This window comes from Mus musculus, chromosome 13, assembly GCF_000001635.26.
Source record: "Mus musculus strain C57BL/6J chromosome 13, GRCm38.p6 C57BL/6J".
NCBI classification, from domain to species: Eukaryota; Metazoa; Chordata; class Mammalia; order Rodentia; family Muridae; genus Mus; species Mus musculus.
Genome location: NC_000079.6, coordinates 75,082,687 through 75,154,775, shown reverse-complemented (window position 1 = coordinate 75,154,775; position 72,089 = coordinate 75,082,687). Strand labels below are relative to the sequence as shown.

General features: G+C 38.4%; 1 protein-coding gene across 4 annotated transcripts; it reads right to left on the bottom strand.

Moving 5' to 3' along the window:
* Positions 1-19,914: 19,914 nt before the first annotated feature.
* Positions 19,915-65,356, bottom strand: Pcsk1 (proprotein convertase subtilisin/kexin type 1). 4 transcript variants are annotated; one of them, XM_006517154.3, is made up of 15 exons: positions 65,273-65,356; positions 64,535-64,749; positions 61,589-61,693; positions 58,376-58,486; positions 56,729-56,875; positions 55,423-55,499; positions 48,737-48,825; positions 43,786-43,958; positions 42,022-42,234; positions 39,439-39,539; positions 28,693-28,926; positions 27,895-28,052; positions 26,833-26,966; positions 24,573-24,734; positions 19,915-22,834 (listed from the first exon to the last, which is right to left on the bottom strand). In XM_006517154.3, exons 2-15 carry the CDS (start codon positions 64,712-64,714, stop codon positions 22,457-22,459), a joined length of 2,262 nt encoding a protein of 753 aa, XP_006517217.1. In that variant the 5' UTR covers positions 64,715-64,749; positions 65,273-65,356; the 3' UTR covers positions 19,915-22,456. The 4 variants fall into 4 exon arrangements, with proteins under 4 accessions (XP_006517217.1, XP_006517216.1, XP_006517218.1 ...); XM_006517153.3 differs by lacking the exon at positions 65,273-65,356 and adding an exon at positions 64,964-65,116; XM_006517155.3 differs by lacking the exon at positions 65,273-65,356 and adding an exon at positions 65,005-65,116.
* Between the last annotated feature and the right edge of the window lie 6,733 nt (positions 65,357-72,089).

Genomic DNA, 72,089 nt, shown 5'->3' with positions numbered 1-72,089 from the left:
GGTGAAATCAACCAATTGAAAACAAGAACTATTCAAAGATTCAACCAAATGAGGAGCTGGTTCTTTGAGAAAATCAACAAGATAGATAAACCCTTAGCCAGACTCACTAGAGGGAACAGGGAACGCATACTAATTAACAAAATCAGAAATGAAAAGAAAGACATAACAATAGATCCTGAAGAAATCCAAAACACCGTCAGATCCTCTACAAAAGGGTATACTCAACAAAACTGGAAAACCTGTCTGCAATGGACAAGTTTCTAGACAGATACCAGGTACCAAAGTTAAATCAAGATCAGGTTAATGATCTAAACATTCCTATATCCCGTAAAGAAATAGAAGCAGTCATTAATAGTCTTCCAACCAAAAAAAGCCCAGGACCAGATGGGTTTAATGCAGAGTTCTATCAGACTGTCAAAGAAGATCTAATTCCAGTTCTTCACAAAGTATTCCACAAAATAGAAGCAGAAGGTACTCTACCCAACTCATTCTATGAAGCCACAATTACTCTGATATCTAAACCACAGAAAGACCCAACAAAGATAGAGAACTTCAGACCAATTTCCCTTATGAATATCGATGCAAAAATACTCAATAAAATTCTGGCTAACTGATTCCAAGAACACATCAAAACAATCATCCATCCTGACCAAGTAGGTTTCATCCCAGGGATGCAGGGATGGTTCACTATACGGAAATCCATCAAACTAATCCAGTATATAAACAAACTCAAAGACAAAAACCACATGATCATCTCGATAGATGCAGAGAAAGCACTTGACAAAATCCAACACCCATTCATGATAAAAGTCTAGGAATTCAAGGCCCATACCTAAACATGATAAAAGCAATCTACAGCAAACCAGTAGCCAACATCAAAGTAAATGGTGAGAAGCTGGAAGCAATTCCATTAAAATCAGGGACTAGACAAGGTTGCCCACTTTCTCCCTATCTATTCAACATTGTACTTGAAGTCCTAGCCAGAACAATTTGACAACAAAAAAAGGTCAAGGGGATACAAATTGGAAAGGAAGAAGTCAAAATATCACTTTTTGCAGATGATATGATAGTATACATAAGTGACCCTAAAAATTCCACCAGAGAACTCCTAAGCCTGATAAACAGCTTCAATGAAGTAGCTGGATATAAAATTAACTCAAACAAGTCAATGGCCTTTCTGTACACAAAGGATAAACAGGCTGAGAAAGATATTATGGAAACAACACCCTTCTCAATAGTCATAAATAATATAAAATACCTTGGCGTGACTCCAACTAAGGAAGTAAAATATCTGTATGATAGGAACTTCAAGTCTCTGAAGAAAGAAATTAAAGATCTCAGAAGATGGAAAGATCTCCCATGCTCATGGATTGGCAGGATCAATATAGTAAAAATGGCTATCTTGCCAAAAACAGTCTACAGATTCAATGCAATCCCCATCAAAATTCCAACTCAATTATTCAACGAATTAGAAAGGTTAATCTGCAAATTCATCTGGAATAACAAAAAACCTAGGATAGCAAAAACTCTGCTAAAGGATAAAAGAACCTCCAGTGGAATCACCACGCCTGACCTAAAGCTGTACTACAGAGCAATTGTGATAAAAACTTCATGGTACTGGTATAAAGAAAGACAAGTAGACCAATGAAATAGAACTTAAGACCCAGAAATGAACCCACACACCTATGTTCACTTGATCTTTGTCAAGGGAGCAAAAACCATCCAGTGGAAAAAAGACAGCATTTTCAACAAATGGTGCTGGCACAACTGGTGGTTATCATGTAGAAGAATGTGAATTGATCCATTCCTATCTCCTTGTATTAAGGTCAAATCTAAGTGGATTAAGGAACTCCACATAAAACCAGAGACACTGAAACTTATAGAGGAGAAAGTAGGGAAAAGCCTTGAGGATATGGGTACAGGGGAAAAAATCCTGAATAGAACAGCAATGGCTTGTCCTGTAAGATTGAGAATCGACAAATGGGACCTCATAAAATTGCAAAGCTTCTGCAAGGCAAAAGACACTGTCAATAAGACAAAAAGGCCACCAACAGATTGGGAAAGGATTTTTTTTTCCTTTTTTTCTTTTTTTTTTAATTAGGTATTTTCCTCATTTACATTTCCAATGCTATCGCAAAAGTCCCCCATACCCCCCCCCACTCCCCTACCCATCCACTCTCCCTTTTTGGCCCTGGCTTTCCCCTGTACTGGGGCATATAAAGTTTGCAAGTCCAATGGGCCTCTCTTTCCAGTGATGGCCGACTAGGCCATCTTTTGATACATATGCAGCTAGAGTCAAGAGCTCCTGGGTACTGGTTAGTTCATATTGTTGTTCCACCTATAGGGTTGCAGTTCCCTTTAGTTCCTTGGGTGCTTTCTCTAGCTCCTCCATTGGAGGCCCTGTGATCCATCCAATAGCTGACTGTGAGCATCCACTTCTGTGTTTGCTAGGCCCCGGCATACTCTCACAAGAGACAGCTATATCTGGGTCCTTTCAGCAAAATCTTGCTAGTGTATGCAATGGTGTCAGGATACCCAAGATATAAGATACAATTTGCTAAACGCATGAAACTCAAGAAGAAGGAATACCAAAGTGTGGAAACTTTGCCCCTTCTTAGAATTGGGAACAAAACACCCATGGAAGGAGTGTCAGAGACAAAGTTTGGATCTGAGACGAAAGTATGGACCATCTAGAGACTGCCATATCCAGGGATCCATCCCATAATCAGCTTCCAAACGCTGACACCATTTCATACTCTAGCAAGATTTTGCTGACAGGACCCAGATATAGCTGTCTCTTGTGAGACTATGCGAGGTCCTGGAAAATACAGAAATGGATGGATCACAGGGCCCCCAATGGAGGAGCTAGAGAAAGTAACCAAGGAACTAAAGGTATCTGCAACCCTATAGGTGCAACAACAATATGAACTAATTAGTACCCCCTGGAGCTCGTGTCTCTAGTAGGCCATCTGTGGAAAGAGAGGCCCATTGGTCATGCAAACTTTATATGCCTCAGTACAGGGGAACTCCAGGGCCAAAAAGTGCGAGTGGGTGGGTGGGGGACTTTTGGGATAGCATTAGAAATGTAAATGAAATAAATACCTAATAATAATAAAAAAAGAATCAAGCTGGTGACTCTAAGCTTTTGGAGTGGTCACTGGAGACTTTGCTAACTGTAAGGGTCCATGATTCACCAAAGAGTGAGTTTACATAAATAAATAATGGATTAATAAATTGCAAAGGAAATAAAGCTTCAAGCACTTCCGAGACACTTGATTCATGCCCTTGGCCTTGTGCTTGGTGACTGATTTGAACCAGTGACCTCAGCTCTGATTCTCTCAGGAAAGCTTTTTACTTTGCCACATGGCATAGACTTTTGATCTAAATTCCTAGTCATCTATCTGGATTCCTTGTGTTTAATGCATCTGGCATATGGCTTGTTATTCTGTCTGCCTTTTATTATGTCACTGGAAATCAGCTTGAGGAAAAAATCAGAAGACTACAATTGTTTTAAGTGCATCTTTTAAAAATCAAAATACACAAAATTGTATAGCCTTCTATGAGTCAGTGCTACAACTGTAGACTTCATAAAATGTAGACTTGATAAAACTACAGTGTGTTATAGTTGAATCTCTTATTAACTGACATCTAACATAAAGGCTGGTAAAGCAAAAAAGCATCCGAAGTATCCACTAGGTAACCAAGCCATTGGACGACAACAGAGAACCAAACTTTCCTGCTGCTTTTTCGATGTTACTCATTTCCTCTTCTGAGCTTTGACTTTCTCCTTCATTTTCATCTTCTTCTCTGGCACCTAGGACTCTCAGCTAGAGATAGGTGGGATTTAAGTGTCCTCTCCTTGTTTTGGCATCTGTCTCATGCATTCATATGTATTAGTTGTGTGGCTTTGAACAAATGAGTCCAACATTTTGTGTTATAGTTTCTTTCTATATAAAATTAAGACAATAACAAATGGATCTTTACTACTGACAAACGACAAGTGACACAGTCCACTAGCTGCTTCTGAATGCCTCTTACTCCCTTCTATTAAAATCACCATTGGTATTTGCACACATTAGAGGAAAATAAAGATATGTATTAGTTAATTCAACAAACACACAATTGTTTAATGTCTGTTAATTCATTCAGCAACTGACCAAGATAATTACAAATTATAGATCAAAGCTTACCTTGTCTCTCCTCAGGAATGTATGCTCAGAGCCAGTACCTGTATAAAATCCCTAGGAAAAAATCCTCTGCTCAAATTACTGACTCATGTTACTTGAGAAGGGTGATTTTTACTTTTCAGTTTCTAATTTACAAAGCTGATTATAGCTTTCAGTATTAAGTTAATCAAGTGCTAAGCAAACATTCTACAAAGATTTGTTGTGGATTCATCTTTTTATATGTTACTTTGCTTTTCTTTATGATATAGCAATTAACTTGAGATATAATAATAGAGTTTGCATGCCAGCCACAGAGACAAACATTAAACAAGTAAGTGTGTGTGTGTGTGTGTGTGTGTGTGTGTGTGTGTGTGAGTGTGTGTGTGTGATTAAATGTTTAATAAATTTTAGATGGAAACATAAAGCAGAGTCTCTCGCCTATTCTGATCCAGTGGTCAGAAAACCTTGTCCAATAAGTGTTTCTAAACTGAGTTCTCAAAGATGAATAGAAAAGAAGTATCTAGGAAAATGTTTAGCAAATGGATGTTGGCAGAATAGTGTGTCCCCAAGAATGATATTCAGAGTAGCTGGGAAAAGATTAGTGTGCTAAACCCAAAGAGTGAATCAACAATCATGAACTGCAGCCAGAATGATGGGCGAATTCTCCAGGGTTTTTAACCCAGGTGAATCATTTGGTCTCATTCTAAGTTCAGAGGATTTTCAAAAAGAGCGTGATATAATGAGATTGGTAACATCACATATGAAAGGTGATCAGGAAGAACTCTGACCACAGTTGTGATGCTGAAGACACAGTTTGAACCAAATGATACCTTTGATAATGGAGAAACTGGCAGGCTTGAAAGAGTCATACACTCCATGGCTGAATGCAGAGAGATTAGAGGGAGGACAATCCAGGTTTTATGGGCTCTGAAACATTAATTTAGGGAGTTCTTTCAGAAATGGTTGTTCTCAGTAAGGTTCCTCAATGGCTGCTAAAGTTCTTGACATCCCATATAGACACAGGGTGATGGAGATGAGGAAGAAGCAGTGTTTTCCTGTCTGTACCTCTCTATGAATGAGCATCATCTCTCTCAAGTGTGAGAACCATGGTAAAAAAAAATAGGCAATTCTTTCCAATTTTGAATCTCAACGATTGTAGTATTGACAAAACATTTCAAGAAGTGTTTCAGCTGGGAGGTGGTGGCGCACGACTTTAATCCCAGCACTTGAGAGGCAGAGGCAGGCGGATTTCTGAGTTCCAGGCCAGCCTTGTCTACAAAGTGAGTTCCAGGACAGCCAGGGCTACACAGAGAAACCCTGTCTTGAAAACAAACAAACAAAAACAAAAAACAAAAAACAAAAACAAAAAACAAAAAAAGAAGTGTTTCATTATCTGCAAGACAAGAAAGCCTTGAATCCTTGTAATCCTTGTTCTTGTTCTATTAACAGAACATATTTCTTGTCAGTCCTAATACATCTGAAATCATAATTATGTTAATGTAATTATAATAAATCAAGGATGTCCCAAACAAATCAGTATAATACCTACTTTACAATGAATATGTGATAGCATGGGCTGGTGTTCTCTCTCTGTCTCTCTCTGTCTCTCTCTGTCTCTCTCTGTCTCTCTCTCTCTCTCTCTCTCTCTCTCTCTCACACACACACACACACACACACAAACACACATCTAAGTAAGTAGGTTCCTTTCTCTTCTTTGCTCTGGGTGGACTGTGACTCCTGTTCCCTATTGACCAGAGTTGACACCTGCATTCTGTCAGCTGGGGCTGCATCATTCCTTATTGAGACCAGGGAATGACATGAGCTGTCATATCACAGAAATAATCAGTCATGTGATGATTGTAAGCTTTACTCACTGTTTAGAACCTAAACTCAAGTTTGGGAGATATTATCTAGGCATGGTTGGCTGGAATATAGTGTCTCAGGTTGAGAACTATGTCAAGGCAGGAACTCAAGGCAAGATCTTGAAGCAGAAGCCAAAAGGGAATGCAATTTACTGGCTCATGACTACTAGTTTGCTCAGCTAGCTTTTTATTCATCCTAGCCACACCTGACTAGTGATGTATTGTCCACAGTTGGCTGAGCCCTTCTAATGCAATTAGTGGAAAAAATGCCCCAGAGGTACACCCACAGGCCATTCCTATGGAGGTAACAGGATATCTGATTTCCTTTTAATTTTATTGAAATTTATAACTTTTGAATTAATGAAACAAGATATAGTCTACCTAATTGTTTTTAAAGTTATGAAGTTATTTACCAAGACAAAAAGAAGTAAGTCTTAACAGTAAAAACACAGAGTCAGAGAAATTAATTTAAATATATTTGATTAGCTGTATGCTAAGTGGCTTAATCTTTCTCAGTTTCTGTATTTTAAACACACTTGCAAGATAATACAAACATTTTAAACACTGTAACTTATTCTTAGGAAATAATATGTAACCATTGTGAAAATGTGGAATTTACATGTTTAAAACATGGCATATACGTGATTTAAACGATTAATTATTTTCTACCATTTGAAATCATAATAAATTAGCTTTCACTATAGACTGATTCTAACTTGACTCTCATTATACAAATGTCTTCTAAAATACACATGTGCCCTATGTCTTGCTATTGTGAGGCATATCCTGGGATTAGAACTACTCCAGATTAAAATCCCAATTTAGCATCTGTGTGACCTTGAACCAACCAGAATACCTCCTCATAACTCAATTATATAATGTGTGAACCAGAAATGATGCTATTTGTTTCATACTTGTTTTATGATTGTTTGAGAATTCAGTTAAATAATGCACTATACTGGGAATGAAGCTAAGAACTCATTGCTCTCTGTGGTTATTAATGATTTATAAATTTTTGTTTGAAAATGGCACTGTGACTCTTCCAAAACAGTTATTAAGCATAATACAAAACAAAGCAGATATTTCTCTTCTTCATTCTGTTATTTCTCTTCACTCACTGCCTCTGGCTCTCCTTGGTCTTGGGTAATTAGTTCTACCTCCTGCTTCCTGTCACTGGAGTACAATTTACATTTAGCCATGATTAAACAGTTTCCAGGAATGACAATTTCCAAGTCAATATCATAGCTAGAGATATCTTACAGAATTTATATTTTTACATTTACTCTGACATTTTATCCTTTGTTGGATTTAGAGAATGGAATTATCAATTCATTAGAGAATCAAACAAAACAAAACATCTGTGAAAATGCCACAGTAAATCCTATGTATTTGTGTGCTAACAACAACAACTACTAAAACAGGGAGCATTTTAAGCTTTTATTGGTCAGTTTATTTTAACCCTCTGAATCCAGTTAGTGGTGCCTACATGCACATGGGTTTGAGATCATCAATGGGGCATGAGAAGTCTACTAGCAGTCTTAATCCTAAATAAAAGTAACTGTCCCTTTCCATCATTACCATAGCTCTCCATGTGAGGCTTGGGGTGTTTAGAGCCCTGGCCCAATCCGTGATGGAGGTTTTCACTGACTCGATCTTGTATGGATCTTGTCTCAGAAAGCTATCCTCTGGTTCATCCTTGCTACTCCCTCTTTCATGATATTCTCTGAGCCTTCAGAGAAGGCCCCTCCATGGCTGAGCACTCATGGACAAATCTTTTCAGCACTTTAAGCATGTCTCAATGTTTATCATTAAACACTCGGATTAACCACTTCTCTAACTGAGGTTAGTAGCAGCACAAATCTATGCATTTAAGCATAAACATTTAGAAGGCAGTTTGACAATATTATCATTTAGAAAATAAAAATCAATAATTACTGCCTTAGGGTCTATGGCTTCCCTGGTGATGGGTTTTAACCATATTTGTAGTATGAGAATTGAATTACACAGTGGAGTAGACCTTAAAGACAATCAAGAGAATAGTTGGCTACAAACAGTTTTGCTGCATCTTTGCTGGCAGGTCATTGTTGTAGCATGCTGAGTCAAGTACTTGATAATAACATCAATATCTTTTCTTCCTTAGTAGTCCACATAGCACCTCCTAGCACTGCAAAAATTACCTATTAAATGCTGAGCTATATCTTCAACCCCATACTTCATTCATTTAAGCTTTCACCTGGCCCCTCAGTTTCTCATCACTGTCACTACTCTACTTCTTGTTAGACCTCCTTTGCCCATACTTCCAGTCTCTAGTTTCTGAAATGAAAATATTTTACTATCTTCTGTCACATCAAATGCACCTCTCTGCCAATGTATATTTCTTGATTCCCACCTTCCACATATACTTCATGTTAAGTACACAAAACAAAACAAAAGAAGCTAGTACTGTCATATGAGAAAGAACATGAGGAACTTTGCTTTAGGGGCCTGGGGGACTTCACTAGGTATATATTTTTTCCAATTCTATCTCTACTAACATAAAAATTTCATTACTTCACTTTTCATTTCAGCTGATTAATATCCCATTCTCTATAAATATCTTCACTATCCATTTATCAGTTGATGGACATCTGAGTTAAAGGGTAGTAAAGTCTAAGGAGTAAGGATCATGTTTACATACCTTATTTCACTCATACACAGAATTTTGTATACTGCCATTTTATTTTTCAAATGAAATGTGTGTGTGTGTGTGTGTGTGTGTGTGTGTGTGTGTGTGTGTGTGTGTGTGTGATTGTATTACTTACCATGGAGAAATTTTATTTAAACTGCTAGCTACATCTGGGAAGTTCCTTGAACTAGGTTGGGGGGGGGGCTGATATCTGTCAAAGAACTGTCAGTTTTTATTGTGCATGATTCCATATAATAATGATGTATTCATACATTATTTGTGTAGCTTTATAAAATTAAATCATCACTTAAAAATACAAAATATCCCCTTAGCCATAATAGTGACACAAGTATTATAGGTATAACCAAACACTTTAAGATGGATTAAGGCCTGATTCTTGGGGAAAAAAATATTAATTTGGTACTGCAAATATAGTCAAAACCCAAGGTTGGGAGCCACAAATGAAGCATCAATATCATGCCCCTCCCCTTAGGATTCAGAGCCATTATGGAAAAGAGGGCAGAAAGATTGTAAGAGGCAGGTGTTCTGGAAAACTAGAGTAAAACTGTGTCTTTTAGACATGACAGGACCAGTGCACCTATAAATTACAGCTTTATGAGTAAATCTATTACTATTGTTTTGTTAAATAGACATAATAAAACTCCCTTTAAATTAACATGTCTCTGCCTGTATGTAGTACAGCTCTTAGACCTCATCAGAGAAGTGTCTTTGTGCAGTGGATAGTGGTTACCATAGAAACTCACAACTGTCTGAGATGCAGAGAGTAAGTGTTGTGGCCATAAATGGAACATCTGTATCGCAACTCCTTTCTTCAAGGGTTAGGAACCAAAATGGAAGAAGAAATTAAAAGGTTGTAGGAAGCAAAGGTTAGGCAAGACTGGAGTGAAAGAGTGTTTCCTAGACATGCGTGGCCTGTTGCATCCATAAACTGAGAGCAACTGTTGTGGCCCACTGAGGACCTGCATAAAATTCAAGACACTTAGCATTATAGCATGGAAGAAGAAGAAAAAGAAGGAGAAGGGGGAGGAGGAGGAGGAGGGGAAGACAGAGGAGAAAGGTGAAGAGTAGGGAGAGGGAGGGGAGAAGGAGGAAAAGGGGCAGGAGGGGGAGAGGAGAGGGAGAAGAGGGGGGTTGAAGGGTGAGGAGAGGGAGAGAAGAGGGAGTGGGAGGAGAGGGAGGGACAGGAGATGGAGGGGAAGAGAGGGAGGATGTGGAGTAGAAGGAGGAGGAGGAGGAGGAGGAGGAAGAGGAGAAGGAGGAGGAGGAGAAGGAGAGCCCTTATCACTACTTAAGAATCTATAGCTTCAGGGGGAGAGAGTCAGTTTTCTATGAGGGTGTGGCTCCTAAGTCAATATCACTCCAGGGGATATCTCTACATGAAGAAGTATATGAACAAAACAAGTTGAATTTGATGAATTATTAAATTAAAGATAATAAGTATACAAAGTTTGGGGACTAGAAGTAGAATGATTAATAAAAATATTTTAAATATTTAAATAAAAAGCCAAAACATTAAGTGTACCTATGTGAACTTAGTACTTTTTTTTAATTAGGTATTTTCCTCATTTACATTTCCAATGCTATCCCAAAAGTCCCCCATACCCTCCCCTGCACTCCCCTACCCACCCACTCCCACTTTTTGGCCCTGGCGTTCCCCTGTACTGGGGCATATAAAGTGAGCAAGTCCAATGGACCTCTCTTTCCAGTGATGGCCAACTAGGCCATCTTCTGATACGTATGCAGCTAGACACGTGAGCTCCAGGGGGTACTGGTTAGTTCATATTGTTGTTCCACCTATAGGGTTGCAGACCCCTTTAGCTCCTTGGGTATTTTCTCTAGCTCCTCCATTGGGGGCCCTGTGATCCATCCAATAGCTGACTGTAAGCATCGACTTATGTGTTTGCTAGGCCCCGGCATAGTCTCACTAGAGACAGCTATATCAGGGTCCTATCATCAAAATCTTGCTAGTGTATGCAATGGTGTCAGCATTTGGAGGCTGATTATGGGAGGGATCCCTGGATATGGCAGTCTCTAGATGGACCATCCTTTTGTCTTTGTTTCTGTAACTCCTTCCATGGGTGTTTTGTTCCCAATTCTAAGAAGGAGCAAAGTGTCCACACGTTGGTCTTCGTTCTTCTTGAGTTTCAAGTGTTTTGCAAATTGTAACTTATATCTTGTGTATCCTAAATTTCTGGGCTAATATCCACTTATCAGTGAGTACATATCATTTGAGTTCTTTTGTGATTGGGTTACCTCACTCAGGATAATGCCCTCCAGGTCCAACCATTTGCCTACGAATTTCATAAATTCATTCTTTTTAATAGCTGAGTAGTATTCCATTGTGTAAATGTACCACATTTTTTGTATCCATACCTCTATTGAGGGGCATCTGGGTTCTTTCCAGCTTCTGGCTATTATAAATAAGGCTGCTATGAACATAGTGGAGCATGTTTCTTTCTTACCAGTTGGAACATCTTCTGGATATATGCCGAGGAGAGGTATTGCAGGATCCTCCAATAGTACCATGTCCAATTTTCTGAGAAAACGCCAGACTGATTTCCAGAGTGGTTGTACAAGCTAGCAATCCCACCAACAGTGGAGGAGTGTTCCTCATTCTCCACATCCTTGCCAGCATCTGTGTCACCTGAATTTTTCATCTTAGCCATTCTGACTGGTGTGAGATGGAATTTCAGGGTTGTTTTTATTTGCGTTTCCCTGATTATTAAGGATGCTGAACATTTTTTCAGGTGTTTCTCAGCCATTTGGTATTCCTCAGGTGAGAATTCTTTGTTCAGTTCTGAGACCCATTTTTTAATAGGGTTATTTGATTTTCTGGAGTCCATCTTCTTGAGTTCTTTATATATATTGGATATTAGTCCTCTATCTGATTTAGGATAGGTAAAGATCCTTTCACAATCTGTTGGTGGCCTTTTTGTCTTATTGACAGTGTCTTTTGCCTTACAGAAGCTTTGAAGTTTCATGAGGTCCCATTTGTCAATTCTCGATCTTACAGCACAAGCCATTGCTGTTCTGTTCAGGAATTTTTCCCCTGTGCCAATATTTTGAGGCTTTTCCCTACTTTCTCCTCTATAAGTTTCAGTGACTCTGGTTTTATGTGGAGCTCCTTGATCCACTTAGATTTGACCTTAGTACAAGGAGATAGGAATGGATCAATTTGCATTCTTCTACATGATAACCACCAGTTGTGCCAGCACCATTTGTTGAAAATGCTGTCTTTTTTCCACTCGATGGTTTTAGCTCCCTTGACAAAGATCAAGTGAACATAGGTGTGTGGGTTCATTTCTGGGTCTTCAATTCTATTCCATTGGTCTACTTTTCTGTTGTTATACCAGTACCATTCCGTTTTTATCACAATTGCTCTGTAGTAAAGCTTTAGGTCAGGCATGGTGATTCCACCAGAGGTTCTTTTATCCTTGAGAAGAGTTTTTGCTATACTAGGTTTTTTGTTATTCCAGATGAATTTGCAGATTGTTCTTTCTAATTCATTGAAGAATTGAGTTAGAATTTTGATGGGGATTGCATTGAATCTGTAGATTGCTTTTGGAAAGATAGCCATTATTACAATGTTGATCCTGCCCGTCCATGAGCATGTGAGATCTTTCCATCTTCTGAGATCTTCTTTAATTTCTTTCTTCAGACACTTAAAGTTCTTATCATACAGATCTTTCACTTCCTTATTTAGAGTCATGCCAAGGTATTTTATATTATTTGTGACTATTGAGAAGGGTGTTGTTTCCCTAATTTCTTTCTCAGCTTGTTTATTCTTTGTGTAGAGAAAGGCCATTGACTTGTTTGAGTTAATTTTATATCCAGCTACTTCACAGAAACTGTTTATCAGGTTTAGGAGTTCTCTGGTGGAATTTTTAGGGTCACTTATATATACTATCATATCATCTGCAAAAAGTGATATTTTGACCTCCTCTTTTCCAATTTGTATCCCCTTGATCTCCTTTTGTTGTCGAATTGCTCTGGCTAGGATTTCAAGTACAATCTTGAATAGGTAGGGAGAAAGTGGGCAACCTTGTCTAGTCCCTGATTTTAGTGGGATTGTTTCCAGCTTTTCACCATTTACTTTGATGTTGGCTACTGGTTTGCTGTAGATTGCTTTTATCATGTTTAGGTATGGGCCTTGAATTCCTGATCTTTCCAAGACTTTTATCATGAATGGGTATTGGATTTTGTCAGATGCTTTCTCCACATCTAACGAGATGATCATGTGGTTTTTGTCTTTGAGTTTGCTTATATAATGGATTACATTGATGGATTTCCATATATTAAACCATCCCTGCATCCCTGGGATGAAACCTACTTGGTCAGGATGGATGATTGTTTTAATGTGTTCTTGGATTCGGAGAGCAAGAATTTTATTGAGTATTTTTGCATCGATATTCATAAGGGAAATTGGTCTGAAGTTCTCTATCTTTGTTGGATCATTCTGTGCTTTAGGTATCAGAGTAATTGTGGTTTCATAGAATGCGTTGGGTAGAGTACCTTCTGCTTCTATTTTGTGGAATAGTCTGTGCAGAACTGAAATTAGATCTTCTTTGAAGGTCTGATAGAACTCTGCACTAAACCCATCTGGTCCTGGGCTTTTTTGGTTGGGAGACCATTAATGACTGCTTCTATTTTTTAGGGGATATGGGACTGTTTAGATGGTTAACTTGTTTCTGGTTTAACTTTGGTATGTGGTATCTGTCTAGAAATTTGTCCATTTCATTCAGGTTTGCCAGTTTTGTTTAGTATAGCCTTTTGTAGAAGGATATGATGGTATTTTGGATTTCTTCAGGGTTTGTTGTTATGTATCTCTTTTCATTTCTGATTTTGTTAATTAGGAGGCTGTCCCTGTGCCCTCTAGTGAGTCTGGCTAAGGGTTTATCTATCTTGTTGATTTTCTCAAAGAACCAGCTCCTCATTTGGTTGATTCTTTGAATAGTTCTTCTTGTTTCCACTTGGTTAATTTCACCCCTGAGTTTGATTATTTCTTGCTGTCTACTCCTCTTGGGTGAATTTCCTTCCTTTTTTTCTAGAGCTTTTAGGTGTGTTGTCAAGCTGCTAGTGTGTGCTCTCTAGTTTCTTTTTGGAGGCACTCAAAGCTATGAGTTTCCCTCTTAGAAATGCTTTCATAGTGTCCCATAAGTTTGGGTATGTTGTGGCTTCATTTTCATTAAACTCTAAAAAGTCTTTAATTTCTTTCTTTATTCCTCCCTTTACCAAGGTATCATTGACACGAATGTTGTTCATTTTCCATGTGAATGTCGGCTTTCCATTATTTATGTTGTTATTGAAGATCAGCCTTAGTCCATGGTGGTCTGATAGGATGCATGGGACGATTTCAGTATTTTTGTATCTGTTGAGGCCTGTTTTTTGACAAATTATATGGTCAATTTTGGAAAAGGTACCATGAGGTGCTGAGAAGAAGGTATATCCTTTTGTTTTAGGATAAAACGTTCTGTAGATATCTGTTAAGTCCATTTGTTTCATCACTTCTGTTAGTTTCACTGTGTCCCTGTTTAGTTTCTGTTTCCATGATTTGTCCATTGATGAAAGTGTTGTGTTGAAGTCTCCCACTATTATTGTGTGAGGGGCAATATGTGCTTTGAGCTTTACTAAAGTTTCTGTAATGAATGTGGCTGCCCTTGCATTTGGAGCATAGATACTCGGAATTGAGAGTTCCTCTTGGAGGATTTTTACCTTTGATGAGTATGAAGTGTCCCTCCTTGTCTTTTTTGATAACTTTAGGTTAGAAGTCGATTTTATTTGATATTAGAATGGCTAATCCAGCTTGTTTCTTCATACCATTTGCTTGGAAAATTGTTTTCCAGCCTTTCACTCTGAGGTAGTGTCTGTCTTTTTCCCTTAGATGGGTTTCCTGTAAGCAGCAGAATGTTGGGTCTGTTTGTGTAGCCAGTCTGTTAGTCTATGTCTTTTTATTGGGGAATTGAGTCCATTGATATTAAGAGATATTAAGGAAAAGTAATTGTTGCTTCCTATTATTTTTGTTTTTAAAGTTGGCATTCTGTTTTTGTGGCTGTCTTCTTTTTGGTTTGTTGAGGGATTACTTTCTTGCTTTTTCTAGGGCGTGGTTTCTAACCTTGTATTGGTTTTTTTCTTTTATTACCCTTTGAAGGGCTGGATTCGTTGAAAGATAATGTGTATATTTGGTTTTCTCGTGGAAAACTTTGGTTTCTCCATCTATGGTAATTGAGAGTTTGGCTGGGTATAGTATCCTAGGCTGGCATTTGTGTTCTCTTAGGGTCTGTATACCATCTGTCCAGGCTCTTCTGGCTTTCATAGTCTCTGGTGAAAAATCTGGTGTAATTCTGATAGCCCTGCCTTTATATGTTACTTGACCTTTTTTACCTTACTGCTTTTAATATTCTATCTTTATTTAGTGCATTTGTTGTTCTGATTATTATGTGTCGGGAAGAATTTCTTTTCTGGTCCAGTCTATTTGGAGTTCTGTAGGCTTCTTGTATGTTCATGGGCATCTCTTTCTTTAGGTTTGGGAAGTTTTCTTCTATAATTTTGTTGAAGATATTTGCTGGCCCTTGAGTTGAAAATCTTCATTCTCATCTACTCCTATTTTCTGTAGGTTTGGTCTTCTCATTGTGTCCTGGATTTCCTGGATGTATTGAGTTAGGATCTTTTTGCATTTTGTATTTTCTTTGATTGTTGTGCCAATGTTCTCTATGGAATCTTCTCTACCTGAGATTCTCTCTTCCATCTCTTGTATTCTGTTGCTGATGCTCACATCTATGCTTCCAGATTTCTTTCCTAGGGTTTCTATCTCCAGCGTTGCCTCACTTTGGGTTTTCTTTATTGTGTCTACTTCCCTTTTTAGGTCTTGGATGGTTTTATTTAATTCCATCACCTGTTTGGTTGTGTTTTCTTGCCATACTTTAAGGGATTTTTTTGTGCTTCCTCTTTAAAGTCTTCTACCTGTTTAGTAATGTTCTCCTGTATTTCTTTAAGTGAGTTAATAAGTCCTTCTTGATGTCCTCTACCATCATCATTAGATATCCTTTTAAATCCGGGTCTAGTTTTCAGGTGTTTTGGGGTGCCCAGGACTGGGTGGGGTGGGAGTGCTGCGTTCTGATGATGGTGAGTGGTCTTGGTTTCTGTCAGTAAGATTCTTATGTTTGCCTTTCACCATCTGGTAATCTCTGGAGTTAGTTGTTGTTGTCTCTGTTTAGATCTTGTTCCTCAGGTGTTTATGTTAGCCTCTATCAGCAGACCTGGGAGACTAGATCTCTCCTGAGTTTCAGTGTTCAGAGTACTCTCTGCAGGTAGGCTCTCCTCTTGCAGGGAATGTGCCCAGTTATCTGGTGTTTGAACCTGCCTCCTGGCAGAAGTTGTGATCCACTCACAGAGGTCTTAAGATCCCGTGGAGGGTCCTGTGTATACCTTACGGGTGTCAGCAGACTCCATGTCCAAGGTACTCCTGTGCTGGCATGGACCAGAAGGGACTTGTGCCCCTGATCAGGCCGGGTTTTCTGCTTCCCTAATTACTGCAGTCTCAGGTCCCATGCAATTGGATTGGAGCAGCAGCTGTGTTCCACTCACCAGAGGTCTTAAGATCCCATGGCGGGTCTTGTGGGTAGCTTGTGGGTGTCAGCCGACTCCGCTCCCTAGCTACCCTGGTGCTGGTGGGACCAGTAGGGACTTGTGCCCCTGATCAGGCCAGGTTTCCTGCTTGAACTTAGTACTTTTATTTAGTTAAGTTGGCACAATGCCAAACTGTCTTTCTAAGTATCTGCATTTATACTCGTAAGTAAATACTGCTATCAGCCTTAATGAGAAGCTTCTTTTCTCTGCAGTGAACTGCAGTAAATACAGAGACTAATGCAGTAAATAATAACAGTTCTTACAGTCACAAGTAAGACATCTGTACCACCCAATCCAAGTTTTAGGGAATAATAATGCAAGAGGTGAAATGTCATCCCTTAGGCAAAGTACAGCCATTGCGATCTTGAACTACTGTTGTTATCCTCATTGGGTCTGCACAAGACTGGCCCTGCCAGCAATCAGGTGTGGCCCTGTTCGAGTAGGTGTGACCTTTTTGGAGTAGGCATGGCACGGTGGGTGTGGGCTTTAAGAACCTCATCCTAGCTGTCTGGAAGCCAGTATTCTGCTAGTCGCCTTCAAATGAAGATATAGAACTCTCAGCTCTGCCTACACCATGCCTGCCTGGAAGCTGCCATACTGCCACCTTGGTGATATTGTACTGAACCTATGAATCTACACGCTAGCTCCAATTAAATGCTGTCCCTATAAGAATTGCCTTGGCCATGGTGTCTGTTCACAGCAATAAAACCCAGACTAAGACATCATCCCTGATAAATTACTGGCTACTAAAAAACCCTGGAGAGGGAAAGTCATTACCTTCACCAAGTTCCAATGGATAATTTCAAACAAATTATCATAGACAGCTCTGGTTAAACTCAGTGGATCATGAAACAAAGCAAAAATTTTATGAATGTCAAGAATTTAGAAAGAGTAGGGGACAATGGTTGGGCTGGGAAGTAAATATAAAATAAATAATTCAATTAATAAAATACAAACCAAAAACTACTTTCAAGACATGGTTTGTTTTCAGGTAATTGATCAATAGAGATAGCTTGCTGGGCATGTGAGGGCAACAAAATGTTTTGTCATATTCCAGAAAAATTGTCTGGGAGTTATATACATGGTAGAGAATCCATGAATGGAATCTTTCTCTGTCTGGAAAATGGCATGAAAAACTGATGCACATAAAGTGTCTATAGTCGTGTCCTTATTATTATTATTCAGGAGTAATGCTTATAAAATGACTTTATATAACAAGATATGGGAAATGTGCACAAATTTACAGCAAAAACTCAAAGTGATATTTTTCACACCAGAATTTTCTTCCTGGTAATAGTTGCCTTTCTTGTGAATATTGAGAACTTAGTCGCTGTCAATCACATTTATCCCTATAACCTAAGATCATAGCAAAGTTCTGACAGAAGCTAATGGAAATGCCAAGGCAGGGTTATTGATTCAATGTGTTTGTTCTGAGTTTGGCCAATGCCAGCATCAGCTGAGATATCTGTCCTAGCCTTCTGTAATTTTTATGTATCTACATACCTATTAATCTCATTTCTGTGTTACTTTGAAGTGTGTATGAGTCTCTTTTGCTATGTGATATTACATTATAAGTAAGCCAGATATACATACCATTGCTATTGAGGTTCTATTTAAAAAAAAAAAAACTTAGCTTGGATCTTTCTTTTTTTAATGAAAAATTTAAAGTAACATTGGAGTCTATGTTTAGCCATGATATCAATGTGGAAGGATAGACTTTTTCATATCTTTAGGGGATGGATTCAGCTTGACAAGGCTACAGCCTCTGATTGCCAATATTTGTAACAGAGGAAGTTTGACCTGTTTTCTTGAGCAATTTCCTTCAAACTACAAATATCTGAAACCACTAGACTGTTATGTGGTGCTTCACAACCAGTTGTTCACTCTAGGGATGTGCTTTCATATTAATCTAAGATAAATCAGGTACATTACAGCTAGGGCAAAGCCACGTGTCTCTTAACCTCTACAGTGAAGACAAGGTTAATCCAATATTTATGAAATGGACATTCAAAAAAAAAACAAAGCCAAGGATCACTAACATAAATGGATTAAAATATCATAGCATATAAGTTATATATAATGTATATAATATTGTGCTATACCAATGTAATTATGTATATATTAAAAATGAAATATGCCAAGGCAAAAATGAAATGTTAATGACATTCATGCCTATAAGAACAGCACTTTGGAGGCTGAGACAGCAGGATTAAGATTCTCAGGCCATAATGAAGTATGTAGAAAGATACTCTAGAGATACAGACAAGGTAACTTGATATTTGAAACAACATAGTTCCAACTGGAGAATGTTACAGTAAGTGAAACAACTGGAACAGAAAGTCCTGCAATGACCTCATCTGTAAGCAGATGTTTACAAAGAGTGTAACAGTAGTTATAGAGAAGAAGGGGAATTGGAACTGGGGAGATGGAAACAGGAAATGAAAGGGTACAGAACTGCAGCCATGTGGGATAAACAAGTGAACCAGTGTAGTTATGTAATGTCTTGCATGAGAGCTACAGCCAGTTCTACCTTGATGCCTGCAGTTAAATTAATCCTGTCATAAATCAAGAGAGGATGATGAATAACTGATGGGGCTGAAAGCTAGTTTACTTCGCTTTAGTTACAATTTTTCTATATTTACATATGTTAGAACATCATGTTGGTATTGTAAATAGAAAACACACAGGCCTCTGACCCACACTAATGGGAAGACTTTGAGTATGTCTAAGCCCTGTTAGAAAATCCCTCTTGAATGCTTGAAATATTATTTCAGTTCAGATGAATGACATCTTGGAGGAAAAAAATTGGTTGTCAGGGAAAACCCACTCTCGGAGACATAACGATCAGTTTCTAAGCTGGTAGAAATTCTAGGGGCGTGTGGTTTCGAAGTGTCCTGAGGATGAAACTGGAGGTTCAACAAAGGGATGTCTTAGAAGGGGTCACAGTTTCCTGCTGTACATTGGCTATAGAATGAACTGTCATAAATAATTTCTCTGAGACAGGGAGTCCTTTCCATTTTGCCTGCCTCTTCTCTTCCACATCTCAGTTAAGCCTCAGTCAGAGAGTTTCCTTGTGTTGTCATGACCATGAAAGCCTGGGTTGGATAGGAAGATAAAACATTCCTGCTCAAGTAGGTACTTAATTTACCTCTAGGAAAGCCTGGCTTTCTGAAAATGAGTTACTCATCATTTTAACATAAACATTCTGTGTTTTTTTTTAAAGTTCATTGGAAAACATTTTTGGAGAAAGAGAGAACCTGCTTTGGTTGGAAACATGAGTTTTTCCTTCTTGACTTAGTGAGGAACCATTTATTCTTCTGATTTATTTACATATTCTGGTCAATACATCAAGTGTATATGAGTTCCATTAAGAATTCTACTACCATGTTAGACTGTTAGACTCAGTTGTACATTGTATTAGAATGTTAAACACAACTTTTAATATTAGAAATTATATATATGTATATATGTATGGATGTACATACATACATACATACATATACTTTTCCATTCACAGGGGATATGCCTATTAAAACTATTTTATTGGATGAAACATTCTTATTCTCATGAAGACTTTTGGTTCTTTAATATAATTTATTATGCCTTTTAAAATTCTGTTTGATAAAAGCATTGGTACATTATAAATACCTGTAAAGAAAATATAGCTTAAAATTCCAAGGGAAATATTATATAATTATCCTTTTTTAAACATTTTCACAAAAAGTCCACATAGGCACTAAGAAAGACTGACAAAAATATTTTTTATGTCTAGACAATATATACTCCAGGTTGGAAACATTTCAAGCCTGGTATTTTCTAAATATTAAAGCTTATCCAAATGAACCTTTGGCTATAGCCCATGAGTTGTCTGGGGCTCTTAGAAAGTTCTCAACAAAATCTCCATAATTTAGTATAAGGAACAGGAAAGTGTGGGGTTGACCTCAAACTCTTTCATTTTTTTAAATCACATATTAATTGTCAGTTAGTGATACTGTTCTTTAGGTCTTTTGTAAGTAGCTGAAATTTAATGTTACAACTCTTAAGTCCTCTTCAGTTGTAATGTGCTATAAAAGTAAACATTTCATTTAAACCTTATAGAAAACACAATGCAAAACCTTCAAAGACAGGGTATCAAGGGCAAGGCTCTGGAGAGGGCTTGGTTATGTACAAATGCTAATGATTCAACAGGAATTGAAAACTTGTGCTACTAACCATACTCAAGACAAAGGCAAATAAGCTGTCTTTCTGAGCTAGTTCAGTGTTAGGAGTGGGTGTAGACTTTGTAGAAATTTTGCAAACAGAAACTCAGTTGGAGAAATCAGGCATAGAGTTAACTAGAAAGTATGTTGGCCTATTCAGAGAAGGAAGGCATATTAAGAGAATGGGTCGCTAGTTAATGAATATTACAAATGAACATTCAGGTGAGATGATCAAGTGTTCATAGGTGTTTTTAGGATCTGAAGAACTCTTTTTACTTATAAATGCAACAATTTATCTAACTTACAGCAAGCTCAATTATTAGTGGCAGAGACTGCTTGGAAATAATTTCAGGAAATACTTTTCCTAGTGTATTTATACCCTATACAGATTCACGTAGTATGTGAGTGGGCAAAGTTACATGCATAGAAAGACAAACATCACATTTTCTCTTATATTTGGAATCTGGATTAGATAAAAAAAAAGACATGGAATTGGAAGTGGGAATACTTGTGAAGAGCAAGAGAACAAGCAAGGAGAGACAGAAGAGACACTAATGAGGGCTGGACACTGTACAAGCACATGAAATATGTGTATGAGAATGTTAAAATGAATCCTTACTTCCTGCAACTCACAGATTGTAATTAAAAGGTGATAGATGACTACTGGATGCTGAATAGTAACAAATAAAGTAGATATTGTAAAAAAAAAAGTTGGGTTAGGGAAGGCTGGACTTTAAATCTTAACTTGGAAAGTGTTACCTCTAGCTAGCTATTGCTGTGATGGACGATGGGCCTGAGAATCAGGTTTCATGTGAGATCTCACACTTTCATCAATCCTTCACACTTCTGAAATATTCTGCATAACTTACAGAAAGTATAAATACCATCTAAGTGTTACCCACCTTTTTTCTGACTTGAAACATGGAAGCATTTTGGTAAGAATTTGAATACTGTCCTCTGAGACTAGAGAAGACCCTGTGGTGTCCAGAAATGATCACTCATATAGAGAGCCTGAAGAACCTGTCCTAGGAACACAGCTTGCAAAAGGCATCTTGTTGCTTCTCTGCTAAAGCATTTTCCCTGTTATTTCATTGATTCTCTGTATTTTGAGTGGCTCCTTGTTATTTAAACAAAACTTGTTATTTAAACAAAACTATGGCTAGGAATTTGCAAAAAAAAAAAAATCAAGCATAAGTTCTGAGAAAATGGCATGAATTAGCTCTTTGAGTTTTGAGTTTGTGGTTCAAAAAGGAAACATACAAGGCACAAGGGGAAAATAGAAGGCCAGGTCTTACATAGCATGGGTCACAGCCACCTTTTGACCCATAGAGACCTCTACATGGTACACCAATCAAGAGGAACACTGTATGACTATTCTAGCTAATATAAATTTTAAGATCAGTTTCTGAATTTAAATAATACATTTTATTCCAGCTATGAATCTATTTGTGAACTTTCTCATTCGATACTTTATAAATGCTTCCTTCTTATCAAAGTTCAAAGAACCCCATTGCAAAAATAGGGAACAGGATAAACTGTAGCAGCCAAAATACCTTTCTTGATTACTTTTCTAAATAAAAATGGATCTCCTACTCTTTTCCTATACTTGTGAGATATGAAATGCGGAGGTGTTAGGAGCTTTTCTACTGTAGTAAAGGGCTGTGTCCCAAGAATGACTTTAGAAAGAAGTTGCTTCACTTGTATAGACAGGGAAGACATACTCTTAAACACTGAGACGAATGATGAAGTTGGCTTTCATTTTGAAACTCACTCCAAAGTACAGTTTGAAAGAAAAAGTAAAATTACAATGAAGGACATTATAAGCATAAAAACCAGGGACACAACAACTCCAGACCCAGGAACATTTAAGGAAAAGGAGGGTGCATGAAGATTCCCAACTCAGGCAACACACTTATTTTAATTCTCCTCATTTAGGATGTCCATGAGAGCTTGCAGCAGCCTGTCATCTCTATGCTTATAAGGTTTTGTGTTATAGAATACATCAACATAGTCACTGTACAGACTGTCTTCAGAGCCTTCAAGCTTGGAGGGCTTGTTGAGCTTTTCCAAGGCTTCATAGAAACTTTCATAAGGGATGCTGAGCTTTGCACTTGGAGACTTCTTTGGTGATTGTTTTGAAAGTGCATTCTTGCTAAAAGCACTTTGTAGGAGTCGCAGCATGGCCTTTGAAGGAGTTCCTTGTACCTGCTCATCCCTTCTACCCTCCACATTGCTGCTGCTGGAGTTTTTGGGTACCAGGAGATTGCCATTCAGGCTCTTTTGTGTGGGCCGCTTCTGAAATATAAAATGCCACCAACAAAGGCAGAAAGCTCATTATTTACAGATAGAAAAACTAGCTGTAGCCCTAACACAATCCCGCTACAGGTCCCTTGAGAAGGAATTTGGAGAGTGGAGAAAAAACAAGGCTTGGAGTTATATGGATTTGTATTTCAACATTTATTTTTCCACTTCCTGATCCAGCTTTGGCATCTTTTTTGGTCTCCCAGAATTCCAGCTATAAAGTAGTAATCAGAACACTTCCATTTTTGGTGGTTTTGAAGATTGAGATTATGCAAGTATGTATTCAGTGTGATATTTTCCTTCACTTTTAAGCCTACCATAATGAAATCTATTAGGAGAAATGACATTAAATATTTAACCACTTACTTCTAAGGCACCAGTTGATTGTTGTGTACAAAAGCAGCTGACTAGAGAACCCTTGACCTTGCTCTTGTTAGAATATATTGAATTCTGAGAAGCTCATAGGGGAGAGAGGTCATGGGGCAGAAAGTTGGAGATCTGAAAAATATCTATTTGTTAACCATTATGGAAATACTGTTCTTCTCTAGGACTTTCCATGATACCAAAAATCTATGGCTGCTCAAGCCCTTTGCATAGAATGAAAGGTATTGCTAAATGATCTGTAGATATCCTCCAATAGACAGTATCATCTCTAAGACATCTGTTAATACTTAACACAATATAAACACTACATATTTAAGGGAAATGATATATTTATATATTAATTACAGAAAATCCATTCTAGATCCAGGGAAGTAAGTCTGTACATGTTCAGTGCAGAGGCAGTTGTTTCAAATACTTTTGATCCATACTTGACTTGGTGGACTACAAGGATTTGGATCACACCATATGAAGAAATGATCATATTTCAATACTCTAACAAGTGAAAGTCCTTTTAATACTTAGAAAGGAAGCTTGGAGAAACACTCACAATGTGGATTTTCCTCAGGTGCTATGGAGAAACTGCACCTGGATTCTGCCTGGTATAATACAAACAGGACCTAAACCCTAGCTGAAGCTTTCTCAAATCTAGTTTATAAATTCCTCATGTAAATGCCATGTCTTGAAACCTCCTAAAACATCTCGTTTAGAGATCTCTAATTTAGGACAGATCATTCCAGAGATCCTGCACTGTGTTAGATGTTTGTGGATGGGGAAACAGAAGCCGTTTCCTTATGGATTCTGAGGAGGACAAAGCGAGGATCACAATTGGTCTATATTGACTACCCTTTGAAATTTTCTAAGAGAAATTGTGATTTCATAGCTCTGCCTAATAATGACAAGGCCTGTTAGCTAAGTGCCAATTACTAAGCAGAAATTAGTAATTAGTAATAAGCTTACATGATGTGACTGTCTAACCTTGGTTTCCTTACTTCATGTCTCTTCTGTCTAAGTTACAAAGATTACAATTAAAATGAAATAAGATTGAGCATTTTAATGTGTACTGCATTATAATACACAATATATTATAATAGATATAAAAGAGAGTTTGATTTGCAAAATGCTGTCATAAGATATTATGCAAGTTAGGGAATTTATCAACTTTAATTAATGAACTTAAGATTTAAGTACAAAAGAAAAGGCAGTGGCTCATCCAGTTGGAAACCAACAGTTTTTGTCTTCTAAGCCCCCTCTCTCTATGCATATGTGAATTCTTCCCTTCTTAAAAATTAGATGCATCTCTCTTCACTTATTGCCTACTGAGGTCTAAAAGAGAACATGGTACACAGACCTCCACAACATTCACCATCTTTTCCACTCCTCTCCTGTCATTCTGGACTGTATTGTAGGATGTGTACACACGAGGCTGCTTCATGTGCTCTGGTTGAGAAGATGTCCCATGCAAAATCAACTTCCAGTTCACAATCCTTCCTTCATTTTGCATTCTTCCAGACTGGTTAAAACAAGCACACATGTATTTATTTTAGTTTGTGTTTCAAACATAAAATGAAATTATTCAAATTGCCAAAAGAATCTCATAGTTAAAATTTAATTTTAAGGCATTGTGTATTCCATTTTTAAAAATTTATTTAAAGAGAAATGACTGGATAGTTCCATTCTTTTAATAAAAACCAATAGTTTATAAGCCAAACAGTTTGAAAAACTGACTTATTGCCTCACAACCAAGTATCTAGTTTTAAAAAGCAGAGTTCTCTATGTAAATCTGTTTTGTCACATTGATTCTGTTTTGAAAAGCTGATTGTCCCTTAAATATCTATAAGTCAAAGGTCTAAAGGAGTGGAGTCAAATGTGTAGATTTGATATGATGTGGCTCTGTTATTTAGTTTCTTGCAGCTGAAATTTAGCTAAGGAATTAGAGAAGGGCTGGATAGGTAGCTCAGTGGTTAAGAGTGATGGCTGCTCTTCCACAGGACACTGGTACAATTTCTAGCAGTCAAACTCTCAGTAACTTCACTTCCAGAGGATCCAATGCTCTCTTCTGGACTCCTTGGGTACCAAAACAAATACATACATACATACATACATACATACATACATACATACAGACAGAATATCCACCCACATGTAATATCTATTTTTTTAGGACCTGAGGAAAGTTCAAGAATAGCACTAATAAGTAATAATATTTTCCTCTTATAACAGGACTTGCTTCAGTCTTCATTTTCTAAGCTATAATTAATAATTAGTTTCAACTGTATGTGTGAGCATGTACACTGTGAAACACACATGTGTGGAGGTCAGACACAACTTATGTGAGTTGGTTCTCTTTCTTGACTATGTGGTGTCCAGGGATCAAACTTAATGCAGGCTCAGCTTGAAGGCAAGTGTCCTTGTCCATTAAGTCATATTATCAGCCTTATTTCAATGATCTGGAAAGTCATCCTCTGAGAAAAGGCAGAAAATATGTAATTTGCATTAATTGGTATCTTTAGAACTTTAAACTGATTTATTTTTAAAAAATTATCTAGGCAGCTGGGCGGTGATGATGCATGCCTTTAATCCCAGCACTCTGGAGGCAGAGGCAGACAGATCCCTTGAGTTTGAGGCCAGCCTGGTCTACAGAGTGAATTCCAGGATAGGCAAGGCTACACAGAGAAACCATGTCTAGAATAAAAAAACAACAATAAAATTATCTAAGCAGTGAGGCCTGTACTGATGGTCTTACACTTTTCTCTCAGAACTCAGATATAGAATGTCACTCTTTTACAACCCAACCTCAGAGAAGCAGGGGGAAAATGCACAAAGAGTTGAGCTACTTGGCTTCATGCCAGACACAGTCCTGCCACTTCATCCTTGTGGCACTGTCCTTTAAAGCATGCCAGAGAATGTTAGAAGAGATGCAGTGTCTGAAATGCTGGGAATCAGGAGGATTTTAGATTTCAGACCTTTCCAGTCTTTGAGTGTTTATACCAGCTTTATAAGGCGAGTGTCTCTATTTTCCAAAGTCTGGGGTGCTCTACAATTCTAATTTTTTTTGAGTATCATTAAGCTCTGGAAATCAAAAATTTTAAAAAAAGTAGTGTGTTTTTTGGTTTTTGTTGTTGTTTGTTTATTTTTGTGTGTTTGACTAAAAGTAGAAAAAAAGGATATTAAAAATGTCTTGCTGACATCTTGCTTGTGTTCCTGGAACAGGAAGCTATTATATTACTCAGTGAGAAGAGCAGTTTAGTAGTAAGGATGCTTTCTTGTGACTCCAGCAAAGTATCATAGCAAAGCTGGCCTCACACCTGGCTGTCTGAATATGTATAATTCCAGGGATGACAGGCCATTTGGCTGGCTGCATTTAGACTTGGGAACTTCATTAGTATATCTTTTCTCCTCCCTTACAGAATGCTGAGTTTAGCAATCTCTTAAAATTATTGCCTACATAACCAAGTGTCTGGGCAACACTACACCTTTATATTTCTTCTGCTAAAAAATGATCAGGTCATGTTCATTAGGACTTAACTTGTGATGCCATCCACATTTTAAAGTATTGGCAAGTGTTTGAAAAATGATCTCTTTTTTTTGGTCTTTTTATTTATACTTACCATGTCTGTAATTTTCAATGTCCAGGTGCCTACAGGATTCTCTCCCCATGTATGAACAGACATGAAGTCCCAATTCTTAAAGCCATTGGGGGATGTATCTCTTTCCCTTTCAGCCAACAGTACAGTGCTGGTTCCTAATTTCATACAGCAAACATAAGTTAGAGGATATCTTAACATGACAGTCTGGTCTAGCATCTAATACTGGGAATGAAATATGAGATTAGATCTGTCAATGGGAGGGGATGTAAATCTCAGTAGTATTTCATAGAAACTCTAGGGCATCTAGAAAGTATAACTGTAATCAATAGAGCCTACTTTAGAACTTCAAGATTTCATATGCTAGAAAGAGATCATAGAGCTAGACAGCTCATCTTTCCTTGTCTATAGAAATTAAATCCACTGAATCACTAAATGACTTCACAGGAAGTTTTTTTTTACTCTATTTTAATTTATTCATTTGTATGTGCTCACACACTCATGTGCATGTACATGTGTGTCCCATAGCACATATGTGGAGGATTACTTGTTAAGAGGATTACTTGTGGGAGTCAGTTATCTCCTTCTATCACTTGGTCCTGGGGAAGGAACTGAGGCCATTAGGCTTAGCAGCAAGTGCCTTTATCTGTTGTATATCTTACTGGCCCATTAACATACATACAACATCTGGTTGGGTTGTAGTTTATGTCTCAATAGTCCTTAACTCATCTTCACTAGAACTCTCTTGCCAAAAAGACAAAATTTATATTGTCATATATCCTTACTTATATGGCTATGAAGATTTAATCTCTATTATCAACTTTATGAATCACAATCCCCAACTTTCTATTGATTTCTTCAGTGTTCCATACATATCTGTAAGTTTTGAGAATTACTCAAAAAGTTTATACTAATTGTCACATAAGAGAAGCGAATGCTCAGTCTTTTATCTTGGTAAATGAACAAAGGTTGAAAATAGGTGATTTTAGAAAAGCTTATTAACTAGCATCATTTAAGCATCCTTTGTCTATCCGGAGACCAGTGGGAATGAACAAGAAGAAGAAATGAGTGGTTGTTGAAGTTTACCAACAGCAGAAGTGAGTGTGACATGAAGGTCTCCTCTACGAGAATATTCAATTGTTGCTTCAAATTGCACATGTTCCAGAGACTTGATAGCATTTTCTTGTCCTTCACAAGCTCTTGTTGGGATTTCAACAATTACTTCTCCATTAGCTTTCAGGGCTCTACAGACAGTAGAGAAGCATAATTAAAGAAAAAGTATCTCTCCTGCCATCCATTGGTTTGTTTGTGACAGTTGCACGCAGATGTCTTGGACAGATAATCAGAAAGGCTTATTATCAGTAGAGTTCAATTCGTAATTATCTATAGATGAATTGATTGCATAAGAAATTGGTAAGAAACACATATAAGTATGAGGCTATTTACTGTAGAATCAAATTCAGACAGCTTTGTCTTCAATTCAACAAAAGTGGTCCATGACAAGGATATCAATAAGATCCTCATGGAAAAATTAATTTCATGTATAAGGCTTTTCTAAGGCATGTTGCTGGGCTTTCAAGGCTCTGGGGTTTTGAAGAAGTGGATTTTTATCGTCATTATGGTTGCCTTGATAAAAACCACATAAGAGTCATAGCAGATTCTACTTCCATGACCATCTGTGATAAACCAGAGGTAATCCATAAAGATCCCTACTTAGAAGAAAATGCATCCTGACTACCCATAGAGACAGCCACAGAGAACAATGTTAAACTCTGAGTCCATCTATTACAGAAGAGCAAATATATGAGAAACAATTGGGTGACAACACCTTAATCTAGTAGTGCTTTGGACATAAAGTAGTTCAAAATTCTGGGAGATACTTACCTAGGCTCAAAGTTATTGTCTTTTACAACACATTCTTTCTTCTCAGGCACATTTCTCCAGGTCCTAGGATCAGCCAAATCCACCAGAGCTTTGGCATTTAGCAAGCCAAATCCAAATCGGCTGTTCACCATCAAGCCTGCCCCATTCTTTTTCCAACCTGGGTTACTGGCCAATGGGTCGTACTCAGAGGTCCAGACAACCAGATGCTGCATATCTCTCCAGGTAAGATTTGGGCTAGGGAGAAAGTGACCCAAAGTATCTTTTAGGAAGAAAATGAAGTATTCTTATAAAACTGAGTGCTAAAAATAAGCATCTCCTTTTAGGGATTATTATGTACACTTTTAAAATATATACACTATTGCTTAATGTTATGTACTTTTATTTAGAACTCACAATACAATATTAAAATTTCTCACCTATAGCATGTAAGTTAAACATTTACTCTCAGTAAACTCCAGCCTCAGCACTGTTGAAGTGTGAAAATTTGTCCCTGATTCTAGTTATTTATATTTCTTTAAAGCCAGTTCTTTTTTAAAACATAATAACACTTCCTTTGTGTCTCTAGTTCTGCTCATAGAATGCTTTAGCACATTTCAGCATTATGAAGCCTCACTAAAGCCTTGTTTTTATCATAGGAAGTATCAGATGTGAAAGACAAGGGTTTGCAACCTACTCAACACATCTTACCTTTAAAAAAATGTAGTCAGAGCTCCATATCCATAGGTTCCACATATTTAGAATTTAATCAAACATAGATTAAAAATATTTGAAAAAATTTGTATCTGTATTGATATGTATATACTTTTTCTTGTTATCATTCCTTAGACAGTCCAGTCTAATGGAACTTACATTGCATTGGATATTTTAAGTAGTTTGTAAATTACTATGCCATTTCAAATAAGAAACCTGAAGATTCTGGACCTGATCTTTGGCAGATATTCAGGAATGACAATAGACCAAAACTCTCAAGAAATTCTTGGCTTCATGGGATTGTTCTTGAAAGACACTATGCTAAATATTATTAGAATATTCAAGGAGGTGTTTCTGGTTCTTAGGGAATTTGTACAGAGGTGTGTAGCAATCAGGGTTGGAGAACTGGGAGTAGCCACCAGCAAGTCCCAATTGATAAGAAAGCAAGAGGCTCCCAGGTCTCAACAGGGATGAGATTAGCTGAAATGTCCAACAAAGGGGAGGGAGAACCTGTAGGGAACATATCCAGAGCTCAGGCAAGGCCCCCAATTGGGGGATGGGGCCACCCACTCATATCCAAATTCTTAACACAGAAGGGCTCCTGTCTAAAGGAAATACAGGGACAAAGTGTGGAGCAGAGACTGAAGGAAAGGCTATCCAGAGATTGCCCCACCTGGTGTCTTTATATGGGGCACCTCATATAAAGACACCAAACCTAGACATTGTTACAGATGCCAAGAAGTGCTTGCTGACAGAAGCCTTTTGTAGCTGTCTCCTGAGAGAGGCTCTGCAGGAGCCTGCCAACCATTGGACCTAGCATGGGGTTCCCATTGGAGGAGTTAGAGAAACAACTGAAGGAGCCGAAAGGGTTTGCAATCCCATAGGAAGAACAATAATATCAACCAACCAGACCCTCCAGAGTTCCCGGAGACTAAACCACCAATCAAAGGCTACATACAAATGGAGGGACCCATGGCTCCAGGTGCTTATGTAGCAGAGAATGGCATTGTCTGGCATCAATAGGAGGAGAAGCCCTTGGTTTTGTGAAGGCTTGATTCCCCAGTGTAGGGAATGCTAGGTAGGTGGGAGTGGGTGGGTGGGAGGAGGAGCATCTTCATAGAATCAGGGGGATGGGGGACGAAGATGGGGTTCTGGAGGGGAAACCAGGAACATGGATAGCATTTGAAATGTAAATACATAAAATATCCAATAAAAAAATCTAGTTAAAACCTATTAAGTGCCTTATAGAACAGTGAGAATATGGGAAGATTGTTAGGCTCCTGAAACCTGTAGAATATTGTAGGCCCCAGATAGAACATGGGGAAAGACATTAGACGTAGAGAAACTGATCTAAGTTCTTATAGAACCTGTGAGAACTTGGGAAAACTTTTAGGACCAGTGAAACTCTATGTAGTATCTTAGGTTCCAGTGATAACCTGTGTTGCAGGATATATGACTACATTGTGAACCCTGAGATTAACTGAATAAAACCATTTCTAATATGGTATGACTCAGCCTTTGATTCTAAAGCTTTCCCTTTACTGTAAACAAGTACTTGTGGTGTGGCTCAGTCCTAGCACACACCTTTAATCCAAGAGCTAAATAAAGCCAATCCTACAGAAAGAAAGAAAGAGAGAGAGAGAGAGAGAGAGAGAGAGAGAGAGAGAGAGAAAGAGAAGAGAAGAGAAGAGAAGAGAAGAGAAGAGAAGAGAAGAGAAGAGAAGAGAAGAGAAGAGAAGAGAAAGAGAGGAAGAGAAAGAAGAGAGAAAGAGAGAAACAGTGCAGTTTAAAAAATGTTTTATATAACTGTATATGCATTTATAACTTATGAAAGTCTGGCGAATGTCTCTTCTGGGAATATGTATATGAAGTGAATTGTGAAGGGTTAGTAGAACTTCTAAAAGGGAGTACATAGCAACCAGAGCAGGAGAATCATGATGTGGAAGAATAGCAGGAGCTAGTTTACAATGTATATGCTAGGGCAGGAAGGGACAATGCAGAGAACTGAGCCATAAGTCTGAGGATGCTGAATATCACAAAGTGAGCTTGAACTGCACCATTTGGGCAGTGGAAATTGTTCTGGATTTTTTATACAGAAAGTGGATCAAACCAGTTTTCTCCAACATGCTTCTGTGCTCACATCCTGCTTTCATGATTCTCTTTTCTCCATTTATTAAAAAAACAGACAACATGTATGTGTTTGTGCACATGCTACTGTCTGCTTCTCAAGCTAGAATTTAGCTACAAGAAGTGAAAACTTATCTCATTCTCTGATGCTTAGCAAACATACAAGAGTATGTCAGGCACAAGATTATACAAGTGGCCAGCAAGTAAGGGGCACCTTACATCAAACCTGATGATCTGACTGCTATCCACAGTATCTGCTTGGTAGAAGGAGAGAACTGACTCTTGTAAGGTATCCTATAGCATCTACACATGGATCCTCTGTGGCACATACATTTGCACGCACACACAAATGTCTTCTAAATGAATATAATGTAAATATTGCTTAAGCTACACCCATAAAGTCTCACCAATATGACTACCTAAGCATGAGCTGGACAAGGGCAATAGACATGTCAAGTGGCTGCCGTCTTCCATGAAGAACTGCAGGCAACTAAGGGATATTGAGAGTGGGAGAAGTAGACTTCCCCATGAAAGAGTACGCCAATTAGTTATGTAATAGTAAATCATCAGCCTTACAAACAAATGTAAAATTGACATTATGCATCCTGAACAGGTTATATTTAGGGAGGGGATATGTAAATAGTGCTGATGAATGACTGAAGGTGCCTATGTTAAATATTCTTATATAATTTCGAAGCTTACTGTTATTAGTCATTAGATTAATAACAGATTAAGTAAATTTGTTATCTACAAATTTATATAAACAAATTAGTAACAAACAAAAAAACACCTTAAGCTTTTTTATTGCTTTTTGTGATCTGCATTATTTTCCTCTAGTCAAATCAAGCATTATTTAATAAACAATGCATATTTCGCAAAGTTTCTACCTTATCATAAGGCTGCAGAATCATGGAAATATGGTTCAATTTGGTGCCTTCTCCCCAGATCCAATAATGTTTCAGTTAATCAATGCCCTGGGCATTTGTTAAAGACGTGTGTGTGTGTGTGTGTGTGTGTGTGTGTGTGTGATCTTTCAGGCATGACCACAAAGGCTCCCATTGATGATCCTTCTAGGGAATCCTAACTGTGTTCAAATCAGCTCTGGTACAGAGCCATTGTGTTATTGCCTTTGAAGGGAGCTGCAGTCAAGTCTTCAGCCTCCTGGCCCCTCCCACACTTTCCATTTGTATATTGCTAGCCCCTGAAGGCAAGTGCTTTTGCTCCCAAGTTTCTCTGTTGGAGATCATGTTCAGAAGCCTTCTTCAGGTACTTCTGTCAAGATTTTCTATGGAATAAGCAGGTAGAAAGCCTGAAAGCACTTTCCTGATATTATTCTTTATCAAACTCTCAGTACACATTTAACTGCAAGGTTCATAAAACTGCTATTGTTTGGGCTCCCCCAGAAATGATACAAACCCATTTCTATGCTGGCCCACATGACTTCTGGAATTTAAACAAACAAACAAACAAACAAACATTAAAACCATTAAAAGCTTAACATTCTCATTTTTACTTGTGATAATAGATTAATCCAACACACCTGACAGTTCCACTTACTCTCACTCTGCTGGCCTGATTTCTTGCCAGATATACTGTTAAACACCAACATTAGTGAAGGAGGCTTGAAAAGGAGTCTAATCTAGTCTAGTGACTCCCAGGGATCCCAGACTGCATGCATCATAATCACTCACTACACGTATAAATAATTATTTCTGACACATACCCAACTCTGCCAATATAAATAGGGCAAAATATTTATACTTTTAAAAGTCTATTTATCCAGTTTTCTATTGCACCAAAAATAACAGGAATTGGTGGGAAGATTATAAGCATATGAGCAGTTAAGCCAATTACAAGATACTTTGAATCATGGCATCAAAGAGGGAGCAATAGAAAACACATTCTACCAAAGAGTATACATGGAGGGATCCATGGCTCCAAATATGTACATGGCAGAGGATGGCCTTATCTGGCATCAATGGGAGGGGAGGCCCTTGGTCTTGTGGAAGCTCAATGTCCCAGTATAGGGGAATTCTAGGGTGAGGTGGGACTGGGTGGGTGTGTGGAAGAGCACCCTCATAGAGGCAGCAGGAATGGGGAAAGGCATAAGGGTTTTGTGGAAGGGAACTGGGAAGCGGGATAATATTTGAAATGTAAATAAATAAAATAACCAATAAAAATAAAGGGAGGAAGGAAGGGAGGGAGGGAGGGAGGAAGGGAGGGAGGGAGGGAGAGAGGAAGGAAGGAAGGAAGGAAGGAAGGAAGGAAGGAAGGAAGGAAACACATTGTATATTATGCTAAATAAATGCTTCAACCTCAGTCTGACTTCTTTCTTTCTCTGGAGCCCGAACTGTCTCATCTGCCAAATGAGAAGGTTGGATATGACAATTTTCAGAAGAATGACTACTCAGATCTTTCGCTGGTTTTACATTAGAAATACCTCTTCGTACCTATTGCCTTCTGTTTTTGTGAGTATCACGTATTTAGGAACCATTAGCCAGTTGAGCAGAAATGGTTGTATTCTCAAAGTACAAACTTCTGTCCTTAAAGCATATTATTAAAATGCCTGCTTCATTCTGGTCTTTAAAATAAAATACCTTAAAGTAGAAGCCTCCTATCAAGGTGGTAATTACCAATAGACAAATTTCTGTTTTGGTTGATAAGTGTTTGCAGGTACGTGTAAAGGGAGATGATAATGGAGAGAGGGGCATAAGGAATGACTGTTTGGTGATCCCATTCAAAGTAAACATCGTTTATATTCCTATGACACCACATTTATTTTACATTAATTGTAGTGTTTTCCATGTTTTCAGACTTATAGATAATATTTAGGAAATATTTAAGGAATTTCACTGTTAAGCAACTAAAAAATAAAGTCTTGTTTCTTAACAATTATTGTTCAGTGTGTGCTTACATTTTATAAATGAAAAAGAGCTAATAACAATAGAACTAATTCTGAACAGCCTCCCTTTATTAATTAGTGCACAGCAGCATCACACTAATTTAAAATATCAAGACTTCATTAGCCGGGCAGTGGTGGCACACGCCTTTAATCTCAGCACCTGGGAGGCAGAGGCAGGTGGATTTCTGAGTTCAAGGCCAGCCTGGTCTAGAGAATGACAGGACAGCCAGGACAGCCAGGGATATATAGAGAAACCCTGTCTTGATCTCCCCCCCCCCCCGCAATAAATAAATAAATAAATAAATAAATAAAGCAAGAAGCAGAGGGTTTAAAAAAATAAAAGGGCTAGAGAGATGGCTCAGAGGTTAAGAGCACTGACTGCTCTTTTGAAAGGTCCTGAGTTCAATTCCTAGCAACCACATGGTGGCTTACAACCATCTGTAATGGCATCCGATGTACTCTTCTGGCATGTGTCTGAAGACAGCTACAGTATACTCATATAAATAATAATAAATAAATAATATTTAAAAACAAAACAACAACAAAAGCAAAAAACAAACAAACAAAAAAGACTTCCTTGTGTTAGTATCCAGAGATATGTTGTTGAAGATAAGTGCTACAGAACTTGACATTGAAATTAAGCATCCTTTAACTAGAAAAGATACAGATAAAAAAAGTCTGGGCACAAAATTATAAAGTGAAAATTTTTGGAGTCTAAGTAGTTTAGTGTCTAACTTTCCAAAAAAAATTTTTTTCTAAGAATTTTGTGGGGGGTTGTTCCCCTAAAGACTTTGTGCAACACTGATGATTTATTTGGACTTCATTATTATTTATTAGAAAGCTTAAGGTTCATCTGTTTGTTGAATATCTGCAAAGGTGTGATTGTATCCAATGGTTCACTTGAGATTTTTTTTATTATTATTAAAATTTACCCTGATTCTTCTGATCTTGCCTCTGAAGAGAGAGGTGATCGTGTGCAAACTTCCTTAGATGTATTTAATGCACACTAATTATGGTGCCACTGGCATTTATGTAATGAATTTCTTTCTCCAGAATTTGTCTATTTAGTGGCCTATTGGACAGTTTCATAATCACAGCTGGATGAAGTTGTAGGAAAAAAAATTTTAAGAGTAATTGATTAAAGTACTCCAAGCATTGAAAGGCTTTGGATGCCTGCTTAAAACATGGATTCTAGGGCAGATACTTCAGAATCTGAGTCCTTAGCAATGGGATTTGGGAACGTACATGGAAAATCACCTACTCTGGTGCTTGACTGTATTCAAGAGTAACTGACTAAGGAAGGTACGTATTACTTTGTAGATGTTTCAACCAGAGATTATTCATTTTCCTTCTCTTTGTTCATTCCCGTTTCCTACCTCCCTCTGTTAGAATCACAGTAAGGAACATGTGAGTTTAGCCTTTTGTGAGGAACTAGATCCGCCTCAGTCTCTGGCCTCCTTTGTTGGTGGGATGATTGATTGGCTTCCGTTCAACACTCTTCTTCCTATCAGAGCTGTGGGAGCTGCACAGAGTAGCAGCATTTCAAGGCAGACAGACCTGAATTTATATATATATTTTTTTGTGTGAGATGCTGGTTACACTTTTCAACCCCTCCACCCCTCAGTTTCTTCATTTATAAAATAAAATATAATTACTACTTCAACATTATAAACCTCTCATAAAGATTATATTATATTTAATGTTGTATGTGAACATTTAGCACACTGTCTCTGGTCCACAGTAAGAACATGATAAGCACTGAATGTCTTTTTTCTTTCTTAATTTTTTTGGGGGGTGGTTGGTTTTGGTTTTTACGAGACAGGGTTTCTCTGTGTAGCCCTGGCTGACCTGGAACTCACTCTGTAGACCAGGCCGGCCTCAAACTCAGAGATCTGCCTGCCTCTGCCTCCCAAGTGCGCCACCACGCCCGGCTTGAATGTCATTCTTGACAAGTTTAGTCAAAAGTCTTTCAGTCTCCGCAGTTGTTCCTTAGGTGGAGAGGAGTGACTGACTCAGTCTGCAGTGTGGAGCATCTTGACTCCTATTTAGAAATTCTAGCATTCAAATGTCCTGATATATAATCTTGGTATAGACCATTTTGAATTGGGTGCAGAAAGCCATCCAATTGAGAAAAAACATCTCAATAATTGCTATCTATACTTTAACAGGAGAGATATAAATCCTTAGACAGATCAAGTCCATTGTATTGAAAACTAGAATCAGAATGGAAGAGATTAAATTCTTTGCTCTACACCTAAAGGTTCGCAAATGGTAAGGATAGTTCTGATGTTGGGGTCCTATTCCCAATTGGTTCTTGATCTGTCTGTAAAGAAAGCCATGGGTGAATTTCTGGTCAAAAGGTACAGGTGGGACTTCTCGGTCCCTGAAGGAAAGAGGGGACAAAGGAAGAATAGAGGAGAGTTCACAATGCCTTGGAGAGAGGAGAACCAGGCAACCATGTGAGGTCTCGGGAGGAACAGTGAATTGTGGCTGCTCCTATGGGGGATGGGGGGGGTTGATCAGAGATGCTTAGCAGGGGTTAGGTTCAACTAATTGACTAAAGTTAAGGTAGGAGGAAGGATCAGAGCTAAAAGTAATGGTAAGATCACATTTTTCAAGCGAAAGATAGTAGCACTCAGCAATTGTGCCAGGAAGGCAAGTTAAAAACGAACAACTATGTGTGTGTGTGTTTATATGTGGATTCAAGGAAAGCTGGAAGGGGGCTGGCAGCACTTCCACTTCTTGGAGCTAAGACAGGTTACATAAAATGACATGCAACAACTATTAATGTTTTAAATCATGAATATGATGAGGGTCTTCTAGAACCCACAAGCCAGTCCACAGAAAAATTTTGTAAGCACTCCCTTAAGCAAGTCTGCATTTAGGAACAAAGAAGCTCACAAACTACTTGGAAATTAGGTACGTATTCCATAGCAATAGTGCCACTCCTTTAGATAAATCCCATGAAGACAAACAAGGTTAACTGGGTTACATCATTCTTCCATAATGTCCCTCCCATGAAGGTACAAAGATTCAGACTTTATAATGTAAGTGCTGGGGTTGGAGAGTTAACTCCATGGGTGTAGACACTTGCTTCTCAGGAAGAATATGTGCATTTTATTGCCAGCACCCCGTCAGGCAGCTTGTAATTGCCTATAACTCCAGCTCCAGGGAGTTTGATGCCCTCTTCTGGCCCTCAGAGCCACTGCAGGCATGTAGTCTACACATGAATACATATAAATAAAAATAAATTTCAGTGTTTGGACAATAGCATTATAAGTACTCATCTTAGTGATACCTTTGATGTATTTGGTCACTAAACCAAAATGACCTTGGCCTGGTTTGCTATGCATCTGACAGATATTGAGAAAAAAAAAAGCCCAACTTATTCAAACATCTTAAACATCCTTCTAGTTCTTCTCAGTAGGCAGACACTGGGTGAGACCCTAGGCAGGGGTTATGCTGGCTCTCAGTACTGATGATCAGAAATTCCACCTCCATCTCATCAGGGTACCCTGGGACTTTTAGAGCTTCACCAGACAAAGGTTCAGCCTCTCAGGACTTTTCCATGTGGCACAAAGGACAACATGTTCTGTTCTGTTCTGTTCTGTTCTGTTCTGTTCTGTTCTGTTCTGTTCTGTTCTGTTCTGTTCTGTTCTGTTCTGCTCTGCTCTGTTCTGCTCTGTTCTGTTCCAGTGAGCATAGTCTACCATATATGTGGGAGGCCCTTGTGTTCTCTTTTAGCTAGGTTAGTTTTTTGTCACCAAACATCAAAAGACAGGAATAAAGAAAAGTGAACTGTGGAAGTAGGTGTGAAGTACATGGTGGGGTTTTTTTTTTCCCCTTCTGTGTTAAGTGTTAGAATGTTGAACAACTATTGTGAAGTAAAAATGTTGCTAAATCCATTTTTAAACATCATATACTAAAATAAAGGCCAGAGGTATTTAGAATTTAAGCATAGTAAAGGAGCTACAGAAAACACAAACAAGCAAACAAAACAAAAACAGAAAACAAAAAAAGAACCCACAAATTTTAATCTAATTTTGATTTGGGAGACTTTTAAAGAAAGAAGCTCTAGAGAAACAGAGGGGCAAACATGGCTGTATACTTATTAGCTTTCTTACACTAAAGTTACCTGTGAGCAAAACTGAAGGTAAATGTCAAACTGATAGAGCATTAATGGATCTTTGAAGCCAAGCTTATAAAACAAAACCAGGGCCATAAAGAGGCTGTATCACAGGGCAACTTGCTAAAGGACATAAATTCTGAGCCTCATCAGTAATGAGACCCAGTGTTAACAAGATGCCATTTCCTTCACACAGCAAGCACTATAAAGGAAAAGAATGTCAGTACTTATTTTAGAAACTTGAGCTTTCACCCATATCCTCCTGGGGAGAATACAACATGATGTGGCTTTCAAGAAAACAACTTGTCAATATGCATCAAAATCATTAAAATGCATCTCCTATTTGTCTCAAGACTCTCAATTCTGGGTGTTCATACTGAGGAACACATAAGAGATGTCAATATTTATAATGACATGACATGACTTTTCTAAAATTTGTGTTTATGATTTGAAATATTGTGAAAACATAAAAATCCTATTTTCGATTATCATATCTTATCTAGTTATATTAGCTCCAGAATGAAGTTTTTATTTTCTGCAGAAAGCACATTTGTTCTCATCATCACTCTGAGGAAATTATTTAGACAGAATTCTGGCTGATTGGGCCAGTTTGTTACCCAGGAAGATACTAGGGAGGAACATGAATTTAGAAAGCCAAGGAGTATTGACTGAGATGTGAGACAGTATTTCTAATATATTAGAAAATATTAGAAAATAATATGCAATGAGATGTATGTTTCTTAAATCTACATTGAGGCATCAATAATAATAATTTCAAAGTGGCAGGATTATCTGGATTTTGTCGTTTTTGAAGTTGTTCAAAATTTCTCCTATAATCACATATTCAGACAACAACATGAAAAGCTGTCTTTGTCAAGCTGACCAGATTTTTGGCCCTTACTTTGCCTCCAAGGCCAGAGCAAAGATACCAGCAGCCAGGGGTGCTGAAGCCGAGGTGCCTGTGTGGGTCTCTGTGCAGTCATTGTGCAGGTCAGCGCTTGTCTGGAACGAAGGAGAGAAAGGTAGAGACATGAAGAGCATGGTAGGGGTAGCCAGACTGAAGTCTGCATCTCCTATGACCAAGAAGCACAAGATTTGATTTTCTACTTTCTTTTTTCAAGCAAGATTTGGCATCTGCTGATATTTTACTTTGCTCTCCTCTATGTGCAACTTGTCTATAATTCTGGCATCAAGCTGCCTTTCCTGGGGATGAAGTACTCCCACTATGAATATTTTCTCTTCTGAGATTCCCAAACAAAATGTGTCTATAAAAAAAGGAACTGTTTCTAAGTCACTGTGAATCATGCCAGTCCATTAATCATCAGGTCCATTGAACATGGTTGAGCATATTTAGAAATTTTAACTCAAACAGCATTCCCTTTGGCCTTGAGATTGACATCTGTCTGCCTCTGTAATAGAGGAATATAATGACATCTTGATCAGAGACATTTGAACAAAACTTACTTAGAATAGATTTTGCGTTAACTGTTGACTTGGTTGGAAAGCTACAAGTTTGTGTCTTCTACCTTTAAATACGATTGGTCACGTTAAAAAAATTAACCCACACTTAGTTCTGGGTTCAGATTACAAAACTGCTGTGTATTAGATGTGACCCACAGTCATGTTATATGCTCTTCACATTAGCAGCATGGAATTTATATTTCCTGATTCATTCTAGACATAAATGAGATCCTGCCTTGTGAAAGTATCTGTTAATATTATTAGTGCATGCAAGGAACTGTGTAGGCTAGCTTTAGAGTAATAAAGAGGCTATGGAGATATACCATATGCAGATATGCAGAAATACCACAAAGACTTCCAGTTAGTCTGCTGGCTGAATAAACAGCAGGGCCAAAAATTCCTAACCAGACAACACCCAAGCTTCAGTGCTTCAGTTTTAGCTAGAGATTTCAATGTGTAGGAGGGAGGTGTAAAAAAATAATGTGTTCTATTATCACTTCCTTTGGTTTCCCACTTAGTGTCCTAGGATTTCTCAAGTTATGGTGGCTCTGCTTCTCAGAGTGTTGTGCAAGTCAAGCTGCCCTTTATACCTGTTGATGAAAATAAGTCCCTAGAGATGACTATACCGGAAAAGGTTTACGTAAGAAAAGCTTGTTATTGCAACTGTCTCAAATAGAATCCACCAGCTGTCTCTGCCAGAGCAGCTTTACCTAAGGATGAATCTCTACAAAGGTGAAAAATCTCTTCTCTGCTTTAGTGCAAGGGCTTCCAGATGAGGGGGAGTCTATGCAGTAGAAACATTGAAGTGCTTACCAGGCCATTTTCTGAAGTCAGCTCTGGATGCCACAGAAATAGAAACAGCCAGGGGCTCTGACACCCAAGTAGACATGTCTGCTATGTCCCTTTCTAAAGCTATAAAGTGTGTCTACTACAAAGAACCCTTGACTAGAATGTCACAGTCTGTTTATTATTCAAGTAACTGAACATATGGCATGAGAGGAAGGCCAGCACCTTCCAGTGGAGACAACACGGCTCTTCTGCCTAGGTACAGAAAGAGCTATAAACACTGATATTGTGCAAACCACATATTGGTACTGCTTAGGCTTTTTTAGGGTTGTTAGTGAGAATGATGCATATATTCCAGAGCCCCCATCCACTGAAGACCAGACAATGATGAAGCCCTTTTTCTCCCACAAAGAACAAAATGTATAACATCCTATCATAAGCTATTGGGGTTACTGGCAACCCCCCAAAGCTTTGTAGTTATTAACTGGTTCACAGCCTGCTATTTTATTGAGATTAGGATCTACATAGAATCAACCTGGTTAAATTTGAGGCTTTAGACGTTTGAAAGTACCCATCTCTGTTCTCAAAGCCTCCAAACAGTTCTTCATTATGCCCTTGAAGGGAAATTCAATAATTGTTCATGACTCATGGAAGTGAAGGCACAGGCAGGCGTGGGCTGGAGGAGATCTAAGCATATAACTCCTTGAGCTGCTTTCCTCAGAGGCTCCCCAGAGGCTGAGGAGTTCATCCCAGGCAAAATTGAGACTGTTTTTTTTCATGTAGGTTATCTGTTCTTAGGAGATATTACTGGTATAGAGTCTATACTTTTATCATTTGCTAGTGGTTGAGTCAGACTATATCCCTATTATTAGAGTATCAGTAAGCATAGGGTGATTAAGCCCTATGACCCTGAAATCTTCTTTCAGGCTGTTTCCAGGGAGGCATCAGACAAGCAGAAGGCATTTGGAGTGTTTGCTGCATGTAATGACAGGTTTCGTGGCTTCTCAGACCTGAGTTAAACAATGACAGGGAAGATCATCTTGGCAGAAGTGCCATTATTCCTGAGAGAAACTTTCCAATATATGCTAGTCTTTCAAGAGAGTAAGCAGTGGTCCCCCCAATTGATACGTCAAGCGGAAAGAAATCATTTCCCACAAAGGTCAGGGAAGAGGGTCATTCTGAAAGTATGTCTTATTCTTCTCTACTTCAAGAGAGACACAGAAACAAGGCAACCTACTATTCGCTGGTCTGTGTAATCACCACTGCTGTAGGAGGTAGCCAATGTGGAAGAACACTTCTCTGCATACCAAGGTGACAGGCCTTGCTGGGAGGCACTGCTGATAGAGATGGTGTAAATGCTGTCTGTGTAGCCATCACAGTCACAGTTATCTCCCTGACGACCCCCATTCCCTGAAGCCCAGACAAAGATGGAGCCTTTCCCTTGTCTCCCCTGAAAGAAAAGAGAGAATGTATAACAATCTATTATCATCAATTGTGGTTACCAGCAAGCTCTTCAAAACGATCAGAAGATAGATGCACAGTATTCTCAAAGACAATCCTTTGTAATCTGTCTTTAATTTCAAGGTTTCAAGGGTTGTCATATTGTGTTTCTCAGACCAGAAGCAGAGTATCCCTGCCTGCCTTCTGTTTTCAGGGCCTTCTCTGCAGTGGGGTGGATCTAGGCTTTTCCTTTCTTCTTTATCCTAGATTCTATAATGCAGCCTTTAACATATGAATTATAAATTTTTCACTCTTCTCTTCATTATGTCACTAGACTTGAATCTTTGAACTTCCTCTGTTTCTGCTTGAATCATCTGGCTGACTGATAGAATGACAAAATCAGGCATTATTCAGATCTGCCTTGCAGCTGCATTAAAAAGACTCTTGGTTTGAATGGAACTCGTCAAGGCCACTCTTTCTGTGATATTTCAATTGGTGCTCTCCAAAGCTTCTACTTTTGTCTCATCCTGCATAGTTCAAGGTCTTAAAATCTGTCCAACAATGTAGTTAGCTCACGAGAAAGAGCAACATATGAGGGATGAAAGGATTCCAGGTACTCATGTAATGTAGAGGGCAGGATGTTGCTACATTCAAGAATGAACTCTCACAGCAATTGGAAGAAGGCTAAGTTACCTAGTAAAAGACTTTGAAGAAAAATGAGACATATGTCCAAAAGCATTTGTGTGTGTGTGTGTGTGTGTGTGTGTGCAGGTTCATCTGCATGTTTCCATGTGTTCATGTGTGTGTACGTGTGTGTGTGTGTGTATGTTCAGATACATGTGTATGTGTGCTGTATGTGTGGAGTCTTGAGGTCAGCATTAACTGTCATTCTTGAGGCACTATCCACTTAGGGTTTTTTTTAAAGATTTATTTGTTTGTTTGTTTGTTTGTTTATTTATTTTATGTAAGTTCACTGTAGCTGCCTTCAGACACTCCAGAAAAGGGTGTCTGGGTGTCTGTGGTTGCTGGGATTTGAACTCAGGACCTTTGGAAGAGCAGTCATTGCTCTTAATCACTGAGCCATCTCTCCATCCCCCACTTAGTTTTTTTGGTTTTTTTTGTTTTGTTTTGTTTTAAATCCATCTTGTTTATTTGAGACAGTCTCTCATCAATGCATGACTAGCCAGAGAACATCAGGAATCTTTGCCTGTTTCCCTGCCTCGGTCTGGGAATGTAAGCACCATCCTTCCTGGTTTTATACTAAGATGCTGAGGCCCAAACTCAAATTTTCATGATAATCAACCAGGACATTTTGACTCCATAGCCTCAAGAAATACATTAAATATAAATATTCTAAAAGTAATGAATCTTTGCACCATGTTAGACCCACATGTGGAAGTGTTCTTAATTTTGAACATCCATTTCTCTGAAGAATGATTTAGTTGTTTAAGTGCATTTAAAGTTGTGAAAGGCTTTTCTTCAAAGTTTATCATATCTTTCCCTATAACATAAGTGTTCTCCCCGCCTCATTGTTTCATGTGAGTCTGTGTTAGCATCTCACCTGTTTGACACCATATTCAAATGCCTTCTGGGCTAGTCTGCCAGGCCCCTCCACAGTTTTTCCATCATCATTAGGGCCCCAGCTTGCACTGTAAATATCCACATGGCCAGGGTTGAATCCAATTGAACTAGCCTCAATGGCATCAGTTACAATGCCATCCAGCATTCTTATGCCTAAGCAAAGCAAAGAAGCAACACAAGAGAAATATAACAGGAATGTCACTGTGTCCACAGAGAAAAATAAAACACTCGTAACAATCACGGTCTTAAGGGACTTTCTGAAACAACAAAACAAAACGAAACCACCACCACAACAAAAATACCCAAAGTAGTCACTGGTTGTTCAACACTTGTTGTGAGGTGGTTCCTAATAGCACCCAGGGGACGAAATCCTGTTTCTGTGAATTTTCTTGCCTTAGTATTATGTACTATAAAGCAGCCGCGATTTGTTGCTGCTGTTGATGTTTAAAAGCTGTTGCCAGTAATATTGAAATCCAAAGTAAGTGACATCATACTACCAGAGGAAATACCAGAATTTCTGTAACATTATAATATATACTATAACATTATAAGGCTACAGTAGTTCTGTAACATTAAAAGTGTCTCCTTTCCCTCTAGCATCCTAACAAAGTGACAGATGACAGAGAGCTTTTAGAATGAAAAATAAAACCCAAGAGTCCTCCTGTCACCACACCCGCTCCTGACTGTGCCATGATGGCTGTGGTTCAACCTCTCATAGAAGAACCCTGATGAGAAACTATCCCTGATCAGGAAAAGATCCATCTACAATAGGAAACCAATGGAGAGAAGGAGCTGGTGTTTCTAAGCTTGGATAAAACGTAACCCACAGGCTATTCTTTTATATGCTTGCTGAGAAATATTTTCAAGGAACATTCTTTCTTTTCTTCTAAATAATCTCAAGGATGAAATTACTGTGACAGATTTCCCTGCTGAAGGAGCTAGTTTTTCAAACAGGAGAGAGCTCTCTGTGCCTTTCAACACTCTGTCACCCATCACCAGACTCATGAATCTAAGAGCCAAGAGGGAAAAAGCAATTTGAGCAAGACAGACAGATACCTGGTTACTCCCGGCTTTGGGTTAATAATTCAGTGGGCTGTGCAGCTTTATGTTTTCACACTATTATTTACTAGGAAACGGGGAGGGAATGAATACATAATTTTCATGAGCAAAGAAAGTCATGTAGGTTTTTTTTGAGAATTGCTTTGCTAAACAAGGTAGTATCTACAATCCCAGCAGCTGGATGATGAGGCAAGTGAGGGAATCCAGAATCCAAGACCATCATTGGCTACACAGTGAGTTCAAGGACAGCCTGGACTATAGACCCTGTTTGAAAATAACAAAAACAACAATAACAAAATCCTTTGAAGTGTATTTGAAAGAGAAACATTTCAGCTCTCATTTTTTTATAACTGTATTGACACTGAAGAAACTATTTCACCCCTCCAAGCCTAATTTTCATCAACTATAAAATGGAGGTGATGATAACAGCACACTTATTATACCTAGCCATTCCATACATATTGCACACAAAAACTCATCTATTTATAACTACTATTTCTGATGGGTGCTGTAACTCCTTTTTTGGATTATTAACATGAGAACTTAACTTTTTATTTTTTTAATTATATATTTTCTTTATTTACATTTCAAATGTTACCCCCTTTCCTGATTTCCCCTCTGAAAATCTCCTATCCCTTCCCCCTCCCCCTGCACCCAAACCCACCCACTCCTGCTTCCTGGCCCAGGCATTCCCCTATACTAGGGCATACAACCTTCACTGGACCAAGGGCTTCTCCTCCCATTGATGACCAACTAGGCCATCCTCAGTGACATATGCAGCTAGAACCATGAGTCTCTCTGTGTGTTTTCTTTGATTGGTGGTTTAATCCCGGGAGCTCTGGGGGTACTGGTTAATTCATATTGCTGTTTCTCCTGGGGGGTACGAAACCCTTCAGCTCCTTGGGTCCTTTCTCTAGCTCCTTCATTGGGGATCCTGTGTTCCGTCTAATGGATGACTGTAAGCATCCACTTCTGTATTAGTCAGACACTGGCAGAGCTTCTCAGGAGACAGCTATATAAGACTCCTGTCAGCAAGCTCTTATTGGCATCTGCAATAGTGTCTGGGTTTGGTGGTTGTTTATGGGATGGATCCCCGGGTGGGGCAGTCTCTGGATGGTCATTCTTTCAGCCTCTGCTCTGAACTTTGTCTAACTCCTTCCATGGGTGTTTTGTTCCCCCTTCTAAGAAGGATCAAAGTATTCATACTTTGGTCTTCCTTCTTCTTGAGTTTCATGTGTTTTGCAAATTGTATCTTGGGTATTCTGAGTTCTGGGCTAATACCCACTTATCAGTGAGTGCATATCATGCACTTTTGTGATTGAGTTACTTCACTTAGGATGATATCCTCCAGATCCATCCATTTGTCTCAGAATTTCATGAATTAATTTTTTAATAGCTGAATAGTACTCCATTGTGTAAATGCACCACATTTTCTGTATCCATTCTTCTGTTGAGGGACATCTGGGTTCTTTCCAGCTTCTTGCTATTATAAATAAGGCTGCTCTGAACACAGTGGAGCATGTGTACTTATTACAAGTTGGAGCATCTTCTGGGTATATGCCCAGGAGAGGTATTGCTCGATGTTCCAGTAATACTAGGTCTAATTTTCCGAGGAACCGCCAAACTGATTTTTCCAGAGTGGTTGTACCAGCTTGCAATCCTACCAGCAATGGAGGAGTGTTCCTCTTTCTCCACATCCTCGCCAGCATCTGCTGTCACCTGAGTTTCTGCTCTTAGCCATTCTGTCTGGTGTGAGGTGGAATCTCAGGGTTGTTTTGATTTGCATTTTCCTGATGATTAAGGATGTTGAACATTTTTTTTTTTAAGGTGCTTCTCAGCCATTTGGTATTCCTCAGTTGAGAATTCTTTGTTTGGCTCTGTACCCCATTTTTAACAGGGTAATTTGGTTTTCTGGAGTCCAACTTCTTGAGTTCTTTATATATATTGGATATTAGCCCCTTATCAGGTTTAGGGTTGGTAAAGATCTTTTCCCTGTCTGTTGGTTGCGTTTTGTCTTATTGACGGTGTCCTTTGCCTTACAGAAGCTTTGGGTGCTGTAATTCTTATATTTTATAGGTGGGCAGACTGATACCTGAGAGACACAGCAGCTTAAGACTGCACAGCTCGAAAGTTGTGAGCCAGGATTCTAACTCAACAAATATGGCACCCAAAACTATCCTGCCTACTTCAAGGCCATGTTCTATTATGTACTGTGTGATATTTGATTGGCATACAGTGGATACCTAATACATTAAATCGTTTGTCAAATGGGGACTAGACCACCAAAGGCTGGAGTGATGAAACAGCACAATAGGTTTAGGATCAGAAGTTTTCTATTTTAGTTTGATGTTGCCAAAGCCTGTTATTGGTTACCTTAAGGACCTGATTTCAATTTTACTCCAAAACACGAAGATCAGATCAGTTCTTCACAATCTATAGCTATTTGGTTTATAGGTACTCAGAAATGACATTTTTTGAGTTGATTACTCCTGTACCTGCATTCATTTCTTTTTTAAATTAGGACAGCATTTTGAAGATGATAATATCAAACAAACAAAGAAAAATATCAGGAGCGATGCTTGAAAATCTGAGTGTCCTCCATTGATGGAAAAAAAAAGCACATATATCCATGACACAATGTATATTTATTTGGTTTCTAAAAAGACATCCACCGGGCGTGGTGGCTCACGCCTTTAATCCCAGCACTCGGGAGGCAGAGGCAGGCGGATTTCTGAGTTCGAGGCCAGCCTGGTCTACAAAGTGAGTGCCAGGACAGCCAGGGCTACACAGAGAAACCCTGTCTCGAAAAACCAAAAAAGACATCCATAGCTGAATTGAAACTGTAAATATGTAGAGTTTAATGTAATTTTATTGTAGTGACATGCTATATAAGTGTTTTGTTTTAAAACCAAATTGAGTTCAATATTTACTACATAGCTATGAAACCTCAAGGTAGGGAGTGTAATAAAGGAGACAGTTTTTGGTTTTCTTTTTACATGCTAACAGATCTGCTCTCCAGCAGTCTTCATTGGAACATGAATTCTGCCATTGAGCTCTCTTGCCTTCCCTGTGGCTTCTTTTAAATGCAGCCCAGGTAGGAGGGCGGTCATGGAAGCTGAGTTAAGCTCTGCTCATCCTCCCATGCCCACTTGTCTCACTCCTATTTGGAAGCAGCTCCTTTTCCACATGTGAAGCCAGAGCTTCCCAGGAATTCTCCGTGACTCTGGATTCCTCTCTTTATTTTCTACGGACCTTCCTTCCCTTTGCTATTTTGAGCCTAGCATTGGTAACGGACCTTCCTTCCCTTTGCTATTTTGAGCCTAGCATTGGTAACCTCTGCTTATTCTAATTAGTCCCCTCTTGTTCACTTCTAATTTATATAAATGGCTTTTTTTTATTAAAATGCCACACTGAACAAAGCAGCTAATGATTCTCCTTTTTGGCATTTAAGGTAGCATCTTTATATAACAAAAACATATTTTTTAAAGACCATTTTCAAAAACTATTCTTTGCTTATAAGCAAAGAATATCTATAGAATGAACAGGAAAAATCTGTCTATTCCTTCTTAGTAAGAGCTTAATACCTATCTCTTCTAAAGCAGAGCACAGAGAATATTAGATTTCAATCAAGCACCATTCACCATTCCATTATTCTTCCTGCGAGGATGTCTGGGCTATATTTAGCTATCCATCTTCAAGAAATCCAGGCCTACTGATTTACTTGCAAGTCACACTCAAATTCTGCAGCAAATTTTGTAAGAAAGTCATTTTCTCATTGGTTGAAGAAAATGGTTGGTCCCCTCCCACCATTTTATAGCAGGGAACACAAACCTCCAATTAAAGAGCCAAAATACAGGAAAAGACTGCCTTACCTCCAACTTTGGAATTATATGCAACTCCAACCCCACACTTGTGATTATTTGCTTGCATGGCAATTTCACCTGCACATCTTGTTCCATGTCTAAAGATGAAAGGAGTAAAACTTGTAATTAAGAATTAAAGATTTGTTTTTTCACATAAAGTCATAGTATTGACTCTTTATAAGCTTTCTTCTGTGTGTTCTTCCAATGGAAGTTAAATGAAATATGTAGAGATGAAGGCTATAGGTAGTGGGGTCAAAACATGGGAGTTCAAATTCTGGCTTCTGCCAGTAACCGATGGTGTGGATCAGTAACTTATCCTCAAAGGACTGTTGTGAAGATGATGTGAGTTGCTTGTGCAGAGAACTTAGAACATATATTAAGAGCCCAGCCACTATAGCCTCTGAGCCAATGTAACTTCTTACATTATTGGGAACATGTCAACACCTAAGGACAGTGTCACAAATACGTCTTCTGATCCTTACATACTGGCAATGAAATTGTTCCTGACTTTTTGTTCTCAGAATGGCCTTGGATTAAGTGGTCCTCAATCAGCCCTACTAAGTAGAGTAAACTAGGGTTCCCTTGTTAGCTCTCTTTTGTTCTTCTTACTATATGTCACACTATAATAGTCAACAACTTCCTGTTACTAAGAAGAATATGTGATTTTCTGGGGATACTACTAAACAATTGAAAAAATGAGACATTATCTTAACCTGGTTGAGGCCTGAACATGGCTGCTTTCCAATCACCCAAAGAGAGAGGAATTGCTTTCAGAGTATTGGGGGATTTATCCACCCTTGATCACACTAATTTCTACCACTGAAGCACGAATTCTAAAATTCTGGAGGAAATAATTGTCTTCATTTTGGACCAGCCTGACTCAGAAAGGCTCATAACTGATGATAATGCTGAAATGAATTAATTGCAGAAACACCTGGCTATAGTACAAAAGCTACTAGTGACTTACAGGAGCCACTGTCAGATATGCTGAAATGAAGAAACAAAAAAGGGTTACTTTTAGTAGCAACACTAGCCAGCTACCTCTAGAAAGTACTGCACTGACTGGAGTAATTCTTCCTAGAGCAGAATATAAACTCCCTGAAGTTACTGAGCCAACAAAGACAGTTGTGCTTACTCTTTTCTCTGAGGTACCACACCTCTCCTCCAGGAGGAGGAGCTTTCAAGCGCTGATGCTGATTTGGGGCAAGAAAATACTGCCCTTCTTTGTAAACTTTGAACAGGAGGAAGCAGGTAAGTCAGGAGCATCTTGATGCTGCTCAGGACCCCATGGAGAATGAAGTTAAGTGGGCAAGCAGCACTAACAATGGATGGTGTTAGGGGAGCACATTACACAACTTCCAAGGTCTTATTACATCTGCTGGTGATTTTTAAATACCTTTGAGTCAGGATTATCTCAAATGCAAGTGAAGCTGCCCTGAAAAGTTCTAGAGAATGCGCACAAATCAGAACATTTAAAAGATAACTCATGATCGCCTATGTTGATCCTATTTGTCCAAGGGTCAAACTCAGAACTTACACTATTGTGTCAGTTCAATAATATCAGTACATACTCAACAAGATTCAAGCTATGCTTGTCATTGGGGGTTTTACTTTGTAGCATAACATTTCTAGTTGAGGTATTCTCCCCCCTATTATATGGTAACTCCATTTAAATTTCTTTCATACAGTATATACTTAAGGAAGCTTCTACAGTAATAGATTTCCATATGGTTTTTCACAAGGACTTTAGTTTTTAGTGTTCCCCCACATATTCCCTACTTTACTCATCTCTCTCACCTTCACCTTATTTAATCCTTTTCTAGTTCCCCCTTTATCTCTTTATAGCATGCCACTCTATTTTCCCTGCCCCTCCCTGCTGGTCTTTAATTAAGTGCCTAACTTACAAGGTTATTTGGATTGAAGTACATATATTGAAAGCTTAAAGGCTAGCATTCACAGATAACACAAAACATGCAGTATTTTTCTCTAGGGGTCTAGATTATCTCAGTGTGATTGTTTCTAGATCCATCCATTTTCCTAAATTTTTCAAATTTTTATTTTTCTTAATAGCTGAATAATATTCCATTGTGTAAATTTACCACATTGTCATTCACCAGTGGATGAATATCTAGACTGTTTCTAATTTCTGGCAATTCTGAACAAAGCAGCAATAGACATGGAAAGACAAGTAACTAACTCTGTTGCTGTAGGAGGAAGATGTAGAGATCTTGGGTATATGCCCAAGAGTGGTACAGGTTGACTTTGAGCTAGATCTATTCTCAGGTTTTGGGAAAACCTCCACATTAATTTCCATGGTGGCTGTACCAGTTTGCTCTCTCACCAGCAATGAATAAGTGTTCCTTACCCCCTATATTTTGCATCAACATGTGTTGACATTTGCTTAGTTTATCTTAGGTCATTCTGAGTGTGGTAAGATAAAATCTCAAAGTACTTTTAACTTCCATTTTTCTGATGACTAGGATATTGAACATTTTCTGAGTGTTTCTCGGTCATTTGTGTTGGTTACGTACCACAACATGATGGCAAGGCACTATAATTGCCGAAGACACCTCTTTTTTTTATGTCATCAAACATAGAATCAAATTGGCGCTCAACTAGAAAATTAATCCATCTCCTGACTAGTATTCATGGTGCTGTTAGGTACTCTGCACATTACCGGAGAAGAAAAGTAATTGTCAATATCACTGAGCTACAAATTCTGTGGCCCACACAGCAATCTGCCTGCAATATATTCTAGAGCAGTTTTGGCCCCCATGTACTGCAAGAAGCTTCTTTGATGAGGGCTGAGTAATTTATTATGGGTACAGCAATAAGTCATTAGGAATCATTTTATTGTTATGCTCCTTTAGCAGAACAATAGTATTGGATTTTCCCCTAGATTCATAATCTATCTAGTCTTGGGCTCATAGCCACTTTAGCGGTGTCAGGTATAGGCTTCATCTCATAGAACTGGCCTTAAATGTAATCAAAATGTGGTTGTTTACTCAAACAAACAAACAACTTCTACTTAGAATAGTGGGAGTATCTGGCATTTAAAAAACTGATTTAAAAAATTCAAAAGGTAATGAGTATTATTTTGCTCAAGACATTCTTGTCACACTAATTATTTGACTAGAAAACTAATCTGTAATTGTTGTTGAAATACTGACTACAGATTCCTGCTATCTTAATAGTGGGCGTTGCCATAATTATAAGACTTATTATTTGGTAATCCCTCTTTTGATTGGAAGAGCCTTGATGTGCTTCCTAATGTAGTGATGATGAAGAGCAGTGATAGGAATAATTTACAGAGATAATTCTGATAAAATTGGCAACTAAGAAGTCTCCAGTTGCTGAACAGGCTAACAGAATGGGGCCATCCATTTTTTTAAACTTAAAGGGTCTTATGTCTGGCAATGTGCTAGAAAGTATTTCTTTTTATTGTAGCTTCTAATAAACAATTGTGATACTATCTTTCTGGCTGATAGTCAAGAAATAACCTAAGAAATATTTTCATTCTGAATTGGCTAAAAAAAAAAATGTGTTTCTCTTTCTGCTCCCATCAAATGATACTATTCTTGTCATGCTGATTTTTTTTATGAAATGCAGTCCATCTCAGTTGCTAACTGAGAAACCTTGACAACCATTAATTGTCAACACCACTACCACTGACCTTATCATCAAAATCATTTCAGTAAACACTTATTTAAATTTCCTTGTGTTAATGTCCACAAATGTATGCATATTTGTGTAATCTCCATATCTCCATAATAATACAGTTATATAAAATATTTCTTTTCAAAACATGCTGAGTTCTAAACACACACATACATACACATACATAAACACACATAGACATACACACACTATATATAGGTTTAATCTAACCATTTTCTAAGCCTGCTTTTAACTGCTGAACTGATGGCATGTTAACTCAACACCATATGGAAGACCCATGATGGCCAAGGCTCTGGAAAAGCAGGGTTTCAGGATGAGCATAGGCACTGTTATATGGGTCTTTGGAACTCACTACGGGTGTAACATAGCAACCTCTTAGAACAAGAAAGAAAATAATTTTGGATATGGAATGTTTCCCAAAAGTCCCTACCTTGGTCCTAATAGAAAAGATTGGAACATTTAAAAGATAGATTTCCTGTAACTAAGGATATATTCTAAAAAGTTGATTGTGATATATTGGTCTTTTCCTCACTGGTTGCTTCCTGTTGCTGTGAGGTGAGCAGTTTGTTCCACCACAATGGAACCACCATCCACCACAAATCCGAAAAGCAGCAGAGACAACTGACAGAGGACTTAATCCTCTGAGACTGTGAGCTAAGGCAAATATTTTCTTTTTCTAAGTTGAGTTAATTTTGTTACAGTGATGCAAATGTGGTTCATATAAGGTCTGAGTCCTCATGACCAGAGAAATGGCAGAGTATCATGATACAAGTTATCACTCAGGATAACTACTGTTATCCTGAAGCCAGACCCTAAGATCTGCATAAGATGATGTGCACTGCCTGCTGTCACTAAGTCTCCCCAGAATCACATTTGGTTCCAGGCCAATTGCTCTTAGTCTTATTGAGGGGTGCAATAAATATTGTTTTATACTATTTTAATAAAGTAATGCCTAGTCCCAAGGACCTAGTGCTCACTTTTTCAGGAACTTTCAGAAATATAGACAGCAGGTAGCTTATTGTCAGTTGCAGTAATAAGTAGAAACAAAGAAGAGGCATTGAGAAGTGGGTGATTTCCCTAAGGTTACCCTTACTCCATACCAGTAACTGGCAAAGCTACAACTGCCAGCTGGGTCACCCCATATGGTATTGTTCCAAAAGAAATGGTATTTCTCTTGTTTCTACCTGTATTGACTGAGAAATATATCTGAAAGCTTGTCCATGAGCCCTGTTGTCATTTCCAAGATGTCTGCACTTCTCCCAAGGAGGCACCAGTAGCATTTCCACTTCATTGTTACTTGAATGCTATTTCTCCAAAGTGTATTTGTGGTTAACTACATTACTAAATGGCACTAAAGAATATATATATACTTTATACTGCCTTCCTTTTTCTTCAAGGAGGAAACAGACACCTGAAAGTGGAAGCCATGGTTATATGGCCCAGGTTATCTTTGTGCTCTGTGTTGGCCTTCTAGAGGCAGGGTGCCAGGGGTAGTTATGGATCAGCAGACTAGAAAACAAACAAACAAACAAAAACAAAAAACACCTTTTGTAGGTTTACAGGATCTTTACAGTCAACCTTCAGGGGGCTGAACAATGTCTCAGGCCCTATCCTCAGGTAATAGGTGCTGAGGTAGGCACTGCATGTCTGGGATCTTTACCTGAAGAGGAGGTGTTGGAGTAGAAGACATGTGGATTGTATTCAAGTAAAGGGTAAGTGCAACTTCTAGTCTGAGTCAAATGCCCCTGAGAGGTGGTCCTTGTTTGTTGTTTGCTACCTAAATCTGATGTCTGCCTAGAGAAGGGACCAGGTACCCAAATACAATTAATGAGAATGGGTAAAGCTAGTTGGAATGAGTAGAGTGGAATTGGGGAGAAAATCTAGGTTTCTGAGAGAAGGATTGGCCAAGCAAGAGTTCTCATTGAAAGTAAGGTTGAGGTAGAGAGGGATATAATGTAAGTTGGGCTACTTTATATGAAAGAAGTGTGCCAGAGATGTCACAAGAAGGCAGACAGGATATGTGTTCCTTAGGCAGGTCAAAGAAAAATAACTTTACATTAACTTTACTACCCAAGACATACAGGCCCCAGAGGAAAGAGAACCACTTCATGTTTCATGTGGACTGCTTCACACACCAAGATCTTTGAAGATGTTCCTATCCTCACAGAAACAAGCCCCAATTATGACTCCAATTTCATCTCCTTTGATGAAAGTCTCTTCTGTGTGGAGAAAATGTGTGACTCTCTCCTTTAAGTTTGTAAGAAATATCAGTCTGAGATAAAAGGCAGTGCTCAGATGGGCATGGCCACTTTGAGTCTCTAGAGTAAAGATTCTTTATGATTACGAGAACGGATTTAAAGCCTTTGGTGTCTGGCATTCTTTGACCTCTAGTTTTGGAAGGACTAGATAGTTCTTTTCTTCATTTATACTGTGAAACTCTAAGGTGGAAGCTGTTAGTTCAGGAGTCAAGAACTCTCCCATTTTTCTCTCTTGAAGTTTCTTGACTGCTTCAATATCTTAGAGACTGAGATGGATGCAGAAAGCAAGCCTCTGCTGCATGTTCTTATCTTCTGTCTGGCCATGACCTTCCGGTGGAACCAGATTAGAAAGCACATTTGCTACCACAATGGAGATTTGTTGGGTGTTAGATTGAGTTGTGGATTTTTTTTGTTCCTCTTTCATGAAAAAAGGGGGAAGGGAGGCATACAATTTATATCTATTACATTTCTAATATTTTTGCTAAAGCTACAAATATCAGTTACACTTTAGGAGCTAAGTTGATAATGTAAGAAGGACAACCTTATAAAGTAAGAAATTTAAGTAACTATGTTTCTATAAATCAAAAGGAATATGAAAGCAGGTTTTTGTTCCTGCTTTAAAAGCAATAAAATATGGTATAGAGAGTGGGTTTACATTTATCAAGACTTAAAATTGGACCAAATTTATAGTAAAAGTCTCCAAAACAAGATGAAAGCATTGTATATAACTTTATTCCTCCAGAATGCACATTTACTCACTTGTTTTCATTTGTGAGATCATATCGGGGAAATGGATCATGATCATTATCGTTAAAATCATAGCTAGCCTCTGGATCCTAAAGAAGCAACAAAAATAACAGCATAGTGTCATAAAAGGCAGCACTTTTAGAGCCTGGCCCTTCCTGAAAGACAGCTCCAAAGAGTGGACTTTAGAGCTTCTAGCCTGACTGAGCATTGATTATATTCATAAGCCAGCAGCAGTGATGAGAAAGGCACCCAACACTCAATGACTGTATCAGACTCATATTTCATAGATGCTCATGAAATTGGAAAAAGTCAGCATTCCATATCAGCTGTCTCATTTTTCAGAAACAAATAGGCTCGAGACAATAATGACTTTTAAGGCCACAGGGCTAATTATTGATGTGTGACATACATCCCTTCATAACAAAGATGCAGAGGTGGCTGTGTGTATGGGGGTTAACTTCTGTAATGCTTTTCTTTATAGACTCCTTAGGCACAGTAAGAAGCCATGAAATTTAATTACTGAAAACTTACTTGAAATTCAAGAAAACTTTCCCTGTCCATCCTCTTTTTCAATCTTACTTCTGCATTTAAGCATCTCTGACTTAAATACTCTGTCACCATGGTTACTATTCCCCTATATTTTAATAATTCTTCATTTCTACGCTGGGTTATTTTTTTAATCTTGTCCCTACAGCCCCCTTTACTTTGCTGTTTAGTTTTGAATTATAGATTGGGAACTTTGTATAGGTGAAAAGAACAAGAGAAAGGATAATTTGATAAATGGAACATTTAACATTCTGTTATAAAGACAAAAGATCCATTATGGAATCCTTGTTCTATTAGGAACTACACTGACAATTATCCATTTTCCCACTTCTAGTAAACTCTTCCATTCTTGGATTCTCATTTTTTTTTCTGTGCTGCTCATCTTGATGTTGCATAGTAGGAATTACTTTTATGTAACTTTAGGATGAAGGGATACTGAGCCATAAAGAATTTGAGAAAGTAACCAATAAAATGGTTTCAGGCATTAAGTTGTTCTGACTGATTTCAGTTCTAAATACAGTGTGGCTCCTGGTCTGAAGGATTTTTAATATTCACTTGTGTAAGGGCCCCTCATCCTACTTCTGTTGCCTGTGCAATATTTGAGTTTTCTGGACTCTTCTTATGCCTACTAATACAAAACACATTTAGACAGACTGATAGCAGGCCCAGAGACTGTCCCTAGGGCAGCCCAGCTCTCTTCAAGAAAAGAAAAGCCCTGCTTGTCTGCAGAGATGACTCCCTAAGTGACAGAAATAGGATAGTTCAGACTCACATAATTGGCATAAATGTCTGTGTGATTCCACTCCAAGCCATCATCCAGTACAGTAATAACAACTCCTTTGCCAGTAATACCCTTTTCCCAAACAGGTATTACATGAAGGTCCAGCTTGGGCAGAGCTGCAGTCATTCTGGTATCTTGCTAGTGAGGAAAAACAAGAGACATTGGGAAAAATCATGACCTTTCTTGCTTTATCATGAATTTAAGGACATTTTTTCTTTTTCCTTGGATAACAAGAAAAAGGGAATTGGATAAAGTGGAAGCACAAAGTTGAGGGTCCAAGCCAAATAGCCCATTTTATGCTAGTCTTCTAGTTGTCCTATGGAAAAAATCATGAGACATAAATTATTGTTGTATCTTAATTACATGTATTCTTTTTTTCTAGTTGTATTAGCAAGCTCAAGCGTTCCTTGTACTAAAGCTTTATTTGATGGTATATGTTTTCTTCTCCCTGAAGTTTTAAGTCTTAATTGCTACACTCATATTTGAATTTCTTGGAGAAATATTTTCCTAAGAGAGAAATAAGCACGTGGAATGACTAGAAGACTATAGTCTTACTATAAATTGAAATTTAATAGTCTTTTTCTACATATATGCAATTTAAGTAATTGTTTCCCTTTCAGGTAATTTTCCTGATACAGTGTGTGGGATTATACAGAGGAGCTGGGCAACAGGATAGCACAGATATGAACACATTCCTAAGCATATGAGACATGTAGTAAATGAGTGCCCGTTCTGTGGAGATGGAGTCAACAAGCAATATTTATACAACAATACTATAAAGCCCATAAGTGGACTGTCACCTTGTCAATGTGCTGCATATAAATGTAGTAGTAAGGAAGATTCATTAGGTGATCTTGAGGCTGCATCAGAGGAGTTGGAAATACATAACATTTTGATGGGCAAATGGTAGAGAAGAAGGCTCCCATATAAGTTGCAAGAGTAATTATAATACATAGTTGTTAAGAATATGTCCTCCAAAACAATGAATTATGGCCCTACTAGTGCTGGCCATGAGATTTAAACAAATTATTCAACTTGACAATGTCTCTTTTTCTTCAGTGATGAATGGTTTAAATTAGTAGTTCTAGCTATCGTAGTAATGTAAGATAGTTGTAAGAGAAAATGAGTTAGTGATATCAAACACTTAGAATGCAACTTAGATTATTTTTTAGTCAATATACAAACTATGTCTTCTGCTGGGATCAGCAAGTATTGTTTAATTTAAAAAATGGCACAAGGAACTCCATAGCTTTGGCAGCTACCCTATATGAAAGACATGGGTGAAAATGCTAGCTCTCTCTTTGCCTTCTTGCTTTCATTAGCAAGTCTATTCCTTGCCTGGCATTAATGATTTCAGTATATACAGAAAACCAGCTGAGACTTCCAGACTCATGAACAAATATTGGGTTCCTGGACCTTTCATTGGTAGATGGCCATTGTCGGGATAGCTGGAACACAGTTCATAAGCCATTCTAATAAATCCCCTTTATATATGATAAATATAGAGAGATGTAGATGATAAATAGATTTTTCTATAAATTCTGTTCTCTAGAAACTCTAATACACACAGACAGATAGATCCACCATGAAGATGATGTATAAAGAGCCTAGATCCTAAATGGTCCTGTCAGTACTTACCAAGTACCACTGCTGATTCCACATTGGATCATTGAAGAGATCCAATGCTGAGTCTTTTTGAACTGAACGTTTACTTCTCTCTTTTTCATACTGTTGTTCAGCCCACGTCACCTATAAATATTTTTATAATAAGAAAATTAAAACCATACTTCTACCTAGATATAGTTATCTCCCCTCTATCTTTGAGACCCTTCACCCTAAAACTCACATATCATAGTGATGTTTTTGCCTGGCCCCAACTCAAACTCCCAGCCTAGGAAGAAGATTGCCCACTGAGGAGACAAGTGTTTCCTCCACTACAGCAAAAGTGTACTCTTAGCAGGGGGAGAAGCAGTGAGCACAGCAGTGACCTTCAGGTTATCCCCACCATGCTTACAATGGGACAGACCTACAGACTGCTGTCATAAGGAAACAGGCCACAATGCAAATCTGTCCATTTCTATAGACAAGTCAACATGTCAACAAGCCAGGAGGCCTCAGGGAATGTTGTTACAGCACTCTTGCTGCTTCATTTCTCTCTCCACTGTCAAAGGTAAAAATTTCAGGTGTTATGCAAGAATGGTGCTATGTGTGCAAATTTGAAAGGTTGGCTCCCCTGTGTTTTTACCTCCTGCTTAAGTATATTTAATATGAGAAACAGATTGAAGACCTGAGGTGATAAATGACTAGTCACACCTGTCATTAATTCAACCTCATACATTATGCAAGCAGATCTGACAATACAAAAATTACCTGGTCCACATCTCTGGCATAATCTTATTATACTAGAGGCCTGGAGAGAATACAGGAATATATTGTAGTTATTATCATTATGAGATAATATTATATTCTTATTTTGCTGGGAAACATGACTGTTTCCTGCTTCAAATACAGTTTTTTCCTGTTATGTATGTGGTAACAGTCCACTGTGAGATAGGATATATTTAATATGAGAATTTCCATTAGTCAAATCCAAAAATAAAAACTGAAAAACAATTTTTAGCTGAAGGCCAAAGATATCCACTGGGAATGTCTTGAATTTTCAATTAGAAAGCATATTGGAAGCTAATTATAAATACCAGGAGGGACTGGAAAGCCAGCAATTAAGTGCCTGTATTTTCAAACTCAATCGTTTTGGCTTAAAATACCACATTACTTGAAATACATTTTCCATTGTCTAGCTTGGTCTTTGGAAGCTGACTGCTAGGAGACTCATATAAATCTTTTTGAGAGGGGACCACTTAAAGTTGGGAATTTTATCAGCCTGTAAATGTGGACTTTTGGTGCATTTCATGGAGTATATTTAAAAGAATATTTTCCTCCATTATAAAAGTGCAGCAAAATAAATATCAAGAGCAGGTTTTTTAAATGGCATAAAAAAGTGGCACTGCCATTTGATCAGATAAACATCCAATTGTAGCAAACCACGCTGTGATTAATGTCATTAGCCAGAATTGCATATTAATCTCTAGATGAGCAGACTAAATGGAATGGAGAAAATTGTCACTGCCTTCTGATTATGTGCATAATGAGTATCATGCGTTTCATTGTAAATAATGCTTTGGATCTGCAAAAATCACTAAATGCCATCTTGTCCAATGCAAGCTTCTAGCATTCCAATGTATCTCCTACAGTAAAATTATCCTAAGGGAAAGTGTTCATAAGATTATATAACCTACTTGTAATAAATTTTTATTGATGAGTAATAATTATACTTTTGTTGTATCTTTGGGGTTTCCCCAAAATTCAGTGAAATAATTGAAGAGGAGAATTAAGCCATCTGTTCATTTGCATGAGACAATTTGAGTAAAAATAGCTGGAACACTCTTCTACTCTGTGCAGATTCTTCCATGAAAATGAGAAGGGATTTTAGTTTGAATTCCTCCTACATTAATGCTGGGCATCTATTTAGGCAGAGAATTCTTTCTGCCTTATCCAAGGATTAAGTCTAGCTAGAGTACTGGAAGCTGGCCTGCTTTTTAGAGACCACATACAAGAAGCCATCTACTTTGGTGGAGGGCATAAGAGAAGATCTCACTAGACAAAAGAACTTTACGATTAAAGTCACTGTTTTCCAGTTTGGTCTGCTACATCTAGCCATAGGTTGACACAAATAGCTAGCAATAGGCCACCATGAGCTGTAGGATTGTGGTCCTTGGTCCTGATAAAGTAGCATCAATGTGGTAGGTTCCACTACTTTTGAACCCTGCAGCCCAAATCTCAACAATTTTCTCTCCTCATAATTTGTTTTCTTATTAAAAAAAAATCAAGGAGCAAGCCAAACCACAAAGTAGTTCATAGGCTTCCTATATTCCACGTACTTTCAACTGTTATGGCACCATCTCCTTTCTGTATCTTTTCCCTCCCAAAGTTGAGACAATGCTTTATATTTCTCACTGTTATTATCTAGGTGTCCTATGCAACGTTAGTCTTGTACACAGACATTTGTCCAACCAGCATGCATTTCTCCAGAAATTCCATGGTCAGAAAAGAAGACAGCATTGTCTGTCATACAGTATTCCACCACTCCTCGTAGCATAGCTGCTGACCTTGAAATTAGAACCCAAATCAATAAGTAAATTAAATATTTATTCAAATTTTCTTTACCCTACTTATCTATATTTACCCTAGACATTTTTTGCTGTTGGCAAATATATATGACTTGGTGTACAAACCAGGATGAAAAAAGTTGATACTGACACAACATAACACGTTTTGAAACACTTACCTCATAAAGAAATAGAGTAGAAGCTTTCTTATAAACACTAATATTTTTATTAGTACAAATAGTAGAAAGCTTTTCAATTACATGGAAATGTTATTAAAAATCAGGCTACACATTTCTTAAGCATCATTGAATAAATATTAAAATAATCTTTACATATTCTGAGTTCAAGAATTTGAAGAAGGAACATTTCATATCTGTCACATAACATAAAAGGCTGTTGACTGACTACAGCCAATTATTTCATCAATGCCTCTCTCTGATTTTCTGGCCTCAAAAATCAACTTTAGATATGTAAATATATACCATACACAACTAAGCATACTTATAAAGTTAACATTTGTTACTTAATTCAATCCAAACATATTATGAGCACGATTCCATAGAAGGAAAGAATAAGCAATTATAGATCAGTAATCATGGTCACAATACAAAAGGATCAAATGTCTCTGTTGGGAGTCCTATAGAAAACAGTTAGGTTGAGAATCTGAGAACAAATGCACACTTACACGATCATCATCAGATAACCTCTTAGTGATATGAAGAGCGCTTCTTCGGGACCTCCGAGGATGGCTTTTGTGTTTGAATAAATAGTGATTTTCAAGTGATCCAATCTATTAAAAAATCAAAATAACAAACCACTTTCTTCAAAATGTATATAGACTAAAAAAGAGTCAACTAACACAGCTACTTGTCTTTTATTAATAAAAGTATTTTCCATTAAATCCACTGACATTAACTTTTTCCTTATGAGGAAGGCACAGAAAATTTGAGATGGCCCTTGGTATATATCTCACTTCAGCTTCATACTTGAGAATAAGGATGCTTCTGTTTCATATATTTTAGAGGTAGTACCTTGAATTTTTTTTTGCATTAAAAAATACTTCTCAATGCCTATTTAAACAAACATATCCTGCCAGGAAACAATTACTGGTAGAATACATGAAAATCCCTTCAGATTTATTAGCTAAATAAATTTAACATTTAGTTAAAATAAGATATTGTAGGTATAAACTGAATCAATTGTGATAAATGTTATCAGCCATTATTGGTGTTTCTTATAAGTTCAATGCTTTTAGGAAGTGTACTGTCTTTAAGACTGGGGCCTCACCTCTGGGTATGTGTACTTACTTGGTGTTATCAATACCCTCTGGCTCATTTAGAAGTATTGTTTAATATTGTTTTTTACATAAAAGAGTACAAAACATGAATTGACTAAATCATTAATGCCTATTTTTTTAATTAAAAGATAGACGATTGTATTGTTTTTTAAAAAAAAAAAATATGTTCTTTAAGTTGTAAGTTCTCATCACTGAGAAAACCACTTTCAGTAGAAATTCTGAGGCTTGTTTCCAAAGCAAACCTTTGGGCAGAGAATCTTCTGAGAGCCTTAGATGGGCTGGGAGGAGGTGTTGAAAGCCATGAGACAAGGTTAGGGTTGCAGAGCTCTGTTTCTACCATCAGTTAGCTGTGCTTCTTGTCTCTACCCTTGTCCTATCTTTGACATGAGGCTGCAATGTTAGGATGCTTGTCTTAGTAGGGTTTTAGAGATGCTGGACAAAATGGGAAGTAAGCAGAGCCAAGAAAGCACCGCTAGTCTTTTGCAAATTATTTTTTTGAAACTTTTGTTATTGAATTTGACACTTTAGCAAAAAAATGACTAGAGGGAAGCTAGTTTATTTTGAAAAATACTTTTTATACATAGTGGTCTAGGTGTAGATGTGTGTATGACATTGATGTGTGGCGTGTGGGGGAGGAGAGTCTTATGTTCTCTTTCTTTTCCCATCACAAATATCAAGCTGCTGACTAAATACCACCTCTCCCACCTAGGACATACAAATTTCCATGATGCTTGTATTACCCACCTGGAAAATTCCATCAGCTACTCTCTCTCTTTGGTTCCCAAATGTTCAAGAATTATACACAATAACCAAACAATACGAAGCAGCTTTGTGTCTGTTTCCCCTGTAAACTATTTTCTATGCCTGGAGTGACTTCTCCAATCTTACTCACCATGTTCTTCTGGCAGCCTCAGACTTTACTCAACTCCTGTGTAGTAGATATTTTCCGTAGCTTTTTTTCATGCCCCCCCCCCAAATTCCCTTCTACCTTTCCCCCTTCTATCAAAAAACATGCTGAATTAAACCACCAACTACAACATCTCTCACACAAATTGCATTCAGGTCCATTGTCCTTAGCATGTCTTATCCTCCTTTTAGTCTTCAGTCCCTAAGGCACAGCCTGGAACTGTTCAGAAAGGCTCTGGGAATTTTATTGAGTTTCATGCTGGGTCTTTCAGGACCATTTAGCTCACAAAGTTAGAGAATGAAGCCTCTGGCTAGAGAAGGAATATTTCCTAGTGGATTTGATGTATGAAATAGACACTGCCTACGCCGATTACTCATCTGTGACTTCAGAGTCTCAATCACCACCTCCAGAATAGAAAACGCGCCAAAATGTTTTACAACTCGTTACTCCCTCCTCTCCCCCCTTAACTGTGGACAATTTCCCTGGCAATGGTGAGGGGTTTGACTCCATTTCAAGGGAAAGAAATGCTCAGATTAGAAATCACACCCTCTGTGATTCTCTTTTGGGACTGCTCTGCCAAGCAGACTCCAACTTAATGCTTCTGCGCACCCCTCCCCACCTGTCTGTTAATTCAGCATACACTTGGACAAATATCAGTTTATCTCATAACCCGAAAACCCCAGGAAATGTTTGTGCACACGGCCGAGGTACAAGACAGAAAGAGATCCTTTCCCCACAGTCATTTCTGCAACCAGACCATGCTAAGACACTGGCCATGCAAAGTTAGGAAGCTCAGACTTCACAAGTTATCAGGGAAAATCCTGAACTCCCCCACTGGCGATGCTCGGACTTTTTCCCCTACCTAATCCCCTTCCAGTTTCCCCTACAGATTCTGAACTACCACCACCATCACCTGACTGGGGAGTCACTAGTACCAGCAGCTGGGCGCGCCCTTACACTCAGGAATCTTCAAGCCTGCCTGTCCCCTGTTTTCAGTACTGGGAGCTGGTGCTGCCATATTGAAAAAGAAGGAAAGCGTCAGCTCTGGCCGCAAGCCTCCTGTGTCCCAGGGGACCGAGCTCACTTCCTTTCCCAAGATAGACGAGAGCCCCTGTGCACCTTCAAGTTCCCCGAACAAACGTAAAAGGCTTTTTATTTCATTTTCCAAACCTCGAGGAAGAGGATTTCAAGTCTAGAGCCAACAACAGAGAGAACAGTGTCGGCTGAGCAGCTTCCTCTTGTTTAGCGGCGCCCAGCCCAAACAGTAAATAATGCAAGCATTTCTCCTCTAAAAGCGCGAGCAGGGGGAGGATTCTCCGAGCTGCTTGCGACACTGGGCGCCGGGTAGCGCAAGCGGCTCCCACTTCACTTTAGCCCTACCAGAGTCCTTAAGCCCCAGAAAGTTTTTCGAAAGTGGAAACTCTTACCTGACCCAAAAGGTCATACCCCAGTTCTTCGGCGATGGCAGAGGCAGCTTCTTGCCCTCCGGGGATCTCCGCCGCCCATTCATTAACAAACTGCCTCTTTGCTTTTACACTGTTTAGTGCACACCAAACGCAAAAGAAGGCGAAAGCAGTACACTGCAGAGTCCAACCTCTTTGCTCCATGGCTCAAAACCTTGTTCTCACACAAGTAGGAAGGGCTGGGAGAAAAGAAGCAAGATCAGAGACACACCAGCTAGACTCGACCTTTCCACCCAGCAGCTTAAAACCTCTCCTGGCTCTGGGTTGCTCTACTAGAGCTAGAGGCTCACTGGGAGAGGCTGGGCGGCGAGAGCGAGCGCTCACTAAAGTGCTTCAGTCTCCCGACTGAGTGGAGCCCCAGCCTTACCAACCAGAATAGAAATGAGTGTTTACACGTCAAATCGACGAAAGCCATCTCTTGACGTCAGATCTACCTGGACTGAGAACTGGATGGTATTCCCGGCGGGGTGGAGAAGTGACTAAAATAGGCAGGGAAGGATTAAGAAAAGGAAAAGAAACTGGTGGGATCGGTCAGTTCTGCTGCCTGTTCATAAATACTGTAGCTGTGAGAAACATCTCCATTCTTCAAAGAGAACCGCCTCATTTGAATATAACTACCAAGATCCCAAGGCAGGAAGCACAACAATTACCCCTCACTCCCTACCTCCCACCCCCGCCTTCCATCTATTTTCTCTATCTTACCTTATATCTCCTATGAATGTGCCTGGTGATGATAGAATTCTTATAATGGTTCTTGAGTATCAGCATTTGTTATAAAACAGACACAATCTAGGACTCGTGTTTTGATCTTTCAGAGGCTGGGAGCAGAGGAGCGAAGCTACCTGATGCATTGTTTCAAATCCTGTAAGGAAATAAGCACTTCCTCTACACAGTGTTGAAACAACATTTTTATAGTGCGTTTTAAATCACTCGTAATTCCTCCTCTCTTGCTTCTGACCCCTACTAAAGCAGTTTCTAAAATTCGACCCCAGATCATTTGGAGCCCAGGGCCACCATCATTACAGTGTTTACATTAAAAAGGAGAAAAGGAAGACTGATTGATTAGCAACATGAGTTTTTAACATAGAAACATGTTTTAAATTTTCAACGAGGAGGTTCAGAGCCCCAAAGACTTTCATATCGACTCAGTGAGGGAGGTGGCAAGTTTCATTAACCCAGAACTTTCTATTTTTCCCTCACTGGAGATTTTAACTTTGGCACTGACTTGAAGCTGTGCTGGTACTTTCACATAAAATACAGCAAGAATCTTTGTGGAATACAGATTGCCCTTAGAGGGAGAATAAGAGAACGTCCCTATGCCCACCTTCGAAACAGCAATCATACTGCCTTGATGGACTCTAACTGGAGGGATTGAACAGAGGAGAGCAAACCCCAGCCTTTAATATTCAGCACCGATGTGTGGACAGCGATAATCTCAGTGCCTCTATGAAAGCCTTCTGAGCAGAAAGGGCGCTGCTGCCCTGGCCAGCTCTCAGCAGCTTTCTGTTTGACCTGGGTCTTTCCCTCCTTTGAACAGCAAACTAGGAAGCCTTAGTGGAAGTCTGATGAGGGTCATGATGGTTACTATGTGCATCTTGTTCACCGGGCCTACTTGGCAAGGAAAAGAAATTGAGAGGTGTATTTTTTTTTTCTGAAAAAGATTATTTAACCTCCTAAAGGGAGTGGGAGTGGAGGATGGGGGAGGGTGCATGGCATAAAGCAAGAAAAGGAAGACTACAGGGAAAGGGGACTACAACAAACAGAGAAAAGAAGCAAGAGATGGTCTCCACTATATGAAAACGAGGCAAGACTTGATGAAGGGTTCAGTAGGGTATGTGGGGGGGGGGGGGGCGCGGACACGTGTGTTTGTGTATACTGTATGTAGCCAGAACACAATGTTGGGTGTCCTACTCTATCACTTTTTGCCTTATTTCCCTTGAGACAAGGTCTCTCACTGAACCTGGGCTAGGCTGTCATTCAGCAAGCCTCAGTGATCCCCTGTTTCTGTCCTTCATAGCCCTGAGATTAAACCGGACCTAGTTTTTTGTTTGTTTGTTTGTTTGTTGTTTTTCAGGATGCTGGGATCTACACTCTAGCACTTAAATTTTTTTCAGTAGCATTGTGATCTTACTAGTTTTTATAGAGAAGGGAATAATTCAGATATTGAACAGAACCATGTTTCTATTATGGAATGCTCACCATGACTGCTCCCAACGCCCAGTGATTCAGTTAATGACTTATCGGATGTTTGGAAAAGAAATAAGTGCAAGGTTAGTGTTAAAGAAAGAATAAGTTCCTATGGTCATGACATCTGTTTGACCTTAGAAAGCAAATTTATAAAAACGTATGCTTCTATAAAATTAAATATGCAGCCTGAAATAATATGCAATTTGTTTACTACAAATTGAACAACCAAAAAGAACATTTCCAGACTTGGAATAATACTCTTCCAAGGTGTTCGGAAATAATTAAGAATGTTGAGGGAGGAGGATGGCTTCAGTACAGCCTGGGTAGCAAAACACAATGTTATTTATAAATAAAAATAGATGTCAATGAAATAACTTAGTTTAATATTTCCCAATATTGTGTCAATTTAAATGTTTTCTATGGGTAAAAACTACTACATGTTGATTCTGTAATTAAAGCAGAAGGTGTTTTGGAATAGGATATGTAGTAGAAGCAACATTTCATTAGTGGGTTTCTCAACCTAGAAAATAATATCTATGTGGCACATTGGGACAGACTGGAGTAAATCTGAATACTTGGTGTATAGAATTTATGGAAGATAATTTCCTTATAGGATACCATTATAATAAGAATGTGAAATCCAATATTTTAATAATATGAAAATTGAATATAGATAACTTAAAATCAATAAATAAGTATAATCCCATCAAGACAACTTATCTTGAGTTTTATATTTGAAGTGAAATACCATTTTTCCATAAAATACTTTAATAGCATCTTGAACTTATTTGTATAGAAAAGAGAATAATTCAGACACTATACAGAACTGTGTTTTTATTATGGCATGCTTTAATAACAAAATTTTCATACTTTTGATGTTGCCAAAAATGAAATATGTTTATAAGGTAGAGTGTGAAATGACTAAAACCAACCAAAACTTGTAGCCTTTAGTTATTTGATTTAAAAAAATATCATGTTTTCTTGTCATATTAACTATCGTAATTCCATGTGAGGAAATTTATAGATTCAGGAGCTACCTGATTTTCTATACAAAGTAGAATAAAATAATATTGAATGTATAAATTGAAAAATAGTGAGATTACCAGCTTCTTCACAAATAGAAGTGTTAGAAGTATTTAACATATGAGGAGAGTGATTTTGGAGACACCAAGTGATACTGCGCCTGGTAGGATGGTTACTACATGTCAGTGAGGGGCATGCTTGGAGTAGGTCTCTAAAATAAATTTTGGTATTGTAGAATTCTTTTCTGCTTGGTTTAGTCACAGACGGTGCTTTCCTGGCATTCCCCAGGGTAGAGGGACACTGATGATTCAGCCAGTTGGAAAGAACTATTCTGTATAAATGGTAGCATAACAAAGCAAAGCTTGTGCACAAAAAAGGTTTGAGGGTAGATGAATAATTCTGAAGGACTTTTGTTGAATAAATTAGACCAATACTTATACTCTTGAATTTAATATAGAATTATTAAAATGGAACTAGTAAGCACTACTAAGTTCAATTGTTGAAAATAACTGGTCTTTTCTGATGAAAATGGATCATTCCATTTATTTTATATACAAACATTTAGTAAGAACTTTTCTCTCTTTAGAAAAGATTCTTCAAAGATGTGCATTTACTGAATGGACTTGTATCAGATCACTTGCGTCCAGGAAATGCTTCTAACACCTTTGCTCTCAAGTAACAGTGTGTGCAAGGAAAACTCTTAACTTTCTGCATCCTCTCTTCCTCCCAAGAACTGTTGGCTGGAACACTGAAGAAGGTCAGTTAGCAAGTTCTTTGCTTCCCAAAGTGTGGTCTACATATCAGCATTACAAGGATCTCTTGGGAGCTAATTAGACCTGTACCAGACTAATCCAGGCCTTTACCAGAAGCCCAGAAACTACTGTATTTTTATCCAGCTCTTGTTGGTGCTAACATAATTAGACTTTGAAAAGCACTGATAATAGTTAACAAACCTTTGTCCAAATGACACTCTTGTGTGATTTCCTAACGTGTTAAGTAATCAGGGGTCTCCCAAAGTAGCCCTACTTTGGTTTGAATTGCTGCAAATAGTTACAAAGCTTTTCTCTTTCTCTTTCTCTTTCTCTTTCTCTTTCTCTTTCTCTTTCTCTTTCTCTTTCTCTTTCTCTTTCTCTTTCTCTTTCTCTCTCTCTCTCTCTTTCTCTCTCTTTCTCTTTCTCTTTCTTTCTTTCTTTCTTTCTTTTTCTTTCTTTCTCTTTCTTTCTTTCTTTCTTTCTTTCTTTCTTTCTTTCTTTCTTCCTTTCTTCTTTTCTTTTTATTTTTTGTGGAGACACATGTTTTAATTTTGCCTTTTAAGAACATACTAGCAAATTCAGACTTCTTTTTTTTAAATAGTCATTTATTTATTTATTTATACTCCAGATTTTATTCCTTCCCAGCCCCTGTTCACCCTCCTACTGTTTCACATTCCATTCCTCCTCCCCATGCTCTGTCTCCATGGAGATGTCCTCACCAGCATCCTCCACTCAACCAGACTTCTGAACTCCCTGGGGCCCCTAGTCTCTTGAGGGTTTGGTGCATCTTCTCTGACTGAACCCAGACATGGCAGTCCTCTGCTGCATATGTGTTGGGGGTGTCATATCAGCTGGTATATACTGCCTGGTTAGTGATCCAGTGTTTGAGAGATCTCCCGTCCAGGTTAATTGAGACTGCTGGTCCTCCTACAGGATCACCCTCCTCCTCAGCTTCTTTCAGCCTTTCCCTAATTCAACCACAAGGGTCAGCAGCTTATGTCCACTGGTTGGGTGCAAATATCTGCATCTAACTATTTCAGCTGCTTTTTGGGTTTTCTGGGGTGTGTCCATGATAGATACCTTTTTGTGAGTGCTCCACAGCCTCAGTAATAATGTCAGGCCTTGGGACCTCCTCTTGAGCTGGATCCTATTTTAGGCTTGTCACTGGACCTTTCCATCCCTGCAGTTCTTTCAGACAGGAACAAATATGGGAGAGACTTTTGACTGTGGGATGGTAACCACCTCCCTCCCCTCCTACTGGAGGAGGGCTCTATAAGTTCCCTCTCCCCAATGTTAGGCATTACAGCTAAGGTTCCTCCCTTTGACTCTTGAGAGTCTCTCGCCTTCCAGGTCTCTGGTACATTCTGAATTCCAACCTTCTACCTCCTCAAGTTGCCTGTTTACATTCTTTCTGCTGGCACTCAGGGCTTCAGTACTTTTCTTTCACCCAATACCAGATCAGGTTCCCCTCTCCCCACAACCCCTCAACCTCCTGTCTATCCACTTTCTCTCCCAGGTCCCTCCCTCCCTCCTCCCTCCCTACTTGTGATTGGTTGCTTTCTTCTCCCTCCAGTGAGGAGGGCTGAGGAGTCCTCAGTCCCTTCAGCTAGTTGAACTTTTGGAGTTCTGTGGACTGTATCTTGGGTATTCTGTACTTTCTCTCTCTCTCTCTCTCTCTCTCTCTCTCTCTCTCTCTCTCTCTCTCTCTCTCTCTCTCTCTCTCTCTCTCTCCCCCTCCCTCCCTCCCTCCCTCCCCCCCTCCCTCCCTCCCTTCCTTTATTTTGTTTATTTATTTATTGGCTAATATCCACTTATTAGTGAGTACATAAAATGTATGTCCTTTTAGGTCTGAGTTACCTCACCCAGGATGATATTTTCTAGTTTTACCCATTTGCCTATGAAACTCAGGATGTCCTCATTCTTAATAGCTGAGTAGTACTCCATTGTGTAAATGTACCAAAGTTTCTGTATCAATTCTTCTGTCATGGGAAGTTTCCAGCTTCTGGCTATTACAAGACCACTATAAACATAGTGTAACACGTGCCCCTGTGGCATGGTGGGGCATCTTTTGAGTATATTCCCAAGAGTGGTATAGCTGGGTTTTCAGGTAGATCTAGTTCCAATTTTCTGAGGAACCTCCATATTGATTTTCAGAGTAGTTGTACCATTTTGCAATTCCACCATCAATGGAGGAGTTTTTCTCTTTCTCCATATCCTCTCCAACATGTGTTGTCTCCTGAGGTTTTGATCTTAGCCATTCTGATTGGTGTAAGGTGGAATCTCAGGGTCGTTTTGATTTGCATTTCTCTGATCACTTTAGGTGCTTCACAGCCATTGAGATTTCTCTGCTGTGAATTTTCTGTTTAGTTATATAATCCCATTTTTGATAGGGTTCTTTGGTTTTCTGGAGGTTACTTTCTTGAGTTTTTTATATATTTTGGATATTAGGCCTCTGTCAGATGTGGGGTTAGTGAAGATTTTTTTCCCCAATCTGTAGGTTGTCAATTTGTCTTATTAACTATGTCCTTTGCCTTACAAAAGCTTTCCAGTCTCATGAGGTCCCATTTACCAATTCTAGATCTTAGAGCATGAGACATTAGAGGTCTATTTAGGAAATTTCCCCCTGTGCCAATGAGTTCAAGGTTCTTTCCCACTTTCTCTTCTATTAGTTTCAGTGTATCTTGTTTTAATTGGGGCTCCTTGATCCACTTGGACTTGAGATTTGTACAAGGAGATAAGAATGGATCAATTTTCATTCTTCTACATGTTAACCTCCAGTTGAACTAGTGCCATTTGGGGAAAAAGCTGTCTTTTTTTCACTGGATGGTTTTAGCACTTTTGTCAAAAATCAAATAAGCATAGGTGTGTGGGTTCATTTCTGGGTCTTCAATTCTATTCTATTAATATTCCTGCCTGTCTCTGTACCAATACCATGTAGTTTGGGGGTTTTTTTTGTTTTTTTTTTTTTGTTTTTTTGTTTTTTTTATCACAATTGATCTGTAGTAATGGTGATTGATCTGTCAGGAATGGTGATTCCCTCAGAAGTTTTTTTATTGTTAATAATTGTTTTTGCCATTCTGTTTTTGTTTTTGTTTTTGTTATTGTTGTTGTTTGTTTGTTTGTTTGTTTGTTTGTTTTTTGCCTTTCCAGATGAATTTGAGAATTGCTCTTTCCATGTCTTTGGAGAAATGTGTTGGCATTATGATGAGGATTGCACTGAATCTCTAGATTGCCTTTAGTAGAATAGCCATTTTTACTATGTTAATTCTGCTAATCCATGATCATAGAAGATCTTTCTACCTTCTGAGATCTTTTTTTATTTCTTTCTTGGGCTGGAGAGATGGCTCAGTGGTTAAGAGCACGGACTACTCTTCCAAAGGTCCTGAGTTAAAACCCCAGCAGCCACATGGTGGTTTAAAAAAAAATATAACGTTGATTTCTTTCTTAAGAGACTTGAAGTTATTGTCATACAGATCTTTCACTTGTTTGGTTAGAGCTACCCCAAGATATTTTATATTATTTGTGACTATTGTGATGGGATTGGTTTCCCTAATTTC

What these genes read in the sequence shown, in the direction of transcription:
- Pcsk1 (XM_006517154.3), bottom strand. Translation starts at nt 64,714, where the DNA reads ATGGAGCAAAGAGGTTGGACTCTGCAGTGTACTGCTTTCGCCTTCTTT. An exon ending in GGTATGACCTTTTGGGTCAG is followed by an intron (nt 61,694 to 64,534) that starts GTAAGAGTTTCC and finishes ATTTTTTAATAG; the next exon opens with ATTGGATCACTTGAAAATCA. An exon ending in ATTACACAGACCAGCGAATA is followed by an intron (nt 39,540 to 42,021) that starts GTAGGTTGCCTT and finishes CCTTCGTTCCAG; the next exon opens with ACAAGCGCTGACCTGCACAA.